This window comes from Euleptes europaea, chromosome 2 (genome assembly GCF_029931775.1).
Source record: "Euleptes europaea isolate rEulEur1 chromosome 2, rEulEur1.hap1, whole genome shotgun sequence".
Taxonomy (NCBI): domain Eukaryota; kingdom Metazoa; phylum Chordata; class Lepidosauria; order Squamata; family Sphaerodactylidae; genus Euleptes; species Euleptes europaea.
This window is the reverse complement of record NC_079313.1, coordinates 140461783-140532483: the sequence shown is the minus strand read 5'-3', so window position 1 is coordinate 140532483 and position 70701 is coordinate 140461783. Positions and strand designations below refer to the sequence as shown.

The window sequence follows — 70701 nt, the reverse complement described above, 5'->3', positions numbered from 1 at the left end:
AGATATCAGTTCCTGGAGAAGATGGCTACTTTGGAGGCTGGACTCTATGGGATTCTACCATGCGGAGAACCCACCTCTCCCTTCCCAGGCTCCACCCACAAACCTTTAGGAATTTCCCAACCCACAGTTGGCAACCCTACAGTGGCTACAGATATTTTGCTTGGCCAAGTTTCCAGTTTTCCTGGGCACACAGTTGACGCACCACACTGTCTTGGACCTGCCCCTCCCAGCCTTTAGCAAATAATATGGGTGGGGGGCTTTTGCTGTGAGAAGGCAGCATCAGGGGAGGGGCTCTAAAGTTCTGATTTCAGACCCACTTGGGCCCATGAAACCCCAACGGACTCCTGGTTAGAAATCCCGCTTCCACACAGGGGTAGGAAAGGAACCTACGGGGACACCAGGGGAACGGGTGGGGGTCTTTGTCCAGGTGCAGCATGCCCCTGCCATTGCATGCTCGATGGGAGCAGCCCCATGCCTTTGAGACAGGAAGTTTCACCCGCCCCCATGGCAGTCCAGCCTCAGAGTGGAGAAAGGCTGGAGCGATTGGCCAGCTGCCCTTCTGCTGGGGAGGTTAAAGCCTTATTGCTCCCCCGATCAGCGGATTCCTAGACAAGTTGGTTGAGTTCCTGTCTAAGAAGCTTCTGATGGGTAAGACTTCTCATCTTTCACTCCCCGCTGCCAAATTTTGCACCACCACAATTAAAATACGCCAAAACAGGGTGGGAAAAAACTGTTAAATTATTTTATACTTTTAGTAATTTTAAGATGGTAAGCCTACTTTTGTGTTATGCACTAATATTTTATATTTTAATAATATCAGAGTTTTATCAATTTTTGTAATTTGTATCAGTTTTACAGTCTTATCAATTTTTAGGCAATTTGATGTACTAACTTCTGGCTGGTCAAATAGTTTATATCCGTAAACTTGACTTGGGGCCTCTGAGGGGGAGTGTGAGCATTCCCAGCGAGAAGGCTGCTGTCAAGTAGGGTTGCCAGGTCCCTCTTTGTAACGGGCAGGAGATTTTTGGGGCAGAGCCTGGGGGGGGGTTTGGAAAGGGGGGGACTTCAATGCCATAGAGTCCAATGGCCAAAGCAGTCATTTTCTCCAGGGGAACTGATCTCTATTGGCTGGAGATCAGTTGTAATAGCAGGAGATCTCCAGCCACCACCTGGAGGTTGGCAACCCTACTCTCAAGGCCCCAAGCCTGAGCCCCACAGGGTCTGATCCTCACAGGGTTCCGCTTACCTGAAAGTGGGAGCCTGCAGGTTCGTCCACAGGCTGCCTCACAGCACTTCTGGGGCCCAGAGCAATCCTGGTCCCCCACACAGGTGTACACGCACGGCTCAGGTGCATACAGCTTCTTCATCAATGGGGAGGGGCAGTTCCCGGGCTTATCTGGGGGGCAGGAACAGGAAGTGGAGTCAGCAGTCATGGAAGGCTGGGGAGTGACCCTGCTGGCTGCCCCCTGTGCTGCGTCCTGGACCAGGATGGGATCATATCCAACTCAGGGCAAGGGCAGCTTGAGCTTGGCACCACCTGGCAGAGGAGGGCATGTTGGGGCCCCCTGTGCTCACCTGCAGTCCTTCTTTGCCTTCCCTGTCATCTTCCCCAGAGCCCCCCTGCCCACCTTTCAGCTGCCCACACTGACCCTGACCATCAACTATGAGGTGGCTACTTGCATGCTGAACTAAGCTGGGAGGGGGGGATCTAGGTCCTGAACTGGGTGGGGGCCCTCTGGCCAGCCAGCCACCTGTTCCTGGAAGAGGAGGAAGAAGAAGAGTTGGTTTTTATATGCTGACTTTCTCTGCCACTTAAGGGAGACTCAAACTGGCTTATAATTCCCTTCCCCTCCCCTCCCCACAACACACACCCTGTGAGGTAGGTGGGGCTGAGAGAGCTGTGACTAGCCCAAGGTCACCCAGCTGGCTTCATGTGAAGGAGTGGGAAAACAAATCCAGTTCCCCAGATTAGCCTCCGTGGCTCATGTGGAGGAGTGGGGGAATCAAACCCGGTTCTCCAGTTCAGAGTCCACCACTCCAAACCACCGCTCTGAACCACTACAGCACGCTGGCTCCCGATGGAGGAGGGGGGAGCCACACCCGCTCCCCTGAGCACTTGGGAGGAAGGGTGGGATTCAAATGCGAGACCCACTGCAGCTCCTCCCTGGCTGAGGCTGCCCCCCAGGCCTGGGAGTTCCTGGGGTGGGGGGACTCAGCGGAGCTCTTCCTGACAAGTTGAAACAGGAGAGCTTCTGAGGCCAAAGCCAGTCTGGAAGCGGGAATCTCTGGCCCCAATCCCACCACTCCTTAGGGATGAGAGAAAGGGCACTCTGCACATGCTCAGGTCTTCACTGTTACTTCCCCCTGTCACAGGGCTGGCTGAGCACGTCCCTGCAGAAGCCTTTGTGGGGCCCAGCCCCAGCCCAGCCTGGCCTGCAAGAAGCCCTCCCCTCTCCCCGTCCCCTCCCCTCCCATTACCTCCCATTACCTCTGCTGGGCAGGGTGCAGCTGTGGCGGCAGGCAAATTCGCAGCACTTCTTGGGGCCCTCGCACTCGCTGTCCGCTTCGCACTCCACGGTGCAGGGCGGCTGGAACAGGCCCCTGGGGGACGGTGGGCAGTAGCCGGCCTTCCCTGCAAGCGACGGAGGAAGGGGAGAGGGCTGGGTCCGGAGCAGGGGGTCCAGCCCCAGCCTGGAATATTCCTTGAGGTTTGTGGGCGGAGCCTGGGGAGGGTCGGATTTGAGGAGGGGGCCCCTCGGTGGAGTGTAATGCCGTAGGCTCCACCCTCTACAGCAGCCATTTTCCTCGGGGGGGGGGAGAAACTGTCGTCTGAACATCAGTTGTAATTCTAGGATATCTCCAGCCCCTGCTGGAGACTGACAACCATAGTCCAGAAAGAAGACATCCTGGGGAAGGTGGAGTGGGCTTCTTCTTGGGCTCTGCCTCTCCTCTGGGAAGAGGGTCCCTGTGATGATGCTCAAGAGTCTCAGCCCCTGCCCCCAAGCCAGGGTTAGGGGAGAAGACAAATGCTCTTTACTTTCCTGGGCTCCCTTTGAGGCAGCCCACCACCCTCTGAGTGCCCCTGACTACCTTCCACTCCCCCACTCCAAGGGTGGCTTAATCCCTGGCTCCTCCCGTGAAAAAGGAGAGAAGGACCCTGGAGAGCTCCTGGACGCCAAAGGAGACAGCCGCGAGCCAGATCAACCAACGGTCTGAGCCACAACAGCTTCACAAGTTCCTCCGTTTCTGCTTGAAGCCATCCCAGGGATGCAACTGGACCAATGCGCATGGCACCAGCTGGGTCAGGGACCCCCTGACTTGATTCATGTGACATGCGCCCACATCAGGGAATGAGCATTCCCAAGCTCTGTGGGGCTGGAGTCAGCTCACAACAATAGCACAGGGGGAGGAATGGCTGCTGGGTATGTTTAGCCTGCAGAGGAGAAGACTGAGAGGGGACATGATAACTGTCTTGCAGTACTTGAAGGGCTGCCATAGAGAGGAGGGTGCTGGGTTGTTTTCTGTTGCCCCGGAAGGTCTGACCAGAACCAATGGGTTGAAATTAAGTCAAAAGAGTTTCTGGCTAGACATTAGGAAAGATTTCTTAACAGTTAGAGTGGTTCCTCAGTTGAACAGGCTTCCTTGGGAGGTGGTGGGCTCTCCTTCCCTGGAGGTTTTTAAAAAGAGGCTGTCAGCAATGCTCATTCTGTGACCTTAGGCAGATGATGAGAGGGAGGGCACCTTGGCCATCTTCTGTGCATGGAGTAGGGGTCACTGGGGGTGTGGGGGGGAGGTAGTTGTGAATTTCCTGTCTTGTGCAGGGGGTTGGACTAGATGACCCTGGTGGTACCTTCCAACTCTATGATTTTACGATTCTAAATTTCCCTCCTGAGCTGAAAGGGTTGGGGGGGGGGTTCTGTTTGCCCCTCTGTGGGGTACCACTTGCTGCTGTCTGTTCAAGTGGAACCTCTCTGCCTTAGTGACAGGAGGGCACCCCAGACAGTCAACACTTCAGGGGGTGATAGTCTGGGCCTCCCCTCACCTGCTCCAGCCTAAATTCTTATTCTCTGGTCACCATCCATAACATGAGAATAGTGCTCTTTTGTGTGTCCGTGTGTGTAGAGGGGGAAGCTGCAACGCTAAAGAAAGTAATTATTGCAGCCAGGGACACTTTCTGTAGGTTTTCTTTGTTTATGCAGAATCACAGAATGTGTTCAGCCCTGGAGGGAAGAACAATCATTCTTCTGCCATGTGCCCGGTTGGAAGTGCATGCACGACAGAGACCTGCCTCCATGCCAATGAAAAGAGGACTTTTAAATGATGCACCATGAGTGGACACAGGCTGCTTCCACATGCAGAAGATTCTTTGGGTAGCTCCTGATGCTGCTGTGCAGGCAGAAATGTCCACACAGATGCTCCCCCCACACTTTCCACCCCTCAGCCACCATCTCTTCCTCACAACAGAGGGTTTAAAAAAACAAACAAATACGTGAATTAGTAGATTGGTATAGTACTATAAAGTTATAACAATCTATTGTTGCAATCTGTGCAGCCTACACATTTCCATGGAACTAGCACATTGTGGTAACAGAAGATTATTATATATCTGATTCTGAACTTTCCCTACAAAATGTGAAGGAAGTTTCAAACTTGCAAAACAAACAAACAAACAAACAAGCAAACAAACACACAAACCACCCTTGAAATCTAAAATAAAAACATGGGAAATTACCCCCCCCCCCCAATAATAGAAACAACACCTGTAGCTTTAAGAAAAGAATGTCCACTAAGCTCTCAGTCTTAGGTCTTTTATGCATGGTGTGTTTCCGCTGGATCTACTGCTATCTAACTGCAGAGTATTTGCAGTCTAATTCTCAAAACACTATGCACAGGGGCTTCCCCTCCAAAGAAATTCCAGGAGTACCTTGTGGTTAATTATGCATCCCCAGCAAAAATGCAGAGCTTCTGACCCATGCAGGAGTCCCTCCCCCTGAAAATGCTGCTTTGTAATTGGCTGTGTTGTATTTTTTTTAAATACATCACCAGTCCCAGCCAGCCCTGTGGCAAGATTCTTTCATTTGATGTGAATGGAGTGGCCATTTTACAGCCAAAGCAGAGAAGGGTCCAGACTCCCCCCCCCCCGCCACAACTAATTTGTTTCTGTGTAACTCAATGCAGGGGTCATAAGAACATAAAAACACTTACATGGTCATTTGTGACATTCATTGTTCCATCGGTAATTGTACTCACACAAAAAAAGTTTTCATGCCTATAAGAGGGCGCGTATAAGGGGAGGGCGGCAAATCAGCCTGGCTCTGTTCCATCCTGCAGAGAACTGAAACTGACCCACACTGACAAAAGCAGCAGGCATAGGTTGTTTGTGACTATTCCAGCATTCTCTCAACTGTTCAATCTGAAACTGACCCACACTTGCTGTGCAACTGACCCGCAGCCTCAGCATTATTCTCTTGCTAGTGCACTTGATAATGGCTTCGAGAGGAAGGGTTGGATGAGGGAGAAGCAAGAATGGGTGTGGGGAGAAAAACCCAAAGTGACAAGTATGCACAAAACCGGCTTTCGATTTGAGATCGAGGCAGACTTTAAACTTGGGGTTAAATAGCATCCTGAAAATGCAGAGGAAGCACGAGGGGAGAGTGAGGTGACTTCTGAAGGTCGGGAAATACATGCATAATTAAAACGAAGCCCTGAGGTAGTCGGGGTGTGACTACAACAGGAGCAACCAGTGCATAAAAGGCCTCAGCTTTGGAGGTTGCCAGGCAACTACAAATATATTGCTAAGCCTTCCAAGGCTTGGTTTCTGTAAAGCCAAGCCATGGGGATAGAGCAGGAGTGGACTTGGACAGAACAGCCCTTGAAAGGGACTCCATCCCCTCTCCTGATGGAGGTGGATTCGCTGGGGGCAGGCCCAGCATCGACCGCTGGAGACTCACTACCCACATGACTAGGCAGGGCGCCAGCAGCCACGGTGGAACTGGCCTGGGCCTGGCCTGGAGCTGGTAGCCACTGTACAACTCAACCAGACTTTTCCCGGGGAGAGGCTGCCAGGAGGCGGGAAGAAGAGAAAGCTGCTGACAGGGAGGCAGATGAAGGTAAGTTGGCTGGTGGGTGGGAAGGAGAGAAGGAAGCAGGAAAAGGGGAGAGGCTATGGGGCAGGCAGGGAAGGGAAAGGGGAAATACTGGGGGAAAGTAAATAAGATGTTCCCCACAAGTCCTTGAGGGAACCCTGCTTGTAATATTACAATGCTGTAGAAATCGAGTAATTTCCAATGTTTTTAAAAGCCCTGAGTGGGTGAATGACAGCTATGGGGGAAAGAAAAATGGTGCCAATGTGGTGCCAAGATCACAGCAGAGCCGGAGGAAACCCTAGGGTTGTCAGCCAAGCTAGGGCAGCCAGCGAGCCTTGTAGGGGTCTGAGACATGCAAAATAGGTGTTGCAGGGACACCGTGACCAGCACTTCTGGCTGTATGACCCTGGAAGTGATGTCAGTGCACTGGTGTGATGCTCTAGGAGTCCACTGGAATGTAGTGGTTTTATCATAAACCTTTGGTGGAATCCTACAGTGTTGCACCAATGCATTGGCATCATATCCAGGTTTGCTCCAGAAGTGCTCTGACACTTATTCCCCCTCCCCTCACACATGCGTACCCAGGTTCCAGGGTGGGACACCTGACCACCCTAAAAAACACAGGCCTTTTATTTAGGGACTTTCCTCCGCATTCACCCCCACCAACTGCTTGGGGGGCTTCCTTTTGATTATGCATGCCTTTTCCGCCCGTCAAAGGTCGCCTCGCTCTCCCCACACACTTTGCTCGTGTTTTCCGGATGCTGTTTTAGCCAGAATCTGGAAAATGCGGGCAAAACGCACAGGGAGAGCGAGGCGACCTCTGACAGATGGAAAAGGCATGCACCATGAAACGGAAGCCCTGAAGCAGTCGGTGGGGGTGACCGCAGGGAAACGTCCCTGCATAAAAGGCCACAGAAGCAGGATGACTAAAGTCAACATCTTCAGGATATTTCCCAAACCAGCACTGCTGTCAGGAAGCCTAGGCAAAGTTTGTCTGAATGGCAAACCATGAAGCCTCCAGCATTTCCTTCTCAAGATAGAAGGGGAAAGGCACAGGTAGTTCCATCCAGTTTGTCTGGAAAGGAGTGGGGGAAGGGAAGCTGTGAGACACCAGAAGCCAGTTGGGAATTCAGCACTCAAGGACTGTTTCCTGCTCTACCTTGCCATGATTCCTCTCCACACCAGGGGAGGAGAAGGAAGCAAAAAGTCTGTTGTGGTGCTTCAGGCAGAGGAAAGCTATTTGTATATCGATATTGAGTTAGTGTGTGCATGTGTAATGGAAAAGCTACAGAAAGGGGCGTGAGAGGGCCACAACCACTGTGCTCCAAGAGCCACTGCAGGCAGAGTCTCTGCAGAGCACACGTGGAAGGGAAAAGTTAAGAACCGAGATGGAGGACAGCGCATAGAAAACTGCCTGTGTGGAAGCTCCATCTCCACTGTGCGTATCGCCACATTCGAAGCAATGATGAAAGCAAAGCAGAAGATCCTTGCCATGTGGAAACAGCCACAGTGTGAATCTCAGGTGAAGTGGGGAGGGGGGGAGTCAGCTCGGGGAGTGCCTGAGCTCACAGTCACTAGGGAGAGTGTGCAGGATAAGCCCAGAGCTGCTGAGGCCCCCTGTCCCCTGGACTAGGTTCCATCTTGGCCCTGTGAGGAGTTTTGCCCCTGCAGAAGTCACCACAAACACGTCCTCTTCTTGACGCATCTTAGAATCATAGAATCATAGAGTTGGAAGGGACCACCAGCCTGGTCAGGTCTTTCTGGCTCAGCTGCCCTGACGACAACCTGGAGCAGGTAACACACCTGGCAAGCATTGCCAGCCCCAGTGGAACATGTGTCCTGCCCACACATACAAACACTAAGGACTGCTGGCACTGTGCCTGTCTCCAGCAGCAGAACTCTCTGCTGGTTGCCACCCATTAGCCAACCTGGTCTCTGGAGAAGGCTTTTGCTCCTCTCCAATCATAGAAGCCTTGTGTCCCCGAGAATCCCGTCCCCTCGTCTCCCAGGCCAGGGGCCCTGGGTGGAGCTAAGCCAGCCCACAGCTGTTCCCTGCCTGGCAGGCCTCATACCCTTCCTGGTTTGCCAGGCAAGCACTCACCAATCTTCTCCTCCCCGTAGTCAAATGCCTCTCCATCCCGCAGCATAAGGAGCCCCACGAGCCACCAGAGAGCCCCTGGCTTCATGGTGCTCTCGGGATCCAGGCTGCAGTGGCCAGGAGGGAGCCATGCCAATTCATTAAATTGCTTCCTGGCAGGGTGGGGCGGGGTTGGGTGGGGCCCACTCCCACTGGCCTGACCTGGCTGTGCCAGCTCCTCCCCTTGTTTACGGATGCCAGCTATGTGGGGCATTCAGGGCCCAGCCTGATGGAGACCTGGAGATATCTGCTTTGGCCGGTGTCTGGCATAACTTTCAAGCCTTCTGCTGGGACTGAGGAGACAACTGGTCTCGCTGGACTGAATCATAGAATCATAGAGTTGGAAGGGACCACCAGGTTCATCTAGCCCAACCCCCTGCACAATGCAGGAATTTCATAACTACCTCCCCCCACACCCCTACTCCATGCCCAGAAGATGGCCAAGATGCCCTCCCTCTCATGAACTGCCTAAGTTCATAGAATCAGCATTCTAAGTTTATAGAATCAACATTGCTGACAAATGGCCATCTAGCCTATGCTTAAAAACCTCCTGGATTGGGAAGTCTTGGGCAGCGATCCTCCCCAGCCCTGCTGCCTAAAAAACACCCAGATTTGTGATGGAAACAGCTGAGATGGACTTGGTTTGGTTGGAGGGGGCCCAAGTGACCTCCCCCAAATGTGTTTCTTTCTTGTAAGAACGTAAGAAAAGCCCTGCTGGATCAGACCCAGGCCCATCAAGTCCAGCAGTCTATTCACACAGTGGCCAACCAGGTGCCTCTAGGTAGCCCCCAAACAAGACAACTGCAGCAGCACCATCCTGCCTGTGTTCCACAGCACCTAATATGTTTGGCATGCTCCTCTGATCCTGGAGGGAATAGTGCATCATGACTAGGCTTCATTTTTACTAACAGTCATGGATAGCCCTCTCCTCAATGAACATGTCCACTCCCCTCTTACATCCTTCCAAGTTAGCAACATCACCATATCCTGGGGCAGGGAGTTCCACAATTTAACTATATGTTGTGTGAGGAGTCTGTCAAGGGGACACTCCCTCTTGGGGACATCCATTACTGGCACAGAAACTCTTCAGGTAGATCGAAAGTGCAAGAGGAGGGCTGGCAGCCATTGGCTGGCAATCAGTGGGAGAGGGAGGGGCAGGGGGGGAAATGACATCACATCGATGACAAGTTGTCGCTTCTGGCAAATACCTGAAAGTGGTGCCCACACCACTGGCATCATATTGGTATGATGTTCTAGGAATTATAAGTCAAACCATGGAGTTTTGTCCAAATCTTAGAGCATCCTTCTGATGTTACGCTGGCAATGTGACATCACTTCCAGATATTTGCCAATAGTGACCTTGTGCTGTTGGCCGTGGTTGCCAGGTCCCCCCCCTGGCCACTGGCAGGGGATGGGGGGGGGATAGTTGCAAGTTCTAGGTTGGGAAACTCCTGGACATTTGGGGACAGAGCCTGTAAGTCCTGGACAGGTCCAGTATTGCCAGATCCCCCCTCCCCCCTGCATTAGTAGACCAACTATGCCGCCCTGTATCAAAGGAGGAGGAGGGTTGTCCTTTTCTCCCCAGTATGCCATGGAGCTTCCTGCCCCCCAGCTGAGTTATGCAAGAAGTCAGCCTTTGGGAAGAAATAACAGGAAAATGGTGGTCATTCTTTGTTTAGGGACAATCCGGATGTTGCCATGCTTAACCGGTCGAAGCTGAGCAGGAGTCCAGTGGCAAACAACTTTCATGAGTCAGAGCTTACTTCCTCTGATGCCTGAATGGTACATTTGTAAGGTCAATGCTTTAATATTCATAGAATATTAAATGTGCATGTATATTAGGTAGAAACATGCGTGCATGGGGAGAAGTGTTACAAAAAGAGGGTGGCTTAAAATATGATCTGCTGAGAATTGGTGGGGACCACTCCCAACGTGATAAACAGACAAAGTCAGAGTAACATCAAATGTAATGCAGGATGAAGCAAAATAAGCAGATACAACAGGAAGTTACAGATGAACTTGGGGTGAATTATAAAGATATTAGTACCTTTAATGAGTGAGGAATCCCATGTCTTTATTAAGACCTGGAGGAGGGTAAATAATCTTGTTAATGAATTCTTATTCTGCAGTTTCACATTGGATTCTCCCTTTGACATTCCTTTGAAGGAGATCAGCAACAGAATGCCTTGGAAGATCCAAATGTTCGCCCCTTGGCTTCTGAATATTGCAGTTTAAACGTCAGATTTGTGTACGTTTGTTCTTTTGCATAGGAACTGACCTGCATCTTCACTGTAGTTAGCAGAAATTCTCAAAGTTACTTCAAAAGAAGACTTCAGTGCCAAACTGCTGATTTAGAATTCATTAAGAATGAATTTGAATTCATTAACAAGGTCAAGACTATTTGCCTTCCAAGTCCTAACAGGGAGCTGGGATTCCTCACTCACAATTCGTGCCAATATGCTTCAACTTCCTGTTGACCGCTGTGTTGTGTGCCTTCTAACAATGTGGGTCCTTCTTAACCGCTCTGAGTGAACTGGTCACCCTTTTATTAACATCTGGTTTCAAACCAGCTTCTCTCCCCACCTTCCTGTTGTGAACATGAATGCATTGGACTAATGGTTAAACACTCCATGCACTTGGTGAAGTAAACTCTGACTCAAGAAATGCCGGAATACATTTTGCTAGTGCTTAAGATGCCACTGGACACAGATAGGTTTCTGACCAAGATAGGTTTCTGGCCTCTAGACAAATTGAAGCCAGTCAGACGATTAAAAAAACCAACGGAGAAAAGCTGTCATTCATGCCACGGAGGCTGCCTCGGAGGATCCTTTGTTGTCTACTGAGGCTGAGACTTGCATTCCACAGATGGCTTCCTGATGTGAACATGGCTGGAAAAAGGACCCGCCCTTCCCAAACCTCTCATGTTCCCAGTTGCGCAGAGGGCTGAGGTTTTTCTGCTGCAGGAGAAGCGGTGGAGTGTCTCTCGTGTGCTTCAGTATCTCTGGCCCAGCATACCACAAAGCGCCTGAATACAGACTATGCCAGAAGGTCTCAACTGGTCTGAGCCAGTGTGGTGTATGAGCAGTTAAAATGTCAGACTAGGACCTGGGAGACCCAAGTTCAAATCCTGCCTCTGCCATGAAGTTAACGCACAGTTAAATTGTGGAACTCCCTGCCCCAGGGTGTGGTGATGGCTGCCAACTTGGAAAGCTTGAAGAGGGGAGTGGACATGTCCCTGGAGGAGAGGGGTATCCATGGCCACTAGTCAAAATGGATACTAGTCATGATGCATACCTATTCCCTCCAGGATCAGAGGAGCATGCCAAATATAGGCCTTGGTCTGATCCAGCAGGGCCTTTCTTATGTTCTTATGTTCCTGAAAAAGCCGGATTTTTATCCAGCTTTTTCAGGAATTGCAAATCCAGCTTTGCCAACCTCCTGGATTTTGCTAACTTGGTAAACCCAAATCCGAATTTTACCGAATTTGCATTTATTCGGTATTTTTCTGGTTCGGTTTTTACCAAATCAACAGCCCTAGGTGGTGGCCGTTTTGTGGCTGGCTTCACTTCCTGCTGTTTTGGGATGGCCCTTTTGTGGCTGCAGCCACCACAAAATGTCAGGATTCCAAAGGGGCCCGCAGGCTGGAAACGGCTGGGGGCCCCTGGGCTAGACTCTCACATCAAGGAACATGGAAAATGTATAGTCTATTTTCATTTTAGAATGTACTAATATATAGCATTACTGAGCACTAGTCTGTATGTCACACATGATACATGGGTCGAGTTGCCAACTTCCAGGTAGTAGCTGGAGATCTCCTAGGTCTAGGATTACAACTGATCACCAGCCGATACAGGTCAGTTCACCTGGAGAAAATGGCTGCTTTGGAAGGTGTACTCTATGGCATTATACCCCACTGAACAGGGTTCCAGGTCCCTCTTTGCCACTGGTGGGAGGCTTTTGGGGTGGAGCCTGAGGAGGGCGGGGCTTGCATTCACAGACGCTGAGTTCCGCATCTTCGAGAAGCAGCTGTGAACCCGCTGGGGTCTCATATGGGCATTCACCCATTGGTCCAGAAGCTGATGTATTATGTAGTGATACCTCAATAAAACAATGTTTAAATGCAAGCATTTAGAATTGGAATTTGCAAGCTAAGGAATTATCTGAAACGTGGAAGTATCCGGAATTCACGTTCTTCCTGGATTCTGCTGGTTGCACTACTTGCTGGAGTCTGTTAACTGCACTATCACTGGATTCTGCTGACCTTACCGTATTCCTTATTGTTGGGACCTTCTTACATTCATCTTGGCGGTTTCTGCTCATCTTGCCATCTTCTTTTCAGTTTGGATCTTTGTATATTCTATTTGCATTCCTCTATGGAACTTGTTTTTGAACCTGAAAATATTTACCTTGTGTCCCCGTACAGAAGCCATTTGCGACGCTAGCTTGATAGTGGACTTGTGGATTTACAGCATATTTTCAAGTAATGTGTGTATTTAATTATAGAGTTATTATATTGCATTATTGAGTTTAGTATGTAGAGTTGTATCATATATGTAGAGTGGCATTATATTATTTGAATAAGTTTATAGGTTGGTGATATTCTTAATATAATAGTCGTTGTGCTTTTGAGCCTCCGTTCTGTTTTTTTGGTTTCAACTTAGTACCTGGAGGTTGGCAACCCTAACTACAACTGATCTCCAAACTACAGAGAACAGTTCCCCTGGAGGAAGTATCTGCTTGGGAGGGAGGCCTCTATGGCATTATACGCCACTGAGGTCCCTCCCCTCCCCAAATCACCAGGAATTTCCTGGCCCAGAGTTGGCAACCCTAGCTGTAACCTGTGCGTTGACTCCACAGCCAAGGTGAGGAACTGGCAAGAGGCTTCTTGCTCCCCCCCCACGCCTGCCACTTCTCTCTGTGGGTGGCTGGGATGCATTCCAGAGCAGCAGGCATGATGAGCCAGGCCCCCCGTGGGATGTTGCAATGCTCCTGGCCAGGATCTCTGCTCCTGCCCTGGATGAGGCTTGCTTGCAGACACTCTGCCAGGCTCTGCTATCCTTTTTCCAAATTGCTGTCTGATGACTGAGCCGCGGCCTCCTTCACTCTCTCACAGACGCTTCCATGTGTGTGTGTGTATGTCTCACTCGCTCAAGGCCAGTTTTTGTTTATGACAGGTGCAGTCGGAAGATTATAGACGCCTGACACAGGAAGAGACATGAGGAAAGGGCGCTCCAATCCCCTGCAATTACCCCGTCCATCTCTGGCACAGGATGTGTTGTTACGCACCTGGAAATTCTGATGAGATGCTACACCCTTCAGAAGGGAGCGGGTGTTGTGCAGACTGAGCTCCGGCATGGAGCCTTCTGGACCAGGAAATGCTTGGCTCAAACCTCTCTTTTCTAGGGCAGCCTGCCCTTTTTTTTTTTTTTTTTGCCACGTCTACATTACAGGCCTTACCTTGCAGGGCTGTTGTAAGAAGAACAGCCAGATAATATATGTGGAGTCGCAGGATTTGAGCTGAAGGGCAAATCACTTAGAGTTGCCAATGCTGACTTTGGACATTCCTGGAGATTGGAGAGGGGGGCCTGTGGAGCGGAGAATTTGGGGAAGGGGTTCACCTAGAATCTACGATTTGTCCTCAGAACCTGCTGCTTTCTCTAGGGGGGCTGATCTCTGTAGCCTGCAGATCAGTTGTAATTCCAGGAAAACCCTTGGACCCACCTGGAGGATGGCAACCCAAAATTGTGCAGGGGGTTGGACTAGCTGACCTTGGAGGTCCCTTCCAGCTCTATGTTTCTAAACCACACAAGATTTTTGGCCCCATATTGTTTCACTGACAAATGTTACCTGAGGAAAACAAAGTCATAAGAACATAAGAAAAGCCCTGCTGGATCAGACCCAGGCCCATCAAGTCCAGCAGTCCGTTCACACAGTGGCCAACCAGGTGCCTCTAGGAAGCCCCCAAACAAGACGAGTGCAGCAGCACCATCCTGCCTGTGTTCCACAACACCCCATATAATAGGCCTGCTCCTCTGATACTAGAGAGAATAGGTATGCAGCATGACTAGTAGCCATTTTTACTAGTAGCCATGGATACCCTTCTCTTCCATGAACATGTCCACTCCCCTCTTAAAGCCTTCCAAGTTGGCAGCCATCACCACATCCTGGGGCAGGGAGTTCCACAATTTAACTATGTGTTGTGTAAATAAATATTTCCTTTTATCCCCAAGCAAGCTGGGACCTGATTTGGATTGACGCCACACAGGAGGTGGAGCCACCCACCCCCCATTTTCCGTAGCTGAAATGGGCAGGAGGGGGCGCTATTTGCCTCGTCCCGAGGCTGCAGGTGCGTGGCATGCTTGTTTCCTGCAGGTCACGCTTGGCTGGGAGGTGAGCAGAGGTAGATGGCGTGCCAAAAGGTCTCGCCTAGTTTTGGCCTCAGTTTCTGCCGAGCAGGGAGCGAAGCAAGGCCGGGAAAGAAGGGCTGCCTCCTGGACTGGATTTGCAAGGGCAGGAGATTTGTGTTCCTGCAGTTATTTTAAATGGTAAAAGGAGTTTCAGGGGAGGGGCCTGCCAACTCTGGGTACAGAGATTTGAGGGTGGCGCCGGGGAGAGTGGAGTTTAGGGTGGGGAGGGACCTTGGTAGGGTATAATGCCATGCAGTCTTCCTTCCAAGGCAGGCATTTGCTCCAGGAGAAGTGGCATAAATGTTTTAAACAAACAAATAAATAATAAATAAGCAATATATGTAGTCTGGCGATCAGCTGTAATTTTGGGACATATCCACCCCCCCACACACACATGTGTAGGCTTGCAACCTTATGAGCGTCTTAGTGCAGGAGAATTGATCCAGATCAGGACTGTGGTGTGTGTGGGAGAGGAGTTAAACTTTTTTTTCCTGTGCACCATTTTTCTTATTTGAATTAACAGGTTTGAGAGCCAGGACAGGATCTGTGGAAGGAAAGCAGCAAACTGCCCCCCCCCCCCGCCCCAAGCCCAACTCTGTAGGATTTGTGATTTTATCCCTTTTGTCCTTTGCTTCTGCAGCTGGCCAAAACTCTTTCAACCCGTTGTCTAATTCCCCCCTTCCCCACATTCTTTGCAGTATCCTCACGGGGATTGTAACATCACGGTGTTTCCAATGGTGAACACATGAACACATGAAGCTGCCTTATACCGAATCGGACCCTTGGTCCATCGAAGTCAGTATTGTCTACTCAGATGGGCAGCGGCTCTCTAGGGTCTCAGGCAGAGGTCTTTCACACCACCTACTTGCCTAGTCCCTTGAACTGGAGATGCCGGGGATTGAACCTGGGACCTTCTGCATGCCAAGCAGAGGTGCTACCACTGAGCCTCGGCCCCTGGTTCTTCCTGTTCAGCAACATTTTAAACGGGTTTCTTTTCATAGCCCCCTGCTCTTCTGATTCTGGCTGCACTACAAGGAAACAGCCTTCAGTTTGATCCAGCACTCTCCCCATTCTCTGCTTCTGATACCACATCATATCTCTGATAGCCATAAAGGCTACCAGAGTGAGTTATGTCTTAAAACATTTTTCATATGAAGAGCAATTAAAGCATCTTGTCTCATGAACTTACTTTGTTTTAGAATTGGGTTTAGAGGAAAGGGATATTCATGGCTACTAGTTAAAATGAATACTGGTCATGATGCATACCTATTCTCTCCAGGTTCAGAGGAGCATGCCTATTATCTTAGGTGCTGTGGAACACAGGCAGGATGGTGCTGCTGCAGTCGTCTTGTTTGGGGGCTTCCTAGAGGCACCCGGTTGGCCCCTGTGTGAACAGACTGCTGGACTTGATGGGCCTTGGTCTGATTCAGCATGGCCTTTCTTATGTTCTTAGAGACTGTTCTTAGAGACAAGATGTCTCTCAACTGTCAGTTCCACAGCTGCAGGTTCCCTCCTAGCCCACCAGCGACAGAAACAATCCCCTGGCCTCCCCCCAGGGTCACTCCACCTTTCCGCACCTCCATGCTCCACTGACAAGAGACCTGTCTTTACAGGAAGAGGGACAAAGAAACACATCCTCCCCCACCCCACTCCTGTTAAGACAAAAGAGATGGTCTCTTAGTGTAGGGTGGAAAACTCAGGCCAAGAGCCGGGCAGATCCCTGTATGATGCCATCATGAGTCCATTAAGTGGACACCTGAAGACATGACGCTGCCTGATACTGTATCAGACCCCGGGTCCATCAAAGTCAGTATTGTCTGTATTATCCAGGCAGAGGCCTTTCGCCTCCTTTCCTGTACTTCCATAGAATCATAGAGATGGAAGGGACCACAAGGGTCATCTAGTCTAACCCCCTGCACAATGCAGGAAATTCACAACTACCTGCCCCCCACACCCCCAGTGACCCCTACTCCATGCCCAGAATATTCCCAAGATGCCCTCCCTCTCATCATCTGTCTAAGGTCATAGAATCAGCATTCATGACAGATGGCCATCTAGCCTCAGCTTAAAAACCTCCAGGGAAGGAGAGCTTACCACCTGCCGAGGAAGCCTGTTCCTCTGAGGAACCACTCTAACTGCCAGAAAATCATTCCTAATGTCTAGACAGATACTTTTTTGATTTAATTTCAACCAGTTGGTTCTGGGCTGACCTTCTGGGGCAACAGAAAACAACTCGGCACCATCCTCTATATGACAGCCCTTCAAGTACTTGAAGATGGTTATCATATCCCCTCTCGGTCTTCTCCTCTGCAGGCTAAACATACCCAACTCCTTCAACCTTTCCTCATAGGACTTGGTCTCCAGACCCCTCACTATCTTTGTTGCCCTCCTCTGGACATGTTCCAGCTTGTCTACATCCTTCCTAAATTGTGGTGCCCAAAACTGAACACAGTACTCTAGGTGAGGTCTACCCAGAGCAGAGTAAAGCAATACCAGAGCTTCGCGTGATCTGGACACTATACATCTGTTGATACAGCCCAGGATCGCATTTGTCTTTTTAGCTACCCCATCACACTGCTAACTCTTGTTCAGTGCTTGGTCTACTAAGACCCCAAGATCCTTTTTGCACATACTACTGCTCAGACAAGTCTCCCCCATCCTATAATTATGCATTTGATTTTTCCTACCTAAATGCAGAACTGTTCATTTATCTTTGTTGAAATGCATTTTATTAGTTTATTAGTTTTAGCCCAATTCTCCAGCCAGTCAAGATCATCCTGTATCCTGGCTGTCTTCTATCGTATTTGCTGCCCCTCCTCATTTAGTATCATCTGCAAATTTAATAAGCATCCCCTCTATTCCTTCATCCAAATCAGTTCATGGGAGGGAGGGCTATTGGCCATCTTCTGGACATCGAGTAGGGGTCACTGGGTGTGTGTGGGGGAGGTTGTTGTGTGTTTCCTGCATTGTGCATTATGCTCAGAAGCTGGCAGAAAGAGGGCATTCTTTGGACTAGATGACCCTGGTGGTCCCTCTATGTTTTTATGATTATGTGTATAAAAATGTTGAACAACACAGGGCCCAGGACAGATCCCTGAGGCACTCTACTAGTCACTCCTCTCCAAGTGGATGAAGAACCATTAACAAGCACTCTTTGGGTGCAATCTGTCAACCAGTTACAGATCCACATAACTGTAATAGGATCTGTAACAATCAGTAATAGGATTACCAGTTAAAGGGATCCTACCTGATCCTTTTAACTGGCTATGCCGGGGACTGAACCTGGGACCTTCTGCATGCCGGGATGATGCTCTGCCACTGAGCTTCAGTCCCTCCCTATGGGGAAAAGGGACAGATGTTGAGGGAGAGAAATCAAGATGGAGCCGCCCAGGTCACCACAAACCATCCACAGCAGAACTTGTATAGATTTCACTTTATTTCCCTCTCCGTCTAGCCCGTTGCAGAGAGAGATTCTGTGCAGGGCCAAAAAGGGGGCAGGGGCTGCACAGAGGGGGGTGGCAGGGGGCTCTGATGAGAGGGTTGGCATGACGGGCACCGCTTCCTCACTTCTTCCTTCATTTTACCCTGGGAGAGAAAGGCAAACAGTCAGATTCAGTCCAGCGGCTTCCAGACCGTGGCCAGAGCTGACCACCACGCAGCCTCCATGCGCCACCTGCACTTTTCAGGTGTGGGGTTGCTTTCCTAACAGGTCCCTCTCATCTACTCATTTACTCAGAAGCTGGCAGAATGGGGGCATTCTTTGCTTGGGGGGGACGCAGTTATTTGCAGGGACTTGCCAGGATGGCTGAGGGGGGCACCTTCTTTCCCAGCTATGCGGAAAGTCACTCGAGAACTATTTTTGTGGAGACTTTTTGTAGAGAGTGTAGAAATGTGAAAAAAAAAAACTGACTATGTTGTAGTTCCTGGGAGGATCCGGGGATTGGGCAACACGGGGCCAGAGCAGAAAGCGAAGAGGCCGGGACCGAGAGAGCTTAAAGCTTGTTCCAAGAGTGAGCGTATTTCACTATAAAGACAGAAATTACACACTTCGAGGAAGTGACTCTTGAGAAATTATTGTGAAGTCTGGGCTCGGTGTGTTGTGTGAACCTTCCCAGGGTGCGGTTTCAAATGGAGTGAGCTGCTTTGCTGTGAGGTGAAAGGCAGGATCTCAATAATTATAAAGGGGGGAGACGCTCATATTCTGATGGAGGGCAGAGCAAGTCAAGGGGGGCATAGAAGGGAGGGCAAGAATGAAGGGCTAAATGGGGATGGGAGAACCCTGAGCACCAGGGCCTCCCCCTGATATTGCCTCCCAGCACTGGGATTCAGAGGTTGACTGTCTCTAAACATGGAGGTTCCCTTTAGTCATCATAGCTAGCAGCCACTGAGAGACCAGTCCTCAATGAAAGTATCTAATCCTCTATTAAATATGTCCATGCCTGTGGCTATCACTACATCCGCTGGCAGGGAATTCCACATTTTAATCACTCTCTGCATAAAGAAGCATTTCCTTTTGTCTGTCCTGTATCGACTGCCTATCAGCTTCTTTGCAGATTTGCAGATGATACGAAATTGGGAGGGGTAGCAAATACAGTAGAAGACAGAGCCAGGATACAGGATGATCTTGACTGGCTGGAGAATTGGGCTAAAGCTAATAAATGCATTTCAAAAGAGATCAGTGTAAAGTTCTACATTTAGGTAGGAAAAATCAAATGCATAATTATAGGATGGGGGAGACTTGTCTTAGCAGTAGTGTGTGTGAAAAGGATCTTGGGGTCTTAGTAGACCAAACACTGAACATGAGCCAGCAGTGTGATGCGGTAGCTAAAAAGGCAAATGCAATCTTGGGCTGCATCAACAGAAGTATAGTGTCCAGATCACGTGAAGTGATGATATCGCTTTACTCTGCTCTGGTTAGAGTATTGTGTTCAGTTTTGGGCACCACAATTTAAGACAGATGTAAAGCTGGAACGTGTCCAGAGGTGGGCAACAAAGATGGTGAGGGGTCTGGAGAACAAGTCCTATGAGGAAAGGTTGAAGGAGTTGGGTATGTTTAGCCTGCAGAGGAGAAGACTGAGAGGAGATATGATAACCATCTTCAAGTACTTGAAGGGCTGTCATATAGAGGAGGGTGCCGAGTTGTTTTCGATTGCCCCAGAAGGTCAGCCCAGAACCAACTGGTTGAAATTAAATCAAAAAAGTATCTGTCTAGACATTAGGAATGATTTTCTGGCAGTTAGAGTGGTTCCTCAGAGGAACAGGCTTCCTCGGGAGATGGTAAGCTCTCCTTCTCTGGAGTTTTTTTAAGCAGAAACTAGATGGCCATCTGTCAGCTTAGCTTATTGTTCACAGTGGGTAGCCATGTTAGTCTGTCTGCAGTAATAGAAAAGGGCAAGAGTCCAGTAGCACCTTAAAGACTAACAAAAATATTTTCTGGCAAGGGATGAGCTTCTGATGAAGTGAGCTGTGGCTCACAAAAGCTCATACCCTGCCAGAAAATATTTTTGTTAGTCTTTAAGGTGCTACTGGACTCTTGCCCTTTTCTACTAGCTTATTGTTGTTAGGGTCGTAGACCAGCATATGAATAAAATGCCATCTTTCAGCAATGCTGATTGTATGACCTTGGGCAGATCGTGAGAGGGAAGGCATCTTAGCCATCTTCTGGGCATGGAGTACGGGTCACTCGTTGTGTGTGGGGGAGGTAGTTGTGTAATTCCTGCATCATGCCACCATGAGTCCATTGAGTAGACATCTGAAGATATGACGCTACCTGATACAGGATCAGACCCCGGGTCCATCAAAGTCAGTATTGCCTGTATTATCCAGGCAGAGGCCTTTCGCCTCCTTTCCTGTACTTCCATAGAATCATAGAGATGGAAGGGACACCAAGGGTCAGCTAGTCCAACCCCCTGCACAATGCAGGAAATTCACAACTACCTGCCCCCCACACCCCCAGTGACCCCTACTCCATGCCCAGAAGATGGCTGCCTTCACTCTCGTGATCTGCCTAAGGTCATAGAATCAACATTACTGACAGATGGCCATCTAGTCTCTGCTTTAAAAACTTCAGGAATGGGGCAACTTCTGAACCTGCTTCTTTATGTACCCTTTGCCCTTGCAACAGGTGGCCCAAATGGCCCTGTCGAGGAATCACTTTAATTTATTTTAGGTCTGGAAGAAGCGGCGAGGGCAGCAACAGAGACAGCCTGGGCAGACTCCTGGAGAACCACAGGTGGAGGAGGATGCCCCTGCCTTTGCCAGTCTTTCCCTACCACCTGGGATATAAGGGTGCCCTTACTGCCTCTGGCTCTCAGTGGCCCTGGCAACTCACACAATTTACGTCTGCTCTTCTGTGCCAGCAGCTCAGCAGAGAGAAGCAGGAGCCCGAGGAAGAGGAAAAGGTCTCTCGAACCCATCGCTGTGCCGGGGCGAGTGCCCAGTGCTGAGCCAAGCCTGGTTTTAAGTTCTCTCCCTGCCAGGGAGGGGAGGGGTGGCAGAAAGTGCACCGCCTCTGGTGGTCTGCCAGCCCTTTCTCCTGAGCAAGGGCATCTCTGCCATATATGGGGCAAGATCTGCTCCAAATGCAGAATCCAGTGTCTTTGTACTCTGAGGCAGGCTGTCCAGAGGTGGCTGGCCACACGTGGGTCAGGCAGGAAAATGCCCCTGTCCAAAGCATCACCTGTATGGACACTTCGTTTCTCTGTCAAACTCTTTCAGCCCTACCTAGCTCACAGGATGTCTGTTGTGGGGAGGGGAAGGTAATGTAAGCCAGTTTAATTGTTCCTTAAGTGGCAGAGAAAGTCGGCATATAAAAAATCAACTCTTCTTCTTCTTGTTTCCCCCACGCCGATTTGTTTTAATCTTTTTTTTTTTTTTTGGCTGAAGCACAAGTGTGGAAAAACAAAAGTCAGAAGGAAAAATTGGAAGGTACCACCAGGGTCATCTAGCCCAACCTCCTGGACACTGCAAAAAATTTACAACTACCTCTCCCCCCCCCAAGTGACCCCTACTCCATGCCCAGAAGATGGCCAAGATGCCCTCCCTCTCATGATCTGCCTAAGGTCATAGAAACAGCATTGCTGACAGATGGCCATCTAGTCTCTGCTTAAAAACCTCCAGGGAAGGAGAGGTTATCAACTCATGTAGAAGCCTGCTCGTAATGTCTAGATGGAAACTCTTTTGATTTAATTTCAACCTTTTGGTTCTGGTCTGACCTTCTGGAGCAACAGAAAACAACAGAATACAAATCTCCAGGTATTCCCTAACCTGGAGCTGGCAACCCTACCACCCACACATTTGTGGCCCCAGAGAGGCTCCTTACAGCTTACCTTTCTGCCCACAAACAATCTGGCATTCCTTTTCAGTATCGAACCGGTTGGTATTCCCCTTGCACCCCCCATAGGTAAATTTCAGGCACTTCTTCTCTTTCTTGTCAAAGTAGTATTTGATCAGGGATTCCTTGCAGGGCCCGTGGGACGGAGAAAGTATGCAGTCACCTGAAAGGGGAAGCAGAGAGTGGGGAGTGGGTCCTGCCAGGGGATGGGCAGCCTGAGGCCAGGCAGCGGTATGAGTAGGCAGTTGGTTTGCCTGGCCCAAGCCAACAATTGCCCTCCCTGCAGAGGGGGAGGGTGACTCTCCACCTTGAACATGGCATGGTGTATGCCCCCCTCCCTCCAAACTCTGCAACTTGCCTGGGGCCATGTTGAGGGTGAAGCTGTGTGATATGTGGAGATGACCCATATCTGCCCTGCCTCTTAGAGAAGAAAATGATTACTTGGAAATATCAGGCCATCCTTTAAAAAAACAAAACTGCATATGGCCAGGTTTCACGGACAAAGGCTTAAACTTCAGAAGAAGCTGAGAGTGGGCAGAGCCAAAAAGCTGACCCTCTCAGCTCTGAGAGACAGAAAGGATTCTGAGCTTGGTAACTAGGCTGTGTATGATTCTAAGCTTGTGAACCTGTGTGGCAGGAAGCTGTGAACAACCCTGTGAACCTAAGGGTTCGGCGTAGCCAATGCTAGAGGAACACACAACCTGTGGAGTGACAGGATTGAGATTGGGTGGAAAAGAGCCCTTTAGAATAATAGAATCATAGAGTTGGAAGGGACCACCAGAGTCATCTAGTCCAATGCAGGAAATTCACAACTACCTTCCCCCCACACCTCCAGTGACCCCCTACTCCATGCCCAGAAGATGGCCAAGGTGCCCTCCCTCTCATCATCTGCTTAAGGTCATAGAATCAGCATTGCTGACAAATGGCCATCTAGCCTCTTCTTAAAAACTTCCAGGGAAGGAGAGCTCACCACCTCCCGAAGAAGCCTGTTCCACTGAGGAACTGCTCTAACTCTCAGAAAAATCTTCTTAATGTCTAGATAGAATGCCAGGTCACAAAGGGGAATTAGTCTCTGGGACAGAGCTATTCCGGTGGCAGGGTGGTGTGGAGGATTACTACCACTGGTGTGGGGGTAGTTCAGTGAGACGGGAAGAGGGATTTTGGAAAATCCCCATACTTCTGCTGTCCTCTGGGAATAGAGATTGAAAGTCTCTTCCTTCCTGATAGCTAGGCTGGGGACAGAGTCTGTGAAAATGAATCTGTGAGTTCTGAGGAACAGAACTAAGCTTGTAATCTAAGAACAAGAGAAACTTATTGGTTCTTGTAGGTTATCCGGGCTGTGTGACCATGGTCTTGGTATTTTCTTTCCTGACATTTCGCCAGCAGCTGTGGCAGGCATCTTCAGAGAAGTAACACTGAAGGACATTGAAGGAAGAAACTTAATTTAAGAAAAATCTAAGCTAAAGACATCTTGTGTAACATCTAAGCTAAATCTAAACTAAGCTCTCTCTCTGAAGTGACTCTTGTTTTCTGCTTTCCCTCCAATTCAGCCTTGCCTCAAAATCCATTTTGTGAATACTGTTTAATAAATTTCCCAGTTTACTTTGTTAATTTTAAGACGCCTCTCGTGCCTTATTTTCTCTCTGAGGTAAAATCTGGTGGGGATTGGAGGAGGAGAAAAATGATCTTAGCATAACTTCCTCTGGCAAAACCCCCCTAGAAGTAAGGTGACCCCTCTCTCCCCCCCTCAGCACCAAATATTGGGAGCTGGGAGATGATAGGAAGGAGACGGGGTCGTCATACCAGGAGACCTGGTGGCAGGGGGTGTCAGTGAAGGCCTCACAACTCCGGAATAGGGTTGCCAAACTCCAGGCTGGGCCTGGAGATCTCTTGGAATGACATGTGATCTCTGGACTACACAGGTCAGTTGCCCTGCAGAAGGTGCTCCTGGCCTCGACTCTACCTGGAGAAAACATATCTGACGAAAGGACTTTTGACCCTAGAGAGCTCATGGCCTGAAAATGTTGTGGGTCACTACGGTGCTACTGGGCTCGAATCTAACTGTTCAGCTGCAGACCGACACGGCTACCCTCTGAAACTCTCTCCCTGGAGAAAACGGCTGTTCTGGAGGGTGGCCCCTCTGGGATCACCTCCCTGCTGAGTTCCCTTCCTTCCCAAAACCTCACCCTTCCAGGCTCCCCCCCCAAATCCCCAGGAATTTCCTAACCGGGAGTTGTGAGCCCTGATAAAACGCCACTTGGCCCCAGGCAGCAGCTGACTTGGGTGAGTTACGCCAGTTTTAAAAGCAAGATGCAATAACAGCAGAATGAAAATACCTTGCAAAAATGGATTAGAACTATCAGTTCTGCCTCACCTGTCACATCAAATGCATACCCAGACAAGAGCATTCTGCAATCCTTTGAAAATTGCCTGGGTGAAGACCTTGGAGATCCTTCCCCCCCCCCCCCCAGGGGATTTCTAGGAATGGGGAAACTTCTGAACCTGCTTCTTTATGTACCCTTTGCCGTTGCAACAGGTCACCCAAATGGCCCTGTCAAGGAATCCCTTTAATTTCTTTCAAGCCTGGAAGAAGTGGGGAGGGCAGCCTCAGAGACAGCCCGGGCAGAGGAGGATCACGGGTGGAGGAGGATGCCCCTGCCTCTGCCAGTCTTTCCCCCACCACCTGGGCTACAAGGGTGCCCTCACTGCCTCTGCCTCTCAGGGCCCCTGGCAGCTCACACCACTTACTTTTGCCAGCCTCCGCCAGGCTCTCAGCAGAGAGAAGCAGGAGCCCGAGGAAGAGGAAGAGGACTCTCGAACCCATCGTGGTGCCGGGGCGAGTCCCAGTGCTGACCCAAGCCAGGCTTTAAGTTCTCTCCCTGCCAGGGAGGGGAGGGGTGGCAGAAAGGGCACCGCCTCTGATGGTCTGCCAGCCCTTTCTCCTGTGCAAGGGCATCTCTGCCATATACAGGGCAAGATCAGCTCTGAATTCCAAATCCAGTGTCTTTGTATTGTGAGGCAGGCTGTCCAGAGGTGGCTGGCCACATGTGGGTCAGGTAGGAAAATGCCCCTGTCCGAAGCATCGCCTACATGGACACTTTGTTTCTCTGTTTTCCCCACCCCCATTTGTTTTACCAGTAATCATTTTATTTTTTTGCTGAAGCACTAGTGTGGAAAAGTTCAAACTTGCTGGCTTAGGATTTCCACAGCTGGCATGACATCCCCTTCTGACTTTGCCATAGGGGCAGGCACGGTGGGCTTGTAACAGGGAGGATTAAATGTACCCCATGGTAGATTACATGCCACGTGGCACCACAGGGCCAGATGTGCTATGGCCTGAGCAACAGAAGGTGCTCAGGAAACCAAACGAGAACCTTCCTCGACATCCTGGCCCACTTTCCTGTTAGCTGCTGGCTTGCTGGCATCTTTCTGTTCCTTGCCTGAACGAGACCACGTCAGTATTTGATCTAAGGCACTTTTGTTCTGGGATGCATTGCGCTTTTCACTCCTCTTGAGTTAACTTCGATGCATAAAAGAAAATCAGTGTATTCATGTGACCAAAGTCCTCTGTCCTTCCAATGATGGGTAGCTTGCCACAAGCACAATAAAAGAAGAAGTCAGTGAGGGTTGCCGACCTCCAGGGGGGACCTGGAGAACTCCTGGAGTTACAACTGATCACCAGCCCATAGAGAGGAAATGGCAGAGGGGTGAGGCCCACTGCTAGCTGCTGATAGACAAGCAAAGTGGGGTTAACGTAAAATAGGCCTACTGAAGTGAATAAGTATGGAAGTGAAGCTGAATGCGTATCATCTGTAGGATGTGCTTTGAACATGAATGCATCTGCCTAATGACTGGGCATCTGTGCATCTTGGGAAGTGAGCTCAGTTTCAAGAACGCCTATGCTGGAATAAAGTTTGCTTGCCTTTTGGGTCCTGCCGGCCTTCTGTTTGATTCTCCTTCGAAAGCACTTCTGTGTCCTGAAGGAAAGGGGGGGTATTTCCCTGGGTGCAATTGAATAAAAGGATCTGTCCCCAATGGGCACCCATTAGGGTTGCCAGATCCAGGTTGGGAAACTCCTGGAGATTTGGGGATGGAGCCTGGGGAGGACAAGGACCTCAGTGCCACCGAGTCCACAGAGTCTGCTGTTAGGGTTGCCAGGTCCCTCTTTGCTACCAGCAGGAGGTTTTTGGGGTGGAGCCTAAGGAGGGCAGGGTTTGGGGAGGGAAGGGACTTCAATGCCATAGAGTACAATCGCAAAAGCAGCAATTTTCTCCAGGTGAACTGATCTCTATTGGCAGGAGATCAGTTGTAATAGCAGGAGATCTCCAGCTAGTATCTGGAGGTTGGCAACCCTATCTGCTGTCTTCCTGGCTTTCTGGAAAGGAGGCAAAAGAGAACTCCTCTGGGTATCTTTTGGAGCATCTTGAGGGGGGGCAAAAGGGGGGAAGTAGCTGCAGATTGGGGCATGAGTAATTTTCAGTTTGGCTTTTGATGTGTCGCTGTAATGTCTGTTTTACCAAATTGTTTTATATAGTTTTAACACTGTTGTTACCTGCCACAACTCGAGGGTACCCAATGAAGCTGATGGGAAGTGGATTTAGGATGGACAAAGAGGAAATACTTCTTTACACAGTGAGTGATTAAAATGTAGAATTTGTTGCCAGAGGGTGTGGACAGCTTTAAAGGGGGATTAGACAGATTCAAGGAGGAGAGGTTTATCCGATGCTATTAGCTCTGGTGATTAAGAAGAACTTCCATGTTCAGAGGCAGTAATCCTCTGAATCCCAGTGCCAGGAGACAACCTCAGGAGAAGGCCTCAGCCTCTGAACCCTATTGCTGGACCTCCAGAGGAACTGGTTGGCCACTGTTTGAGACAGGGTAAGGCTGTTGAATAAAAAAAAATTCGGTATAGTTTGGATTCAGCTGAATTCGGCCCGTTTAGATTCAGGATATGCCGAAGTCCGAACTCCCCCGCTTCGGGTCCGTGCAATTCGGCGGGAATTCAAAGTTCGGGAAAAAAATTAGGCCGAATAAAGCCATTAAAAACACAACCGTGCCTTTCCGTGGCTCTGGGGGGGGCATTTTTGGGGGTAGAGGTCCCAAACTTTCAGCGGAGCTTCAAATGACGTTTCTTGAAAGACCCCACAAGTTTTGTAAAGATTGGGTCAGGGGGGGCTGAGATATGGGCCCAGAAAGGGGTCCCCCACCCTTAATGTGCATGTCTGAGCAGAGCTTGCTGCCCATGCACAAAGCTCCCAGCCCCGACAAACAGCTGAGAAGTTTGCAAAGCATTGCAACACGACTACAAAGCAACACAACCTTGTAAGCAACACCTTTGCAACTGTGCAAAGCAACACCTGACACCTGGGAGTTTGCAAACCATGGAAAGGGACAGAGGCAGCTAGCTATGCATAATGAGCAGGACGGGTGGAATTTCCCCTTTTGCATGGGACTCCAAATGCATTCTTTAAGTCACCATTTGAAAACCAGTTTTGAGCAAGCATCCAAATAGACCTAACTGCTCTTATGAATGAGGGAAAACCTGAAGACACACAACTAAACCCCCCCTCAAACCAGGGAGAGAGAGACTCGAGGGGGAACACACCCCCAGGCAGAACCGGCAAAAGCCCCCTTTGGCTCCCCCCCCACAGAAACTGCTCCCTCCCCCCACACACACAGACTCTGCTTCCCCCCCCACACACACAGGAGAAAAATTATAGATTAAAGCCCCCAAAGGGGTCTTACTGTGGCTGTCTTCTGTTCCATCAGGAGGGGCTGGGGAGGACTTGTAATCCAAGACGATTCCAATTAGGCACGGAACGTTTTGCTCTGGAGATGCATACAGGATCAGCTGATCCATTCATCCCAATAGGGGAAAGGGGAAAGGGGAAAGCCCATATCTCGGGACCCCCTGACCCAATGTTTACAAAACTTGGGTGGTCTCTTAAGACGGCTTGTCTGAAGCTCCGCTCAAAGTTTCGGATCTACACCCCAAAAATGCGCCCCCTGCAGCCACGGAAAGAGAAAAGGGGGGGAGCCAATATTTCTGCCCCCACTGAACCCATCTTTACAAAACTTGGGTGGTATCTTAATAAGGATTGTCTGAAGCTATGCTGAAAGTTTGGGGGCTGTATCCCCAAAAAAGCACCCCCTGCAGCCACGTAAATGGAAAAGGGGGGGAGGGAAAAGGGGTGAGACCCCCTGACCCAATGTTTACAAAATGTGGGGGGTATCTTAAGAAGGCTCATCTGAAGCTCCACTGAAAGTTTGGAGTCTGTACCCCAAAAAATGCACCCCCTGCAGCCATGGAAAGAAAAAGGGGGGAGCCCATATCTCGGGCCCCCCTGACCCAATGTTTACAAAACTTGGGTGGTCTCTTAAGAAGGCTTGTCTGAATCTCTGCTTAAAGTTTGGGGTCTGTACCCCAAAAAATACACCCCCTGCAGCCACAGAAAGGAGAGAATGTGCACAAGCACCCCCCCCTCACACACACAGGAGGATTTCCCTCTCTCTCTCCCCGGCCGGGCCGCACATCAGCTGATTCCTCCAGTACTCAATCCTGACTGATTGGCCAGAAGAAGACCCAGCTTTGCCACCGATTGGCCGGGGAAGGAGAATGCTGCTTACTGACGGTTATGCTGCTTACTGCCGCCCCGAATTGGCCGGATTTATTCGTGAACTCCCGAACTCGCTGAATTCGGCTCCCCCGGTTGCCCTCCATTTTTGAGTTCGGTTTGTCCCGAACTAAAAACCACCGAATCAGGGGAAATTCGGCTGTTTTTCAGTTTGGGCCGAACCGAATCAACAGCCCAGACAGGATGCTAGACTAGATGGACCACTGGTAAATGCCAGCAGGGCTCTTCTGATGTTCTTGAGTCCTCGGATTCCCAGGAGAAGAAAGAAATGAAAATAAAACCAAATAAAAGAGTAAAGGCCACCAAGCATAAAACTTCATAATTTTCCATGGATCCTCTTAAGACCCCCCCAAAAGCTCTCTTAAAGAGCTCAGCTGTAAGAATCAGAATGGAATGATGTCTGGAATGTGATCAGGCAAGTTGCAAATGCAAAGGCTCCTGAAGAACAAAAAGCTCACATGTTCTTGCTACATGCACTGTGCAACTCAAAGTACTGTCTTCATTTTAGGGGGTTCGTGGCCCTCCACAATCCTCTCAGCTGGAAATCTGGAATTTGATTTTGCATTGTGTTGAGACCGCTTGTTTGCTGGTGTTGCTTTCAACCTGGGACCAGAATTCCCCTCAAAACCCCTGTGATGGTCGCAAAAACCAGAATAGCGGTAACTAAGGAGGTGAAAAAGATGTTGCCCCTCTTCCTGGTTACGCTAATTTTAGCTTTGCTGCCTTTATTAAAACTTCAGGACACAAAAACTTTGATTAGGAGGGAATGAGAAGAACAGAGAGTCATAAGTGTACCAGAACAGCACAGTCCATCGGCATGTGAGCAAATGCCCACATAGCCTTTGATAGGTAAGTGATGGGCAGATGGATTGATGGCTGATAACAGCAAGCCAGTGGGTGGCGGGCACAAGGAGGCCTGCTAGGGCTGCCCACCTGAACTGATCTTCAGATCACAGAGAGCAGTTCCCCTGGAGAAAATGGCTGTTCTGGAGGATGAACTCTATGGCATTATATCCTCCCCAAACCTCGTTCTCCCCAGTCTCCACCTCCAGATGTCCAGGAATTTCTGCATCCAGAGTGGGCGATCCTAGGGCCTGCCTCCCCTGGCTCTTGCTACAGACTGGGAGCTAAAATACAAAGAAGCAGCACGGAGGCTCAATCTACAATTATACTCATATACTGTAATGCAAAAAACAAAACTATATACATACACACATAATACATAACACCACAAATCTTATAACATACATTCCTAAATATAAGGCAGTGTCCATAAACCAGACTCAGTGTGTCAATTAATACACCACAAGGGCAGAAATCCTTATAAAGTTCAATGAAGGAGGAGCCGCTGGGATGCGTATTGTGGATAGTTGGGCGTTTCGTTCCTTCTTCTTGTGCCTGGAACACACAGGGCGAAAACACATGGTCACTTTATCCTCCTTTAATCCCTGTTTTAGCCAGGATCGATCGCACATTAGGCGAAACGCATGCGTTAGATCCTGACTGAATCCTGGCTGATTAAAGGAGGGTTTAAAGGAGGATAAAGCTACCATGCGTTATCGCCCACAGTTTTGAACCCTCCGTGGTCTACCTCTTCTATTTTTCATCCAGTTCACCCTGGAGATTCTAATATTGTTACTACACATGTAGTAGTTTTATGCATATTTCTCATCAATGGAGATCTACTCACCATCATAATGACAAGTTGAAGAAGGAACAAAACAATCTGGAATATGCGGCCTTGTTGGATCCCACTCTGTTGGATCCCTCAGGGATCTCTCCCTGCCTGTTTTCAACCTCGGATGGTGTTTTCTGTTCCATGGTGTTAAATTAGTGCCTTTTCGGCTGTTAGACATTGGATCTATGAACTTCTTATTGAACTTTTCATTTGACTTTATGAGGATTTCTGTCCTTGAGGTGTATTAATTGACACACTGAGTCTGGTTTATGGACGTTGCCTTATATTTAGGATTGTATGTTATAAGATTTGTGATGTTACGTATTATGTGTGTATGTATATAGTTTAGCTTTTTGCATTACAGTGTATGAGTATAATTGTAGATTGAGCCTCCGTGCTGCTTCTTTGTATTTTAGTACTGCATTTGCAGCATTGGAATAATTTAGTTTTTGTTACAGGCTGGGTGCTGCCAGACCATCTCTGACATATTTGCCTTTCTACCAGAGTGAAAGAGAGATTCAATGGGGGCACTGTGCTCTCTGTGCCAGCCCTCAGAGCAGAGCAACCCTTTAGCCCATCTGCTGCATAGTCCCCTTCTCCTCTCTGTCTCTCCTCCCCAGGTAAGGATTACCCACCTCAACGTGGTGCTTGGAGTTCTCCTGCAATTATAGCTGATCCCCTTGGAGAAAAGCAGGCTACCACAGAGCTGGGTTTCTAACCTATTGCCTGCAGGCGCCATGGTGCCCGCTGGAACCTCCACTAACTCCTGCATGGAGGGAGTCATGGTCAAGCTGGTGTAGCAGCTAGGGCTGTCGATTCAGTTCATCCCAAACCGAAAAACAGCCGAATTTCCCCTGATTTGGCGGTTTTTAGTTCGGATGGAACCGAACTCAAAAAAGGCAGAGAAACGGGGACCCGAATTCAGTGAGTTTGGGGTGTTGGGCAAATAAATTCGGAAAATTCGGGGTTCCGGGCAGCAGCATAACAGTCAGTTAGTAAGCAGCATTCTCCTGCGGCCAATCGGTGGCCAAGCTGGGTCTTCTTCCCCACCCTTAATGTGCATCTCTGACAATGGGGTTTGCAATTAGCAGAGCTTGCAGCCCACGCCCAAAGCTCTCAGCCCCGACAAACAGCTGTGCTGCCGGGAGCAAGGGCGGGGCAGGTGCGAAGAAGAGGGAACAGAAGACATCCACAGTAAGACCCATTTTGGGGCTTTTCTCTATAATTTTTCTCCTGTGTGTGTGTGTATGTGTGGGGGGAGGAAGCAGAGTCTGTATGTGTGGGGGGAGGGAGTAGTTTCTGTGGGTGGATGGGGAAGCCAAAGGGGGCTTTCACCTGTTCTGCAGGGGGGGGGGTGCCCCCTGATGGAACAGAAGACATCCACAGTAAGACCCATTTTGGGGCTTTTCTCTATAATTGTTCTCCTCTGTGTGTGTGGGGGGGAAGCAGAGTCTGTGTGTGTGGGGGGAGGGATCAGTTTCTGTGGGTGGGGGGGAAGCCAAAGGGGGCTTTCACCTGTTCTATGTGTGTGTGTGTGTGTGTGTGCCCCCTGATGGAACAGAAGATATCCACAGTAAGACCCATTTTGGGGCTTTTCTCTATAATATTTCTCCTGTGTGTGTGTGTGTATGTGGGGGGGGGGGGGAAAGCAGAGTCTGTGTGTGTGTGGGGAGGGACCAGTTTCTGTGGGTGGGGGGTGGAAGCCAAAGGGGACTTTCACCTGTTCTGCGGGGGGGGGGGTGCCCCCTGAGTCTCTCTCTCCCTGGTTTGGGGGGAGGGGCTTCAGTTGTGTGTCCTCAGGTTTTCCCTCATTCATAAGATCGGTTAGGTCTATTTTGATGCTTGCTCAAAACTGGTTTTCAAATTGTGACTTAAAGAATGCATTTTCCTGGTCCTGAGTCAGATGCAAAAGGGGAAATTCCACCCCTCCTGCTCCTTATGCGTAACTAGCTGCCTCTGTCCCTTTCCATGGTTTGCAAACTCCCAGGTGTCAGGTGTTGCTTTGCATGGTTGCAAACATGTTGTTTGGCATGGTTTGTATGGTTGCAAATGTGTTGCTTTGCATGGTTTCCATGGTTTGCATGGCTGCAAACGTCTTGCTTTGCATGGTTTGCAAACTTCTTTGCACCTGCCCTGCCCTTGCTCCCTGCAGCTCAGCTGTTTGTCGGGGCTGGGAGCTTTGGGCATGGGCGGCAAGCTCTGCTAATTGCAAACCCCCATTGTCAGAGATGCACATTAAGGAGGGGGAATCCCTTTTGGGGCCCATATCTCAGCCCCCCCCGACCCAATCTTTACAAAACTTGGGGGTTCTTGCAAGAAGGGTCCTCTGAAGCTACGCTGAAAGTTTGGGACCTCTACCCCCAAAAATGCCCCCCCCCGGAGCCACGGAAAGGCGCGGTTGTGTTTTTAATGGTTTTATTCGGCCGAATTTTTCCCCGAACTCCGGATCTCATGCCGAATTGCACGGACCCGAAGAGGGGGAGTTCGGACTTCGGCATTTCCTGAATAAAAACGGGCTGAATCTTGCTGAATCTGAATTTTACCGAATTTTTTTTCAACAGCCCTAGTAGCAGCACCCCAGTCAGCTGTGTCGAGGGGGAAGGGGAGGAGGGGAAGGCAGAGGGCAGCCCCACAGTCAGGTACTTAATGTGAGGATGAGGGCACTGGGGCAAATAGCACAGCAATGAACACATGAAACTGCCTTATGTGGAATCAGACCCTCCTGGGTCCATCAAAGTCAGTCTTGTCTACTCAGACTGGCAGCGGCTCTGCAGGGTCTCAGGCAGGGGTCTTTCCCATCACCTCCTTGCCTAGTCCCTTTAACTGGAGATGCTGGGGATTGAACTAGGGCTGTTGAAAAAAAATTCGTTATAGTTTGGCTTCGGCAAAATTCGGCCCGTTTTTATTCGGCCCGTGCCGAAGTCCGAACTCCCCCGCTTCTGATCCCCGAAACTTCAGGGGGATCCAGAGTTTGGGGGAAAATTCAGCCCCCCGCGCACCTTCAGGGGGATTCCCTTGAGCTCCCAGCGGGAGGCGCAGATCTATTTAAAGCCCCCTCCCAGCCCTGCCGGAACTCCCGGCAGGGCTGGCGGGGGGCTGGCAAGATCCTCTGCGCTGTCTGCACAGGCAGCGCAGAGGGTTTCCAGACCACCCCCCCAGCCCTGCCGGGACTCCTCTGCGCTTCCTTAGGAGGTTTTGGCGATTAGTTTTGAATGAAACTAATAATTTGATTAAACTAAAAATTAAGAAACACCCTGCCTTTTGTTTACTGGGTATCCCAAAAAAAAGATTTAGATAAAGGTGACAGAGTCATATGTCAATACAGCTTTGCTGCAGCAAGAATTACAATTGCTAAAAAATGGAAGCAAACAAATAAACCTTCAATTAAAGAGTGGAGAGAAAAACTATGGATGTATATGCGGATGGCCAAAATCACAGATTCTTTACCTGGTAAAGATATGGATGAATTTAAATATACATGGTCAAAGGCCGCCGCATATTGGGATAAATTGGCAAAAACGGATTTTAAAAGTATAGTTAATGAATTATAGTTCAATGTGATTTTTAATTAATGATTGTAATAATAGAGTTTTATATATTTTCATAACACTTTGCCGGAAGTCCAGTGGTGAAGGGCACAGTGGTGGGGGGTGGGGTTTTGGATTTAGGGCACTATAGGGTTTTATAAAGAGAAAAGAATATTGTATTAGTAGTGAATTAGTGCTCTTTATAAGTTTTTGTGTATTTTATGTTTGTTGTTGTTGTTGTATTATGATTTTATTACTATTATAATTTTTTGTTGTTTGTATGTTTTATTATAAAAAGCAATAAAAATTATAAATAATAATAATAATAAAAAAATCTCCTCCCCTGAACCCTTGAGTCACAGACAAGAACAGACCACTGAAATCTGAAGCACTCCCTAACAACGGGTTTTCACTGCCACCAGCCTTCTGTTCTGAAGTCAGGAACAGAGGAACAACATTGTGCAGGGTGGTGGACTAGATGACCCTGGTTGTCCCTTCCAAATCTATGATTCTGTGAAGGCCCAAACCGGGGACTGACTGCCGTGACTATTTGAGTCCAGAGACCAGCCAGCTTCTCTCAAAGCGGACCTTGCAGTCTACGCAGCCCCATGGTGGGCTAAGACCATCAACATTTAGAAGGTGTAGAACGTGTGTGGCTGTTGTTACAACCCTCTGACACAACAGCAAGAGGACTTGATTGGCAAATTACATATTTGGTGGCTTTGTTGACTGGGGCAAATTCCCACCCCAGTCATACTTTTTTGGCAGAACATGTACAGAAGGGACCCTACAACTTTCCTTCTTAAGACACTGTCACCACGTAGAGTTTTCTTTCTGTACACAATGAAGCCACTGGGGGTATAAACAACTCCAGAAAAATATTGATTTTTGACTTAGGTTTTTTTTTTTAACCCACCCGCCATTATCTGGAGAATGTCCACTTGACCTCAAACAGAAGTGCTCTTGGAGGAGAAGATACCCCAGACCAACCACAGACTTTTAATTTTGAATGTTCTCATTCATGAATTCACTTCCCCTCCCCTTAGGAAAGAGTTTTTCAGGTTCTTCCTGCCCACACCTATTTGCATTTTCCCTCCCTACCATGTTGTGTCCATCATGGCTGTTTGCTGGTTTTTTAAAAAATGGTAGGAGACATATCACTATAATATTTTTTTTCCTGCTGTCAGGTCACAGTTGACTTATGGCTACCCCTGGTGGGGTTTTTAAGGCAAGAAACGATCAGAGGTGGCTGGCCATTGCCTGCCTCTGCGTCACGACCCTGGTATTCCTTGGGGGTGTGTGTGTCTCTGATCCAAATACTAACGAGGGCTGACCCTGCTTAGCTTCCGAGATCTGATGAGATGGGGCTAGCCTGGGCCATCCATAACAATATACTTTCTACTTCTTTTTTAAAGGAAGGCAGCAAAAAGGCCTCTGGCGTTGTGGGGACAGTGGGCATAAGGGGGTGGAGAGGAAGGAATGGAGAATCACCCTGTGGACATGCTCAGTTGCTGCTGTAAATGTCTCTGCTTTTGCTCCAGCACTGAATCCACAATGGGAAATCATCTGCATGTGGTCAGAATCCGTAGACGAAACATCTAGAATGCTGCAAGTTCCCTCCTAGCCCACCAGCGACTGAAACAACCCCCTGGCCTTTTTCCAGGGTCACTCCATCTTTCCTCACCTCCCTACTCCACTGAGAAGAGATTTGTCTTTACAGGAAGAAGGATAAAGAAACATGTCCCATTCCCTGTCCACCCTCCTGGCTCCTCTTAAGACAAAAGAGATGTTCTCTTAGTGTAGGATGAGCCTGGTCTTGGCCGGAGAGGGAGGGCTATACATTGAAAAAACGAGTAAATGAATAAATAACATACATAAGGTATAAAACTCAGACCAAGAGCCAGGCGGATCCCTGTATGTTGCCAGCATGGGGCCATTGAGTGGACACCTGAAGACATGACGCTGCCTGATACTGGATCAGACCCAGGTCCGTCAAAGTCAGCATTGCCTGTATTATCCAGGCAGAGGTCTTTTGCCTCCTACCCAATCCTCGTTAACTGGCAGTGCTGGGGACTGAACCTGGGACCTTCTGCATGCCGAGAAGATGCTCTGCCACTGAGCTGCAGATGCTGAGGGAGAGAAATCAAGATGGAGCCACTGAGGTTACCCCAAACCATCCACAGCAGAGCTTGCATAGATTTCACTTTATTTCCCTCTCCGTCTACCCCATTGCAGAGAGAAGTTTTGTGCAGGGCCACAGAGGGGGAAGGGGCTGCACAGGAGAAAGGTGCCAGCGGAGCACTGATGAGAGGGTTGGCATGATGGGCACCGCTTCCTCACTCCTTCCTTCAGTTACCCTGGGAGAGAAAGACCAACATGTCAGATTCAGTCCAGCGGTTTCCAGATCGTGGCCAGAGCTGACCACCACACAGTCTTTCCACATGAAGCTGGGAGAATGCCCCACAACACTTTTTGAACCGCCTCTACCCATGTGCCCCCATGCGCCAAGTGCACTTTCCAGGTCCCTCCCATCGACTCATTTGCTCAGAAGCTGGCAGAATGAGGGCATTCTTTGCTGTGGGGGGCAGTTATTTGCAGGGACTTGCCAGGATGGCTGAGGGGGGCACCTTTGTTCCCTGCTAGCCAATCTATATCTAATCTTTTTAAAGAGCTGTCCATGCCCTGCGGTCATCACCACATCCTCTGGCAGCGAATTCCACATTTTAATCACTCTCTGCCTAAAGAAGCATTTCCTTTTGTCCGTCCTGTATCCACTGCCCATCAGCTTCTTTGGATGCGTTGGCAACCTTGCCATGGCCACCATGACCAAGGGCCCCATCTGGCGAGGCTCTGCTTTGTCCCTCAGGGGGTGCTACAGGGGCAAGATCTCCACCCACCCTCAGCAGGGTGAGTGCGGGGAGGGGGCTTGCTGACCACCGACCTTGGGCCCTGTGAGCAGCTGGCACTCTTCACCCATGCCAAACCTGGTAGCATGAGGCAGTGTGGGAAAGTGGTTAGGGTGTCAGACTAAGAACTAGGAGACCCATGTTCCAATCCACCCTCTGATAGGGTTGCCAACCTCCAGGTGGTAGCTAGAGATCTCCTGCTATTATAACTGATCTCCAGGCGACAGAGATCAGTTCCCCTGGAGAAAATGGCTTCTTTGGAAGGTGGACTCTATGGCATTATACCCCATTGAAGTCCCAACCCTTCCCAAACTCCATCCTCTTCAGGCTCCACCCCCCCAAATCTCTAGGTATTATTTATTAACTTCAATTTCACCCTGCCTTTCTCCACAATGAAGTCCCAGAGCAGCTGACATCATCTGGGGAGCAGAGGTCCAGGACCTGAGCTCACCAGCTCAGCAGGGGATGCAGCTTTTGGTTTTATTTATTTCATTCATGTCTGTCTTTCTCCACAACGGGGCCCCAGAGCTGTTCACATTATTCTCTTCCCCTCCATTTTATCCAGCTCTTATCCACCTTGGACCAGTCACCCCTCTCAGCCTAACGTACCCTGCAGGGCTGCTGTGAGGATAAAAGGGAGGAGAGGATAATGATGTAGGCCCCCCACTGGGGAGAAAGGTGGGGTTAGGAGAATAAGAAAGAAACTTCCCTAATACCTCCACAAGGAAAAGTGACAGAGGCAAAAAAAATGACAGCGGGTAATTCAGGTGGAGATCCTGTCATGTGTGTAAGGGCGAGGGTGGGCTTAATGCCCTCTGTTGCTCACTTGAATTCAAGTCCTGCAAAACTCTTTCTGTTGTAGAACCAACTTGCAAACCTTTTCAAAAGAAAGAACCCCCTACTCACCCACTAGGGTTTCCAGTGTCTAGGCCCGTGTTGGCGAACCTATGGCACGCGTGCCGGACTTGGCACGCGGAGCCCTGTCTGTGGGCACGCGCTGGTAAGTCAAGAAGCCCCCCCCCTTCCCCCGACTCCGGACCGCCCAGCTCGGCGGGGCTTTGAACTGCTCCGTGCTGCCCCGAGCAGTTCAAAGCCCCTCCTTCCCCGGACTCTGCGCCGCCCAGCTGGGCCGCGGGAGCTTTGAACTACTCAGCGCTGTCCGGAGCAGTTCAAAGCCTCCCCTTCCCCGGACTCCTGGGGCTCCCGGCCACACCGGGATTGTTATTCATCTTTACTGGCAGGCTGCCTTCGGATGAGTCGCTGCTTCCTCCAGGCGTTTCTACCTTCCTTTAAAGGTGCCTTCTCCCCTTTTCAGCTTAATTGCCATCATTAACTTTACAATCTTTATTGCCAGCCACAGCTTTGCTAGCTATTGTCTCATTGCAAATTACTTTGCGGGAGATCTCTTCGTCCTGTCGCTGACGTCATCACATCCTTCCTTCTCCCTGCTCCACAGCAGGCAAAACGGAGCGCGCGTCTACAGCGTGCACAGAGCACTCACATTTATTTTTTTAATTCAGCAGGACTAGTAAGTGTTCCCTCATTATTAATTTCCATTGAGACCTTGCTGCCTTCCCACCGCCCCTAGACTGACACAGGCTTCAGTGTGTTCGTCACAGAGAGGATTTAACATCTACAGAACCGTTTGGCTCATTACTTGCAAGCACAGAAAAGGAGCTCCTGTTTCCCTTCCCCCCCCTCCTTCTAACCTTGTGCTTACTGCTTCTTGTGCATGCTTGTTATTCAACTATCTTGGCTGATATTGCTTATTTAATTGTGCTTATTGCTTTTTGTGTATGCCTGTTACCATCTTAGGCTGCTATTGCTGGATTAATTCTGTTGGGAGACTTTAATACACTTGCATGGGATGCAGACACATTTACTATAGCTGTTCTATTTAATTCTAAGTTGTTCATGTATTGTGGCTTTGTATTGTAATAATATTATATTGACATAGGAATATTTATTGCCATTGTAATTCATGTACTGAAAAGTGTATATTGTTACTAAACAATACTATTTGAAACAAGTGCAAGCTTTTTTGGTATTTATACTTGTGTTCACAGTTGCTGTAAGCAGTAGAGCCTTGTGCTGTATCTTGGGTTGTGACACACATTTTTGCAGCATAGGTGTTCTTTTCCATTTATTTCCTAGACTTGCCACCTGGAGGTTGGCAACCCTACCATGGCGTTTTAAGTGCAATTCTAGGGCACACACTAACTTGAGGGTGTGCTATACTTGGCTACAGCGGAGCAGCAGCCCCACATTGTTGGGTATTGCACGGCTGTTATATGCTTAGGGTTGCCAACCTCCAGGTAATAATAGTAGGAGATCTCTGCGTGGAGCAGTTCAAAGCCCCCCCCTTCCCCCGACTCTGTGCCGCCCAGCTGGGCAGCGGGGGCAAATTGCCGTGTTCGCACTTTGCGATAAATAAGTGGGTTTTGGGTTGCAGTTTGGGCACTTGGTCTCTAAAAGGTTCGCCATCACTGGTCTAGGCAGTGGCGGACCTACATCTTTGGGGCCCTGAAGCTTGAACTGTTATGGGGGCCCCTTCGCAACCAGCAACAACAGGGCAACATCCAGCAAGGCCCAAAGGGCCCTGGCTGCCCTTGCGAGGACTCTTGAGGCCGAAATGGCGGAGAACAGGGTGGTGGGGTGGAGTCCTTAAAAATGGGCCATACAGTGATGAAATAAAACTACAGAACTATTAAGCTGTGCACCAACGAAGGATTTGAGGATCCAGCTGCCCAAATGTAGGGTGTGAATAGATTCTGGCGAGCTCAGTGAGCCCTTACAGCTGGGGGTTCGGCCGCTGCAAACCCCCAAGAAAATTTTGACATTTGACCAATTACAGGGACATTTTCAGGCCATATGAAAAGGGTATTAGAGCATATTCTAAAGTCAATGTTAAGTACTTCAACCCATTGGCTTAGGATTCTGTCACTAACAAACTCCATCGATTTTGTTGAGAAATTCATTCATTAAAAAAAGTGGCTTCGGGGGGCCCCTCCGGGATTAGGGGCCCTGAAGCTTAAGCTTCATTCGTTTCACAGTAGATCCGCCTCTGCGTCTAGGTGGTACCTGGAGATCTCCCGCTATTACAACTGATCTCCAGGTGAGAGATCAGTTCCTCGGGAGAAAAGAGCTGCTTTGGAAAGTGGACTCTATGACACTGTACCCCACTGAAGCCCCTCCCCTCCACAAGCCACATCCTCCTCAGGCCCCACCCCCTAAATCTCCAGATATTTCCCAACCTGGAGATGGCAACCCTACCACCCACCCATTTGTGGCCCCAGAAAGGCTTCTTGCAACTTACCTTTCGGCCCACAAGTAGCCAGGCATGCCTTTTCAGTATCGAACCGGTTGTTATTCCCCCCTTTCCCTGTATATGTAAATTTCAGGCACTTCTTGTGTGTCTGGTCATAGAAGTATTTGGTCAGGGCTTTCGTGCCACTCCCCTTAGATGGAGGAAGCCTGCAGTCACCTGAAAGGGGAAGCAGAGAGTGGGGAGTGGGCACTGCCAGGGGATGGGCAGCCTGGGGCCTGGCAGCGGCATGAGTGGGCAGTTGGTTTGCCTGGCCCAAGCCACAAATGACCCTCCCTGCAGGGGGGGGGTCCCTCCGCCTTGAACATGGCACAGTGTATGCCCCCCTCTCTCCAAACTCCGCAACTTGCCTGGGGCCATGTTGAGGGTGAAGCTGAAGTTATGGGGAGATGACCTGTATCTGCCCTGAACATAAGAACCTAAGAAAGGCCCTGCTGGATCAGACCAAGGCCCATCAAGTCCAGCAGTCCGTTCACACAGCGGCCAACCAGGGGCCTCTAGGAAGCCCCCAAACAAGACTTTGACTGCAGCAGCACCATCCTGCCTGTGTTCCACCGCACCCAAAATAATAGGCATGCTCCTCTGATACTAGAGAGAATAGGTATGCAGCATGACTAGTATCCATTCTAACTAACAGCCATGAATACCCCTCTTCTCCATGAATATGTCCACTCCCCTCTTAAAGCCCTCCAAGCTGGCAGTCATCACCACATCCTGGGGCGGGGAGTTCCACAATTTAACTATGCGTTGTGTGAAAAAATACTTCCTTTTATCTGTTTTGAATCTCTCGCCCTCCAGCTTTAGCAGATGACCCCGCGTTCTAGTATTATGGGAGAGGGAGAAAAACCTCTCCCTGTCCACTCTCTCCAAACCATGCATAATTTTATAGACCTCTATCATGTCTGAAGCTGAGAGCAATACCATAAGGGGTCTAGATTCTATCAAGAGACTAAACTCCTAGCAGAGTCATTCAAGGCAGAATGGTCACAGCTGAGACACCAGACGAAGATGCATCCACCCCCTTTAGGGATCAATGGCCACATCCACAGAAGAGAACAGGCAGTTCCAATGGGGATCGGGGCAGAGGAATCCCTGAAGGTTAGCTTCTGGGCAGCAGCAGTAGTGGAAGGTGACACTGGCGGAGGATCTTTCGTAGATAACGGCAGTGCCACTACAGCTAACTCTGGTTAGTACTGCGCAGAGCAAGGCACTGGTAAACCACTTCTGACCCAAAATGAAAAAAGATATAGTGCTGGAAGATGGGACCCCCAGGTCGGATGGCACTCAATCTGCTACTGGGGTAGAGCAGAGGACAAGTATGAGTAGCGCTGTTCTTAATGATGTGATTGGACTAAAGCCAAAAGGACGTTCAGTGGTTGACATGAATAGATGCAAAAGGAAAGTCCGAAGCTGTTTGATGCATATAATAGGAACATGGAATGTGAGAAGCATGAATCAGGGTAAGCTTGAATTTGTTAAACAAAAAATGGAACAAAATATTGTCTCAGAGTTCATTGGTTCTTGTAGGTTATCCGGGCTGTGTAACTGTGGTCTTGGTATTTTCTTTCCTGACGTTTCGCCAGCAGCTGTGGCAGGCATCTTCAGAGGAGTAACACTGAGAGACACTGTCCTTCAGTGTTACTCCTCTGAAGATGCCTGCCACAGCTGCTGGCGAAACGTCAGGAAAGAAAATACCAAGACCATGGTTACACAGCCCGGATAACCTACAAGAACCAAATAAATGGAACGTATGGACATTTCAGTCCTGGGAGTAAGTGAATTAAAGTGGACTGGATTAGGACATTTTCAATCAGAAAATTACAAAGTGTTTTATTCAGGGAATGACAAAAAGAGAAGAAATGGAGTTGCTTTAATAGTGAGGCAAGATGTAGCAAAGGCATTCAGGAGCTATAATATGAGGTCTGACCGAATAATATCAATCAGACTTCAGGGAAAGCCTATCAACATAAGCATCCTTCAAGTTTATGCCCCAACTACAGATGCTGATGAGGAAGAAATTGAAAGTTTTTATGCCAATTTTCAGGAAGAAATTGATGACACACCTAAACAAGATATGCTGATAATCATAGGTGATTGGAACGCAAAAGTAAGAAACAAAGCAGAATCAAATGTTGTTGGCAGATTTGGGCTGGGAGCACGGAATGAAGCAGGAGAACGCCTCGTAGAATTCTGTGAAGGCAACAATCTGTTCATTGCAAACACATGTTTCAGGCAACCAAATAAGAACATAAGAACATAAGAAAGGCACTGCTGGATCAGACCAAGGCCCATGAAGTCCAGCAGTCAGCTGGAGATCAGTTGTAATAGCAGGAGGTCTTCAGCTGCTACCTGGAGGTTGGCAACCCTAACTCTACCTGGAGAACATGTATCTGACGAAAGGACTTTTGACACTAGAGAGCTCATGCCCTGAAAATGTTATTGGTCACGACGGTGCTACTGGGCTCGAATCTAATGGTTAAGCTGCAGACCGACAGAGCCACCCTCTGAAACTCTCTCCCTGGAGAAAAGGGCTGCTCTGGATGGTGGCCCCCATGGAATCAAATCCCTGCTGAGTTCCCTTCCTTCCCAAAACCTCACCCTTCCAGGTTCCACCCCCAAATCCCCAGGAATTTCCTAACCGGGAGTTGGGAGCCCTGATAAAATGCTGCTTTGCCTCAGGCAGCAGCTGACTTGGGTGAGTAACACCAGTTTTAAGATAACCATACCAACAAAATAAAAATACTTTGCAAAAACGGATTAAAACTATTAGTCCTGCTTCACCTGTGCTGTTAAAAGGCTAACCCAGATAAAAATGTTTCGCAATCTTTGGAGAATTGCCTGCACTCAGACCTTGGAGAACCATTCCCCTCCTAAGAGAATTTCTAGGAATGGGGCAGCCTCAGAACCTGCTTCTTTATGTACCCTTTGCTCTTGCAACAGGTGGCCCAAATGGCCCTGTCGAGGAATCCCTTTAATTTATTTTAGGACTGGAAGAAGCAGAGAGGGCAGCAACATAGACAGCCTGGGCAGACTCCTGGAGAACCACAGGTGGAGGAGGATGCCCCTGCCTTTGCCAGTCTTTCCCTACCGCCTAGGATATAAGGGTACCCTGGCTGCCTCTGGCTCTCAGGGCCCCTGGCAGCTAACATAACTTACGTCTGCTCTTCTGAGCCAGCAGCTCAGCAGAGAGAAGCAGGAGCCCGAGGAAGAGGAAGAGGACTCTTGAACCCATCGTGGTGCCGGGGCGAGTGCCCAGTGCTGAGCCAAGCCTGGCTTTAAGTTCTCTCTCTGCCAGAAAGGGGAGGGGTGGCAGAAAGGGCACCGCCTCTGATGGTTTGCCAGCCCCTTCTCTTGTGCAAGAGCATCTCTGCCATAAATGGGGCAAGATCCACTCCAAATGCTGAATCCAGTGTCTTTGTACTGTGAGGCAGGTTGTCCAGAGGAGGCTGGCCACATGTGGGTCAGGCAGGAAAATGCCCCTGTCCAAAGCATCACCTGCATGGACACCTTGTTTCTCTGTCAAACTCTCTCAGCCCCACCTACCTCACAGGATGTCTGTTGTGGGGAGGGGAAGGTAAGGGGATTGTAAGCTAGTTTGATTGTGCCTTAAGTGGCAGAGAAAGTCGGCACATAAAAAACCAACTCTTCTTCTTCTTGTTTCCCCTACCCCGATTTGTTTTAATCTTTTTTTTTTTGCTGAAGCACAAGTGTGGAAAAACAAAAGTCAGAAGGAAAAGTTCAGAAGGAGAAGTTGGAAGTGACACCCCTACTGCATGCCCAGAAGATGGACAAGATGCCTTTCCTCTCAACATCTGCCTAAGGTCGTAGAATCAGCATTGCTGACAGATGGCCATCTAGCCTCTTCATAAAAACCTCCAGGGAAGGAGAGCCCACCACCTCCCGAGGTGGCTTCGGATTTCCCCAGCTGGCATGACATCTTGTTCATATTTTGCCATAGGGGCAGGCATGGTGGGCATGTAATAGGGAACATCACATGGTAGATGGCACCACAGTGCCAGATCTGATGCAGCCTGATCTAGGGATAAGCAACGGAAGGCGCTGAGGAGCCCAAGCAAGAAAGTTCCTAGGCCTTCCGGCCCAGTTCCGTGTTAGCTGCTGGTTTGCTGGCATCTTGCCTGAACTAGACCATCAAAATCAAAAGAGTTTTCACCTAGATATTAGGAAGAATTTCCTAACAGTTAGAGCGGTTCCTCAGTGGAACAGGCTTCCTCAGGAGGAGGTAAGCTCTCCTTCCCTATAGGTTTTCAAGCAGAGGCTGGATGGCCATCTGTCAGCAATGCTGATTCAATTACCTTAAGCAGGTGATGAGAGGGAGGGAATCTTGGCCATATTGTGGGCATGGAGTAGGGAGTCACTAGGGGTGTGGGGGTGAGGTAGTTGTGAATTTCCTGCATTGTGCAGGGGGTTGCACTAGATGACCCTGGTGGTCCTTTCCAACTCTATGACCTAGAGATAAGCAATGGAAGGCGCTGAGGAGTCAAAGCAAGAAACCTCCTAGGCCTCCCAGTCCAGTTCCCTGTTAGCTGCTGGCTTGCTGGCATGTTTCTGTTCTTTGCCTGAAGGAGACAACGTCAGTGTTTGTTCTAAGGCAAAAAGGTGCTTTTGTTCTGGGACACATTGTGCTTTTCATGCTGTTGAGTTAACTTTGATGCGTAAAAGAAAATCCGTGTATTGGTGTGACTAGGGTTGCGAGGTGCCCCCTGGTGGCAGGCAAACCCCCCGTAATGTGCCCCTCTGCCCATTGACCAGCTGAGGGCCGGTGGGCAATCGTGCACGGAAGTTTACAACTGGAAGTGCCACCTCGCGAGGAGCCTAAGACCACTCAAACTCTTAGTGGTAACGTCGCTGCAGCCCTCACTAGGTCTAAGTCTCCTCGCAAGGCGGCACGCGTGCGCATGCGCATTCACCTTCAGTGGGAGATTTCTGTTCAGATCTTGTGTGTGAACGCATGCGCGGGCATACATGCACACACAAGATCTGAACAGAAACCTCCCACTGAAGGTGAGTGGGGACCTGGAAACCCGAGGTGTGACCAAAGTCCTCTGTCCTTCCAATGATGGGTAGATTGCCGCAGCACAATAAAAGAAGAGGTCAGTGAGGGTTGCCAACCTCCAGGGGGGACCTGGAGAACTCCTGGAGTTACAAATGATCACTAGCCGACAGAGAGGAAATGGCAGAGGGGCGAGACCCACTGATAGCTGCTGATAGACAAGCAAAGTGGGGTCGACTTAAAATAGGCCTAGTGAAGTGAATAAGTATGGAAGTGAAGCTGAAGTGCGTATCATCTATTGGATGTGCTTTGAACATGAATGCATCTGCCTAATGACGGGGCATCCATGCATCTTGTGAAGTGAGCTCAGATTCAACAATGCCTATGCTGGAATAAATTTTGCTTGTCTTTTGGGTGCCGTCTTTTGGGTATTTGATTTTTCTTCGAAAGCACTCCTTCAAAAGCACTCTGAGTCCTGTTGTTGGCCATTGTGTGAGACAGGATGCTGGACTAGAGAGGGGATATGATAACCATCTTCAAGTACTTGAAGGTCTGTCATACAGAGGAGGGTGCCAAGTTGTTTTCTGTTGCCCCAGAAGGTCGGATCAGAACCAACGGGCTGAAATGAAATCAAAAGAGTTTCCATCTAGACATTAGGAAGAATTTTCTAACCATTAGAGCGGTTTCTCAGTGGAACAGGCTTCCTCGGGAGGTGGTGAGCTCTCCTTCTCTGGAGGTCTTTAAGAAGAGGTTAGATGGCCATCTGTCAGCAATGCTGATTTTATGACCTTAAACAGATGATGAGAGGGAGGGCATCTTGGCCATCTTCTGGGCATGGAGGGTCACTGGGGGTGTAGGGGGGAGGTGGTTGTGGGTTTCCTGCATTGTGCAGGGGGTTAGACTAGATGACCCTGGTGGTCCCTTCCAACTCTATGATTCTATGATTCTATGATTCCACTAGCTGGACCTTCACTGGTCTGTCCCAGCAGGTCTCTTCTGATGTTCTTGTGTTCTTGACTCCTCGGATTCCCAGGAGTATAAAGAAATGAAAATAAAACCAAATAAAAGAGTAAAAGCCACCAAGCATGAAACTTCATAACTTCCCACAGATCCTCTGAAGACCCCTAAAAGTGCTTTTAAAGTGCTCAGTTGTAGGAATCAAAATGGAGTGACGTCTGGAATGTAATCAAAGAGGTTGCAAATGCAAAGGCCCCTGAAGAACAAAAAGCTCACATGTTCTTGGTACATGTGCTATGAAACTTGAAGTACCGTCTTTGTTTTGGGATTTCTGTGGCCCTCCACAATCCTTTCGGCTGGAAATCTGGAATTTGATTTTGCATTGCGTTGAGATGGCTTGTTTACTGGTGTCGCTTTCAACCTGGGACCAGAGATCCACCAAAAGCCCCTGTGATGGTCGCAAAAATCAGAATAGCTGTAACTAAGGAGGGGATGGAAATTATATAATCAGAGTTGGGGTCATCAAGTCCAACCCCCTGCACAATGCAGAAATTCCAAACTACCTCTCCCCCCACACACACCCAGTGACCCCCTACTCCATGCCCAGAAGATGGCCAAGATGCCCTCCCTCTCATGATCTGCCAAAGGTCACAGAATCAGCATTGCTGACAGATGGCCATCTAACCTCTGCTTCAAAACCTCCAGGTTTAATATGGCTGGAACTATGTCAACTGTTGCTGGTCTTTGACCGTAAATAAACTTGATTTGATTGGATCTGAAAAACCTCTAGGCAAGGAGCACTTATCACATCCCGAGGAAGCCTGTTCCAGAACCGCTCTAATTGTGAGCAAATTCTTCCTAATGTCTAGATGAGCATGTTGCCCTCTTCCTGGTTACTCTAATTTTAGCTTTGCTGCCTTCATTAAAACTTCAGGAAACAAAAACTTTGATTAGGAGGGAATGAGAAGGACACAGAGTCATAAGTGTACCAGAACAGCACAGTCCATTGGCATGCAAGCAAATGACCACATATTCTTTGACGGGTAAATAATGGGCAGATGGATGGATGGCTGATAACAGCAAGCCAATGGATGGCGGGCACAAGGAGGCCTGCTAAGATTGCTCACCCCCGGGGGGGGGGGTCTGGAGATCTCCTGGATTACAACTGGTCTCCAGATCACAGAGAGCAGTTCCCCTAGAGGCAATGGCTGTTTTGGAGGGTGAATATGGCATTATATGCTCCCGAAAACTCATCCTCTTCAGTCTCCAACTCTAACAGCCCATTCCTGAGACTGCAGGAGGGCTGCGGCGGCTGGCCAGGGCGCAGCAACGGCGCAGCCATGAGGCCTCCTAAGGGGCTATGCGGCAGTATGCGCCACCAAGAAAAGGGCAAAAGTTGCAAAAGAAGTGAGAGGCCTAGGAGCGGGGCGGTGGCGCGGGAACACAGCGGCGCGGCCTGAGGCTAGCCAAGGCTGGCCGAGTTCGCAGGGCTACTTCCAGGGGAGGGATTTTGCTGCAGGGAGGCGGCCCATGGAATGGGGATGGGAGGGGCAGGCCACGAGAGGGGAGGGGCCGCTATAGGGGCAGGAATGCAAGGGAAAGGGCAGGGGCAGCGAGGGAGGTGGCCAGAGCAGGGGGGGAGCAGGAGGACAGGAGAGCTCCCAGAGGGGCCTGGAGAAGGGCGACAGCAGGCAGTAGCTGCCAAGAAGACTATGGGCGAGTCGTCACCAGCGCCACCTCCATGGGTCTCCACGACCCTCCCAGTTGCACCCAAGCACCACTGTTTCCCTTGACACAAGCTCCAGGGTGGGTCGGGGGCTTACAGTGAGACTCCCCCCCCCACACACACACCCTGAAAGAAGGGCTGGGGAGGCAACTCTTGGCAGAGAGAGCAGGGCCAGCAGCCCCGTCCACGGCAGTGGGAGGACGGGGGCTGGGAGTGGCCGCGAGGAATGGCCCAACCCTTGCACGATGGGCGGCAGTGTGATTTGTCTTTACACCATCGAAAAGGTTGTTCCCCTGAAGAGGGGGGGAGGGGAAAGGGGAGTGGGGGGGAAACACGACTTTCGACCGCAAGAGCAGCCGCAACTCTGCTGGACCAGCTGAATCCTTCCAGCCACTGGGGCGAGTCAAGGGAACGGCTCATCTTCACAGATGGCCATTCCTGTGGCTGTGAAGGCCCTGGGGATCCCAGCATCAAAGGCGTGGGACAACCTGGCTCAGAAGGAAGCCAGGTACAATGAGGCTGGGATGAGCAGTGGCAGTGCCACCTGTGTGGGAACGGCACACTGACATATCATGGTGGACCGAGTCCCGGGGGACTTGGGGGTCCTCGGCACAGGGGGCAGCAAGGGGCCACATTAGCATTGGCGGCGGTTACACCAGGAGCCACAGGCTGGACACGAGTGAGCAGAAAAGGATGGCGGGGACTCTCTGCAAATGTCCGCGGAGAGGTCTGGGAGCTGCCAGTTCTGCGACACCATGCCCTTTCTGGCTCCTTTCGGCCTCCGAGGTCACCGGGGGAGTTGTCCAACATCTGAATATCAGCCTCCCAAGAGTATAGCCATCAAGCGCAGGCCACCCTGGAGAAGGGAAAAGAAGGGAAGTGAACATGGGCGGCCACATCCCTCACCGTGGTATGGGAGTCCCATGTCTGGTCTGGGTGCCCCGACCCTCTCCCCCTCCCCGCCACCAAGGCATGAGTCCGGAGGTGCCCTCATCATCCAGCTCATCTGAGAAGCGAGGCATCTGGCAATGTGGAGGTCATGAGCACACAGGATGGTGAAGACAGAGGAGGACTGTGGTGATCCGGCCATGGTGCTGGGTGGGGTGGTCCAGGGCTGATGGCCAGAGCCCCCTCATGGCGTTCCCTCTGATGATGGCAGGCAGGGCCATCAAAAGGGCAGCGGTGGATGCCCGGGGGTGGCCGGGGCATGTGAGCTGCGGGATGGAGAGGGAGGGAAGAAGGAATGGAGCGGGAGAGGGTGATTGCAAGTTCTGTCTTTGAAATAAGGGAGAGGTGGACACCCTAAAAAGGGAGGTGGGTCAGCTGCCGTCCGCGCTTGGAGGTGCCACAGAAGAGCAAGCACATCACTTCTGGGTGGGGCGGGGGCTGACAGGCAGTTCCGTCGGCCCCAAACTGAATGCGCATCGGCATGTAAAAGTGTCCTGCCAACGGGGCGAGCCACGGGAACAACGCATCTGTACAGATGGCTGTTCCCGCAGCCCTGCTAGGCCCTGCTCAGCACAAGCTGCTTTGGCGTGGGACGTCCAAGCTCGGAAGACATCCAGACCCCGGGAGGCTGATTGCTTTGGGAGCCAGCCACCTGTGTGGAAACACCAGGCCGACGTGTCATGGTGGCACCACCGCTGGGGACTGTGAGAGTGGGGGGCGAGGGGTGGGGCTGCAGGGCCACCACCCACGGGTGCCACTTGCACTAGGAGCCCTTCCCTGGCTGAGCCTCCCGCCCTTTAGGATGGCAGCGGCTCCATGCAAATTGCCGCAGGGATGACCGGGAGTTCCCAGCACAGGGACGCCAGTCCATGCCCTCTCCCCCTCTCCTTCTGCAACGAGGCCACTGTGGGAGCTGACCAGGTGCTGAAATGCACTTTCCCAGGAGAAGCATCCACTGCCACTGTCCAGCCTATGGCTACAGTCAGGGCCCAGGAGCGAATGAGCAGAGTGGCGTGGCGGCCTCCATTCCGCTGCAGCTCCCCTACCTCCAAGACCTATTGTTTGTCAGGGCTGCCCCTGTCTGGGGACGGCGTGTCCCCTTGGGGGATCGGAGCCCATACCGGGAGGAGACAAGGAAGGTGAGCATCCAGCCTCCATGTCCTCAGGGGCTGCTCCCGGCTCTGGACACCGAGGACTGCATCCCAGCCAGATAGCCGCTGTCCATCCAGGCCTCATTGGGAGGGTACCAGTTACGCATCGTCTCACCGCTGGGCTACCATCTCAGGCCCCCTGGCAGCTCAGTATTACGTTTGTCATACTGTGCGAGCAGCTCAGAAGCAGGAGCCCGAGGAAGAGGATTCTCAAACCCATCATGGTGCCGGGGCGAGTGCCTAATGCTGAGCCAAGCCTTGCTTTAAGTTCTCTCCCTGCCAGGGAGGGGAGCGTTGGCAGAAAGGGCACCGCCTCTGATGGTCTGCCTGACCTTTCTCCTGAGCAAGGGCATCTCTGCCATATACGGGGCAAGATCTGCTCCGAATGCAGAATCCAGTGTCTTTGTACTGTGAGGCAGCCTGTCCAGAGGTGGCTGGCCACACGTGGGTCAGGCAGGAAAATGCCCCCATCTGAAGCATCAGGAATCCCTTGAGTGGGCTGAGTGAGTTGGGGTCCCTCTTCACCATATGAGGGACAGCGCCGTATCCCTTTTTTCATGGCAAGGGGAAATGTGGCATGCTTCCACACTGAACAGTTTTCTCTGGGCTGTCAAAACACTACTGTCTGGTATGGAGAAATGGTTTGCATCATGAAGTGGCTGGCATTTCAATTTTCCTTGCCCTGCTTTCCTCTGCTACCCCTGTCGGACTGTTTCCTGCAAGATGAGCGTTCCACAGATCACCTGTTCAAGAGAGCCGCACAGGGTTGTGGGGGGGAAATCGGTAAATTTAGGGTTTGGGTGTTTTGGGCCCGATTTTTTCCAGTAAACCCAGAATAAGCCGAGTACCCATACTGCTTAATATCTGCATTTGGCTTATTACCGGGTTTACCGAAAAATTCAAACCCATTATAGTCTATGTGTATTTTTTTGAAGATCCTGTGGTGGCATTTTGGGAGGTGTGCATGTGTGTTAAGCTCCGTCAAGTTGCTTCCAACTCCCAGTGATCCCAGGAATCAGTGTCCTCCAAAATGTCCTATCTTTGATAGCCTTGCTCAGATCTTGCAGATTGAGGGCCGTGGCTTCCTTTATAGAGTCGATCCATCTCTTGTTGGGTCTTCCTCTTTTCCTGCTGCCCTCAACTTTTCCTGTCATGATGGTCTTTTCCAGTGATTCTTGTCTTCTCATAATGTGACTAAAATATGACAGCCTCATTTTAGTCAATTTAGCTTCTAGGGAGAGTTCAGGCTTGATTTGATCTATAACCCACTGATTTGTTTTTTTTGGCAGTCCACGGTATCCGTAACTCTCTCCTCTAACACCACATTTCAAAGGAATTTCCTTTCTTCCTATCAGCTTTCTTCGTTGTCCAGCTCTCACACCCATTCATAATAATAGGGAATACAATGGCATGCATTTTTGGAGGTAGAGTCCCCAAATTTGCAGCATGGCTGCAAGGGACTCTCTTTAGTTGGTCACCCAAGTTTGGTGAACTTTAGGACAGGGGGTCCAATTTTATGGGTCCACAAAGGGGTCACCCCCATCCTCCAGGCATTTGCAAGCCCATCGGTTTGTGTGTCCATCAGTTCAGAAGTTCACCGTTGCCGAGGACGGGCGGAAAGAGCTGATTGCCAGGCTGGCACCTCAAAGTCTGGGGGCTATTTATTTATTCAGCTTTTTCGGGAACCACCTGTTTGTCTTTGGGGAGACCCCCAGGTTTTTGCGTTGGGTAAACCCAAAGCCTGAAATTGACTGAAACCACTAATTTCGGGTTTATTTCCAGTATGGGTTTATCGAGATGCACAACCCAAGAGCTGTGTGAAGCCCTTCCCACAACCCTGATGGTCAGGAATTCGCCTTTTTAGGCTATTTGTTTCTCTGTTTCAGTTTGTTTCTTTGTCTCCCCCACCCCAATTAGTTTTAATCATTTTATTTCTGTGCTGAAGCACAAGAGTGGAAATACAAACGTCATGAAGAAAAGTTCAAACTTGCTGGCTTAGGATTTCCCCAGCTGGCATGACTTTGCCATGGGGGCAGGCATGGTGGACTTGTAATAGGGAACTTCACATGGTAGATTACATGCCATGTGGCACCACAGTTCCAGATCTGATACCGCCTGACCTAGAGATAAGCAACGGAAGGTGCTGAGGAGCCCAAGCAAGCAAGTTCCTAGGCCTCCCGGCCCAGTTCCATGTTAGCTGCTGGTTTGCTGGCATCTTTCTGTTCCTTGCCTGAACTAGACCATCAAAATCAAGAGTTTTCGCCTAGATATTAGGAAGAATGTTCTAACAGAGCGGTTCCTCAGTGGAACAGGCTTCCTCGGGAGGAGGTAAGCTCTCCTTCCCTATAGGTTTTCAAGCAGAGGCTGGATGGCCATCTGTCAGCAATGCTGATTCAATTACCTTAAGCAGGTAATGAGAAAGAGGAAAACTTGGCCATATTCTGGGCATGGAGAAGGGGGTCATATTTTGGGCATGGAGGAGGGGTCAATGAGGGTGTTGGGGGAGGTAGTTGTGAATTTCCTGCATTGTGCACGGGGTTGTACTAGATGACTCTGGTGGTCTATGATTCTAATGTTTGTTCTAAGGCCAAAAGGCGCCTTTGTTCTGGGACACCTTGTGCTTTTCACACCTCTTGAGTTAACTTTGATGCATAAACCGAAATCAGGGTATTGGTGCGGCCAAAGTCCTTTAACCTTCCAATGATGGGTGCCTCAGCACAATAAAAGAAGAGGCCAGTGAGGGTGGCCGACCTCGAGGTGGGACCTTCAGAGCTCCCGGAGTTACAACTGATCACCAGCCGACAGAGAGGAAATGGCAGAGGGGTTAACTTAAAATAGGCCGAGTGAATTGAATAAGTATGGAAGTGAAGTGCGTAGCATCTGTAGGATGTGAACATGAATGCTTCTGCCTAATGACTGGACATCCGTCTAGCCTAACGACTGGGCACTCCTGTGTCCTGAAGGAAAGGGGGGAAGGATATCTCCCAGGGAGATAATTTGGGGGCAATTGAATGAAAGGATCTGTCCACAATGGGCACCCATTAGGATTGCCAGGTTCCCACGGCTACTGGTAGGGGATGGGGGGTAGGGTTGCCAGATGCAGGCTGGGAAACTCTTGAAGGTTTGGGGATGGTGCCTGGGGAGGGCGGGGACCACAGTGGAGTCCAGTGCCACAGAGTCCACAGAAGCTGCTGTCCTCCTGGCTTTCTGGAAAGGATGAAAAACAGAACTTCTCTGGAGCTCTTTGGGAGCATCTTGAGTGAGGGCAAGGGGGGAAGTAGCTGCAGATTGGGGCATGAGGTATTTTCAGTTTGGCTTTTGATGTGTCGCTGTAATGTCTGTTTTCTCAAATTGTTTTATATGTTTTAACACTGTTGATACCCGCCACAACTTGAGGGCACCCAATGGAGCTGATGGGAAGTGGATGTAGGATGGACAAACAGGAAATACTTCTTTACACAACAAGTGATTAAAATGTGGCATTTGCTGCCAGAGGATGCGGACAGCTTTAAAAGGGGATTAGACAGGATCATGGAGGAGAGGTCTATCAGTGGCTAGTAGACATGGGGACTAAAGGAAACCTCCACGTAAAGAGGCAGTCAACCTCTGAATGCTAGCACTAGGAGGTAGCATCCGGGAAGGCCTCAGCCTCTGTGCCCTGTTGCTCGACCTCCAGAAGAGCTGGTTGGACACTGTGTGAGACAGGATGCCAGATTAGACAGACCACTGGTCTGACCCAGCTGGGCTCTTCTGATGTTCTTGTGTTCTTGACTCCTTGGATTCCCAGGAGAATAAAGAAATGAAAATAAAACCAAGTAAAAGAGTAAATGCCAGCAAGCATAAAACTTCATAACGTCCCACAGATCTTATGACCCCGGAAAGCTCTCTTAAAGAGCTCAGTTGTAAGGATCAGAATGGAATGATGTCTGGAATGTGATCAAGGATGTCACAAATGCAAAGGCCCTTGAAGAACAAGAAGCTCACATATTCTTGGTACTTGAGCCATGCAACTCGAAGTACCGTCTTCTTTATTTGAGGGGAGGGAGGGTGTTCTGTGGCCCTCCATAATCCTCTCAGCTGGAATTTTTGGACTTTGGTTTTGCACTGTGTTCAGATTGCTTCTTTGCTGGTGTCGCTTTCCACCTGGGACCAGAGTTCCCCCCAAAGCCCTTGTGATGGTTGCAAAAACTGGAATAGCGGTAACAAAGGAGGGGAAAGAAATGTTGCCCCTCTTCCTGGTTCCGCTAATTTTAGCTTTACTGCCTTCATTAAAACCCCAGGAAACAAAAACTTTGATTAGGAGGGAATGAGAGGAACAGGCAGTACCAGAACAAAACAGTCCATTGGCATGCAAGCAAATGACCACATATTCTTTGATGGGTAAGTGATGGACAGATGGATGGATGGCTGATAACAGTAAGCCAATGGATGGTGGGCAGAAGGAGGAGGAGGAGGAGGAGGAAGAAAAAGAGTTGGTTTTTATATGCCAACTTTCTCTACCACTTAAGGGAGACTCAAACCGGCTTACAGTCACCTTCCCTGCCCCTCCCCACAACAGGCACCCTGTGAGGTAGGTGAGGCTGAGAGCGCTCTAACAGGGCTGTAACTTGCCCAAGGTCACCCAGCTGGCTTCGTATGTAGGAGTGGGGAAACAAATCCAGTTCACCAGATAAGCCTCTGCTGCTTATGTGGAGGAGTGGGGAATCAAACCTGGTTCTCCAGATCAGACTCTACCGCTCCAAGCCACTGCTCTTAACCACTATACCATCCTGACTCACAACACCATGCTGCAGGCCTGCTAGGGTTGTCCACCTCCAGAGGGGGAGGGTGCTGGAGAGCTCCTGGATTAAAACTGATAGTCAGATCACAGAGACCAGTTCCCCTGGGGAAAATGGCTGTTTTGGAGGGTGATGGTCTGCCAGCCCCTTCTCCTGTGCAAGGGCATCTCTGCCATATATGGCGCAAAATCAGCTCCGAATGCCGAATCCAGTGTCTTTGTACTGTGAGGCAGGCTGTCCAGAGGTGGCTGGCCACATGTGGGTCAGGCAGGAAAATGCCAGCGTCTGAAGCATCAGGAATCCGTGTACTGGGCTGAGTGAGTTGGGGTCTCTCTTCCCCATATGAGGGACAGCACCGTATCCTTTTCCTCATGGCAAGGGGAAATGTGGCATGCTTCCACACTGAACTGTTTTCTCTGGAGTGGGAATCACCACTTCCTCACTCAGGAATTCTGGAGAACACAGATAATAATGTTGCTTCCAGACTGTCACATTCCAGTGGTTTCCCTGTTGTTTTCTCATCTTTTAAAATCCCATTTTGTGGCAATTTTCTACCTTTTCTCTGCAGTTTCAGCGCTAGCCTTTTTCTTCTGGGCTGGCAAAACACTACTGAGTGGTATGGGGAAATGGTTTGCATCATGAAGTGGTTGGCATTTCAGTTTTCCTTGCCCTGCATCCCTCCTCTACCCCTGTTGAATTGTTTCCTGCAAGATGAGCATTCCACACATCACCTATTCAAGAGAGCCCTATAGGGTTGTGAGAATTTTTTTGGGTAAATTTCAGGTTCGGGTGTATTGGGAGTGATTTTTTTTCAGTAAAGCCAGAATAAGCCAAATACTCATACAGGTAAATAGTCTGCTTATTACTCTATGTGTATTTTTTGTCTAAGTTCCTGTGGGAGCATTTTTGGAGGTGGTCCCCCCAAATTTGCAGTGTGGCTGCAAGGGACTCTCCTTGGATTGTCACCAAAGTTGGTGACAATGTCCTCCCTCTCATCATCTGCCTAAGTTCACAGAATCAGCATTGTTGACAGATGGCCATCTAGCCTCTGCTTAAACACCTCCAGGGAAGGATAGCTCACCGACCCCCCCCCCCAGGAAGCCCGTTCCGCTGAGGAACCGCTCTAACTGTTAGAAAAATTTTCCTAATGTCTTGACGGACATGTTGCCCCCCTTCCTGGTTATGCTAATTTTAGCTTTACTGCCTTCATTAAAACTTCAGGAAACAAAAACTTTGATTAGGAGGTAATGAGAAGAACTGAGAGTCATACGTGTACCAGAACAGCACAGTCCATTGGCACGCAAGCAAATGACCACATATTCTTTGATGGGTAAATAATGGGCAGATGGATTGATGGCTGATAACAGTAAGCAAATGGGGGGAACAAGGAGGCCTGGCGGGGTTGCCCACCTCCAGGGGGGAGGGGGCTGGAGATGATGAAGAAGAAGAGTTGGTTTTTATATACCGACTTTCTCTGCTGCTTAAGGGAGAATCAAACCGGCTTACAATCACCCTCCCCTCCCCACAACAGACACACTGTGAGGTGGGGCTGAGAGAGCTCTAAGAGAGCTGTGACTAGCCCAAGGTCACCCAGCTGGCTTCATGTGTAGAGGGGGGGGGGAAATCCAGTTCACCAGATTAGCCTCTGCCACTCATGTGTAGGAGTGAGGAATCAAACCCGGTTCTTCAGATTAGACTCCACCGCTCCAAACCACTGTTCTTTTAGAATCATAGAGTTGGAAGGGACCACTAGGGTCATCTAGTCCAACCCCCTGCACAATGCAGGAAATTAACAACTAACTCCCCCCACATCCCCAGTGACCCCAACCCTCCCCCCGTCATGCAGGATCCCACAATCAAAGCACTCCCGACAGATGGCCATCTAGCCTCTGCTTAAAGACCTCCAAAGACGGGGACTCCACCACCCTCCGAGGCAGCACATTCCACCGTCGAACAGCCCTCACCGTCAGGAAGTTCTTCCTAAGGTTTAGGTGGAATCGCTTTTCTCTTAGTTTAAATCTATTACTCCGTGTCCTAGTCTCTGGAGCAACAGAGAACAAGCTAGTTCCCTCATCAACATGACATCCCTTCAAATATTTAAACATGGCTATCATGTCTCCCCTCAACCTTCTCTTCTCCAAACTAAACAAACCCAACTCCTGAAGTCTCTCCTCATAGGGCATGGATTCCAGACCTTTGACCATTCTGGTCGCCCTCCTCTGGACACGCTCCAACTTGTCAACATCCTTCTTAAATTATGGAGCCCAAAACTGGACACAGTATTCCAAATGAGGTCTGACCAATGCAGAATACAGTGGTAGTATTACTTCCCCTGATCTAGACACAATACTCCTATTGATGCAGCCCAGAATTGCATTGGCCTTCTTAGCCGCCATATCACACTGTTGACTCATGTTCAGTTTGTGGTCCACTAAGACTCCCGGATCTCTTTCACATGTACTGTTGTCAAGCCAACTCTCTCCCATCCTATACCTGTGCCTTATGTTGTTTCTGCCTAGGTGAAGTACTTTTTGAAATCCATTTTATTGCTTATGGCCCAGCTCTCCAGTGTATCGAGGTCATTCTGAACTCTGACCATACCCTCCGGGGTATTAACTACCCCTCCTAACTTGGTGTCATCTGCAAATTTGATTAGAATGCTCTCTATCCCATCATACAAGTCATTTATAAAAATATTAAATAGTACTGGTCCCAGGGCAGACCCCTGTGGTACCCCACTGGTCACTCGTCTCCAGGATGAAGTTTTGCCATTAATGAGCACCCTTTCGGTTCGGTTGGTCAACCAATTCCCAAACCACCTAACAGCCTACATTTTACTAACTTTGTTTCAAGAAGATCAAGGGGGACTTTATCAAAAGCTTTACTGAAATCAAGATACACTACATCTACAGCATTCCCTTCATCTACCATACTTGTCATTCTTTCAAAAAAAGATATGAGATTAGTTTGGCATGACCTGTTTTTGAGAAACACATGTTGACTGTCAGTGAGCGCAGCATTTCTTTCTAAGTGCTTACAGACCGTCTGTTTAATTATCTGCTCTAGTATTTTACCTGGTATCGATGTCAGGCTGACTGGGCGATAATTGTTTGGGATTTCTCCCCCCCCTTTTAAAGATGGGGACCACATTTGCCCTCCTCCAGTCTGCTGGAACCTCTCCTGTTCTCCATGAGTTCTCAAAGATTATTGCCAGTGGTTCTGAAATCACTTCAGCCAGTTCTTTTAACACCCTTGGATGCAGTTCGTCCAGCCCCAGAGACTTGAATTCATTAAGAGTAGCCAGGTATTCCTGTACTATCTCAATGTCTATCCTATGCTGTAATTCCCCTATTGCATCCTCTGCTCCATTATTCCCAGGTTGAGCACGATTACCCTTTTGGGAGAACTGATGAAAAAAATGAGTTACGTAATTCTGCCTTTTCTGCCTCCCCTGTTAATAACTCACCACTCTCTCCACGCAATGACCCGATCGTTACCTTGATCTTCCTTTTGTTATGGACATAACCAAAAAACCTTTTTTTGTTGTTTTTAACTTCCCTGGCTAGCCGGAGCTCATTCTGCTCTTTAACCTTCCTGACTTTCTCCCTACATGTGCCAGCTACTTGTTTGAATTCCTCTTTGTTGATTTCTCCCTTTTTCCATTTCTTGTACATGCCCTTCTTAAATCCTATCTCAACCAAAAGTTCTTTAGTCATCCACCCTGGTTTCTTCAAACCTCTATCTTTTTTTCTCTTTGTGGGAACTGATTGAAATTGCGCTTTCAATATCTCCCTTTGTAGAATTTCCCATCCTTCATGTACTCCCTTCTCATTCAATATTCTCATCCACGGGATCACACCCAATAGTTCCCTAAATTTATTGAAATCAGCTTTCTGAAAGTCTACATGTTTGACTATTTCTTGCTTCTCCTTTCTGCTGTATAACAAACTCCAGGAGAACATGGTCACTCCCACCTAAAGATCCCACTCCTTCTACCCCATAAACCAAGTCATCATTATTGGTTAAGATCAGATCCAAAATGGCTGTTCCCCTTGTCACTTCTTCCACTTTTTGGACTATGAAGTTGTCTGCAAGGGAAGTGAGGAATTTGGTCTATAATATACCCCCACAATGACACCACTATTTTTTCTCTCCCTTAATTTTTACCCAGATGGTTTCAAGCTGGGTTCCAGTGTTTAAGTCCTGGATCTCCTCACAGGTGTAATCATCCCTAACGTATAATGCTACCCCTCCCCCCTTGCGAATTGATTTATTTCTCCAAAATAGGTTATACCCTTCAATTAAGACATTCCAATCATGAAACTCGTCCCACCAGGTTTCCATAATGCCTATTAGAACATATTTGCTTTTTGCTATTAAAAGTTGTAATTCATCTTGCTTTTTTCCCATGCTCTGTGCATTAGTGTAGAGACACCTTAGACCACAGGTCCTTCTTCTTGGCAGCTTATTTAAGATTGTTTCCCTCCCATTGTTACATTTTTGAACTGTCTTTCCTTGTATATGTGCTACCCTCTGCAAACCGTTCATATCTTTATTTGCAGTTATTCTCCTCACTTGAGGCTTTAAATTTACGTCTCGCTCCCCCAGAAGATTTAATTTAAAGCCCTCCTTATCAGGCTTACAAGGCGGTGGCCAAACACATTTTTAGCCACCTTTGAGAGGTGCAAACCATCTCCCAATAGAAGAGCATTATCCAGGTAGCGTAAGCCATGGTCCAAAAAACCAAACCTTTCCTGGCGACACCATCGACGCAGCCACTCATTTATTTCCAGAATTTTTCGTTCTCTTCCCAGTCCACAGCCTACTACAGGAAGAACCGACGAAAACACAACCTGTGCTCCCAGTTCCTTCACCTTTTTACCCAAAATTGTATAGTCCCTTTTAATACTTTCTGGGCTGTGCCAGGCAGTATCATTTGTTCCCACATGAATACGAAGGAAGGGATAATGATCTGTGGGTCTAACAACTATATCCAGACTTTCCGTCACATCCCGGATATGTGCTCCCGGTAGACAACACACCTCTCTTATCCATTACACCATGCTGGCTCTCAGTCCTGAATTACAATTGATCTCCAGATCACAGAGATCAGTACCCCTGGAGAAAATGGCTGTTTTGGAGGGTGAACTCTGTGGCATTATAGCCTTCCCAAACCTCATTTTGCCTCCCTACTCCATTGTACATCCCCCTTCTGGATGCACATCTTAACGTGGTGAGGGGGTTTGTGTGTGTCAGGAAAGCTGAGAGCAATACCGTAAGGGGTCTAGACTCTATCAAAAACCACAGAAGAGAACAGGCAGTTCCAATGGGGATCGGGGCAGAGGAATCCTTGAAGGTTAGCTACTGGGCAGCAGCAGTAGTGAAAGGTGACACTGGCGGAGGATCTTTCATAGACAACGGCAGTGCCACTACGGCTAACCCTGGTTAGTACTGCACAGAAGAAGGCACTGGTAAACCACTTCTGACCAACCTTTACCTTGAAATGCCTATGGTGAGACAATCCAAAATGAAAAAAGATATAGTGCTGCAAGATGGGACCCCCAGGTCGGATGGCACTCAATCTGCTACTGGGGTAGATCAGAGGACAAGTACGAGTAGCGCTGTTCTTAATGATGCAATTGGATTAAAGCTGAAAGGATGTTCAGTGGTTGACATGAATAGATGCAAAAGGAAAGTCTGAAGCTGTTCGACACATATAATAGGAACATGGAATGTGAGAAGCATGAATCAGGGTAAGCTTGAATTTGTTAAACAAAAAATGGAATGTATGGACATTTCAGTCCTGGGAGTAAGTGAATTAAAGTGGACTGGATTAGGACATTTTCAATCAGAAAATTACAAAGTGTTTTATTCAGGGAATGACAAAAAGAGAAGAAACGGAGTTGCTTTAATAGTGAGGCGAGATGTTGCAAAGGCAGTCAGGAGCTATAATGCAAAGTCTGACCGAATAATATCAATCAGACTTCAGGGAAAGCCTATCAACATAAGCATCCTTCAAGTTTATGCCCCAACTACAGATGCTGATGAGGAAGAAATTGAAACTTTTTATGCCAATTTTCAGGAAGAAATTGATCACATACCTAAACAAGATATGCTGATAATCATAGGTGATTGGAATGCAAAAGTAGGAAACAAAGCAGAATCAAATGTTGTTGGCAGATTTGGGCTAGGAGCACGGAATGAAGCAGGAGAATGCCTCGTAGAATTCTGTGAGGACAACAATCTGTTCATTGCAAACACATGTTTCAGGCAACCAAACAGACGATTGTATACATGGACATCACCAGAAGGCCAGTATAGAAATCAAATAGATTATACTGTATAATTGGAAGCAGAAGATGGAGAAGCTCTATTCTCTCGGCCAAAACAAGACCAGGAGCCGACTGTGGTACAGATCATGAATTGTTAATATCGAAAATCAAGATAAAGCTTAAGAAAAACACCAAAACATTCATAGCACCAAAATACAATCTAAGAAGTATTCTGGAAGAGTTTAAAGACCATGTAAGGAACAGATTTGCATTACTGAGTTCAAGTGAATGTAAACCTGAAGAACTATGGGGGGAAACTAGAGATATTATCAAGGAAGAATGTGCAAAGACTATTCCTGTAGCCAAAAGAAAAGAGAAACCTCGATGGATGTCTGAGGAAACTCTTAAAATTGCCAGAGATAGACGAGAAGCAAAAGTAGAAGGTGACAGAAAGAGAATCAAAAGTCTAAGTGCAACATATTGTCGAAGGCTTTCACGGTCAGTGTTCATTGGTTCTTGTAGGTTATCCGGGCTGTGTAACCGTGGTCTTGGAATTTTCTTTCCTGACATTTCGCCAGCAACTGTGGCAGGCATCTTCAGAGTAGTAACACTGAAGGACAGTGTCTCTAAGTGCAACGTTCCAGTGACTCGCACGTAGAGACAAAGAGATCTATTATAATAACAAGTGTAAAGAAATAGAAGAGAACAACAAAAAAGGAAGATCTTGTCGAAGGCTTTCACGGTCAGAGTTCATTGGTTCTTGTGGGTTATCCGGGCTGTGTAACCGTGGTTTTGGTATTTTCTTTCCTGACGTTTCGCCAGCAGCTGTGGCAGGCATCTTCAGAGGAGTAACACTGAAGGACAGTGTCTCTCAGTGTTACTCCTCTCAAGATGCCTGCCACAGCTGCTGGCAAAACGTCAGGAAAGAAAATACCAAGACCACGGTTACACAGCCCAGATAACCCACAAGAACCAACAAGAGATCTGTTCCACAAGATCCAAAAAATCAAAGGGAAATTTAAAGCACGGTTAGGCATGCTGAAAGATCAGCATGGAAATACATTAACTGAACAGGACAAAATAAAGAAAAGGTGGGAACAATACACTGAAGAACTATACAGAAGAGATGAAAGGATAAAAGATTATTTCCAAGAAGAATCTTTTGAAGAAGAACCTACAGTTTTAGAAAGTGAAGTGAAAGCTGCATTGAGAGCAATCGGGAGAAACAAAACACCAAGAGCAGATGGGATATCAATAGAGATATTCCAAGCCACAGAAACTGAGTCCATCAAAATCTTGACAAGAATATGCCAACAGATATGGAAAACAAAACAATGGCCCACAGACAGCAAAGGCTGTTACCATATATGGAACGAGAAATGCCTGATGTTCAAGCTGGTTTCAGAAAAGGAAGAGGCACCAGAGATCATATTGCAAATATACGCTGGTTACTGGAGCATACGAGAGAATTTCAGAAGAAAATCAGTTTGTGTTTCATAGATTACAGCAAAGCTTTTGACTGTGTGGATCATGAAAAGCTATGGCTGGTTTTAAAGGAAATGGGTGTGCCACTACATCTGATCGTTTTAATGCCCAACCTGTACTCTGGACAAGAGGCCCCAGTTAGAACAGCATATGGAGAAACAGAATGGTTTCCAATTGGCAAAGGTGTCAGACAAGGATGTATTTTATCTCCCTATCTCTTCAATCTATATGCAGAACATATAATTAGGAAAGCTGGATTAGATTTAGATGAAAGTGGAGTAAAAATTGGAGGGAGGAACATTAATAATTTGAGATTTGCTGATGACACTACATTATTGGCAGAAAATAGTGAAGATTTGAAACGACTACTGCTGAAAGTTAAAAGAGAAAGTGCCAAAGCAGGACTACAGCTGAACATCAAGAAAACAAAAGTAATGCATGTGGACAGAATCTGTAGAGGAATCTTCTAGAATGCTGCAAGTCCCCTCCTAGCGCACCAGCGACGGAAATCCTCCCCTGGCCTCCCCCCAGGGTCACTCCATCTTTCCGCACATCCCTGCTCCACTTTCTCCAGGGGGACGGATCTCTGCTCCGTGGATAGGACACCAGTCTTTAAGAGGGATAAAGAAACATCAACCAAGGTTGCTCTCTCAAGGTTGCAGTACAAAGTGAAAAACAATAAAGTGTCAGGTCCGTGCTACCTACTGGAATACAGGCTCAAGACATTTGCAGGCCAGGGGCTGGCTTCAGTTCAAGGCCAGAGCCTGGCTGCTTCTCAAGGTCTAATTCTCATGCTCATTAATCCTGTGTACAGTTTCGGTTCCTCTGATTATCTTGGATGTATGATGTTATGGCTTCCCTCCTGGGAATCAGTATCTCGAAGTAACTTCACTGTTTTGCTTTCCCTGCCTAGAATGCTTTTAACCTGTACCTCGCATACCCGAAGTCATTAGCAGCCTTACCTGCGTGTAGGCAGTCAGCTTCTTTAATGTGTCTTTTTGCTCCTAATAAAGTAGCATTGGTTTGGATCACCTGCCTGAGCGTTTGTGCTTATGGGAAGTCTAGGGACAGACGCCTGCATCTGACAGACAGCCAATGTGCATTTTACTTTCAATACTGCAACCTTGAGTGAGCAGCCTTGGCTGATGAAGTTTCTTGCAATGAAACAGACATGTTCCGGGACTGCCGTTTTTTTCCTGCTCCTATCTTGCTATTTTGTACTTATGTTCTTCCCTGCTGCAAGTCAGCTTGTTAAATGTCTAATAGTAAGACTACTGCCTTCAACTACATCGATCTTGTTTTCTGTCAACGTCCTGATAAACTTAACCATTGAGCAGGTTGTGATATCTGCCTCCTTACATCAGCTCTTCAACTGTCTAATTGGGATTAATATTTGATTTATGGATAACTTGTTGTTCAAGAGCTTTCCTTGTTATACTGGACAGATTGTGAAGTGATGTATTAGTGCAGTTTCTTATCTGGCAAAATAGGACACAACCATTATCAATGTGTGTATACACTAAAGCAATGTTAGCCCATTTGGGCCTGTTTAATTTATGATGTTCAATTTCTGATGATATATTGTGGACATCTATGCTGTTGTTCTGTTGCTATGTTTCAGCATATTGTTTTTCTTTTTGCATATCTGATGAGAGGGTTGGCATGACGGGCGCCGCTTCCTCCGTCCTCCTATCCTTGACTGTTCCTTGGGAGAGAAAGGCAAACAGTCAGATTCAGTCCACCGGCTTGCAGACCGTGGCCAGAGCTGACCACCATGCAGCTTTTCCACATGAAGCTGTGAGAATGCCTCACAACACTTTTCGGGCCACCTCTCCCCGTGTGCCCCCATGTGCCAAGTGCACTTTTCAGGTGTGAGGTAAACCTAAAATGACTAAACTGAGGCTGTTGTACTTTTGGATTCGGTTCCATCCGAACTAGAAACCGACAAATCGGGGAAAATTCAGCTGTTTTTTCAGTTTGGGATGAACCCAGTCGACAGCCCTATGCTCCTCCCGGTAGTCATGAACTTTGAAGCAATGGGCCCTGCATGAAGGCAGTCAGGGGTGTCAGCACTGCCGCCTCAGTGCTAGGAGGACCATCCCCAGGGACCCATATGTGGAAAGGGGTCACTTTAAAAAGGGCATTCCTTGCACCAATATGAATGGACCCTGCTAAGGCTTGGGGTATTTCCGGAGATTTGGGTGGGGGGAGGGGGGAGCTTTGGGAGGAGAGTGACCTTATCAGAGATGTAATGCCGTAGGTCCCCCTTCCAAAGCAGCCATTCCCCACTCCCACTGGAACTGATCTGTGTTACCTGGAGATCAGTTCTAGTTCTGGAAGGTCTCCAGGCCCCAGTTGGAGATCTCCCCACAACAGACACCCTGTGAGGTAGGTGGGGCTGAGAGAGCACTAAGCGAACTGTAATTAGCCCAAGGTCACCCAGCTGGCTTCATGTGTAGGAGTGGGGAAACAAACCCAGTTCACCAGATTAGCCTCTGCTGCTCATGTGGAGGAGTGGAGGATCGAATACTGTTCTCCAGATCAGAGTCCTCTGCCCCAAACCACCGCTCTTAACCACTACAACACCCTGGAAAGATTGGCCCATCCCAAGGCACCCATATGTGGAAAGGGGTCACTTTGAAAAGGGAATCAAACCAGGTTCTCCAGATCAGAGTCCACCATCAGATATCTGGCCCGTTGAGGCCCCATTGAAGCCCCTCCCCTCCACAAACCACATCCTTCTCAGGCCTCACCCCCCAAATCACCAGGTATTTCCCAACCAGGAGTTGGCGACCCTACCACCCACCCACCCGTGGCCCCAGAGAGGCTTCGTACAACTTACATTTCCTCCCACAAGCAACCTTGCATTCCATTTCAGTATTGAACCGGTTGATATTCCCCCCAGAGCCCCAGTACACAAATCTTCTGCACTTGTCGGATGTCTGGTCATAGTGGTATCTGATGAAGCTTGCCCTGCAGCGGCCCGGGTCCAGAGAAAACATGCATTGAACTGAAAAAGAGCAGAGAGTGGGCAGTGGGCACTGCTAGGGGAGGGGCAGCACTGCCAGAGGAATGGCCAGTCACACCTCTCACTCTAACCTACCTCTCAGGGCTGCTGTGAGGGTAAAAGAGAGGAGCGGAGAATGATGCAGGCTCCCCGCTGGGGAGAAAAGTGGGGTTAAGAGAATAAGAAAGAGACTTCCTTAATACTTCCACAAGGAAAAATGCTAGAGGCAAAAAGGACAGCTGGTAATTCAGGCGGAGATCCTGTCATGTCGGTAAGGGTCGGGGGGTGGGCTTAATGCCCTCTGTTGCTCACTCGAATTCAAGTCCTGCAAAACTCTTTCTTTCTGTTGCAGAACCAACTTGCAAACCTTTTCAAAAGAAAGAGCTCCCTACTCACCCAGTAGGGTTTCCAGCCTCCAGGTGTGACCTGGAGAACTCCAGCTATCACAACTGATCTCCAGGTGACAGAGATCAGTTCCCCTGGAGAAACGGGCCGCTTTGAAAGGTGGACTCTATGACACAGTACCCCATTGAAGCCCCTCCCCAAACCCCGCCGTACTCAGGCTTCAACCCCCAAATCTCCAGGTATTTCCCAACCTGGAGCTGGTGACCCTACCACCCGCCCACCCGTGGCCCCAGAGAGGCTTCTTGCAACTTACCTGGCTTTCCACAAAAAAGCTGGCATTCCTCTTCAGTATTGTACCAGATGTTATCCCCTTCGCACCCCCCATCCACACATTCTATGCACTTGTCGGACGTCTGGTCATAGTGGTATTTGATGTAGCTTGCCAGGCTGCGTCCCAGGTCTGGAGGAAGCATGCAGTCACCTGAAAGGGAAGCAGAGAGTAAGGGCGCCGCCAGGGGATGGGCAGCCTGGGGCCAGGCAGCTCACATTATTCTCTTCTCCTCCATTTTATCCAGCTCTTATGGGATGGGCACCTTGGGCCAGTCACACCTACCTCGCAGGGCTGCTGTGAGGATAAAAGTGAGGAGAGGAGAATAATGCAGGCTCCCCGCTGGGGAAAAAGGTGGGGTTAGGAGCATAAGAAAGGAATTTCCCCAAGACCTCCACAAGGAAAAATGCTAGAGGCAAAAAGGACAGCTGGTAATTCAAACAGAGCTCCTGTAAGGGTAAGTGGGGGGGGGGGGGTTAATGCCCTCTTGTGCTCACCCAAATTCAAGTCCTGAAAAACTCTTCCTGTTGCAAACCTTTTCAAAAGAACGAGCCTCCTACTCACTCAATGGGGTTTCCAGCCTCCAGGTGTTACCTGGAGATCTCCCGCTATTACAACTGCTCTCCAGGCGATAGAGATCAGTTCCCCTGGAGAAAAGGGCTGCTTTGGAAGGTGGACTCTATGACACTGTACCCCATTGAAGCCCCTCCCAAAACCCCGCCGTACTCAGGCTTCAACCCCCAAATCTCCAGGTATTTCCCAACCTGGAACTGGCGACCCTACTACCCGCCCACCCGTGGCCCCAGAGAGGCTTCTTACAACTTACCTTTCTTCCCACAGAAAAGCTGGCATTCCTCTTCAGTATCGAACCGATTCCTATTCCCTTTGAACCCCTTATACACAAATTCTGTGCACTTGTTGGATTTTTTGTCATAGTAGTATCTGATGTAGCTTGCCTTGCAGCGGCCTGTATCCAGAGGAAGACTGCAGCGACCTGAAAGGGAAATAGAGAGTGGGGGGTGGGCACTGCCAGGGGATGGGCAGCCTGAGGCCTGGCAGGGGCATGAGTGGACAAGTGGCCAAAGCCACCAATTGCCCTCCCTGCAGAGGGGGTCCCTCCACCTTGAACATGACATGGTGTATGCCCCCTCCCTCCAAACTCCGTAGCTTGTCTAGGGCCATGTTGAGGGTGAAGCTGTGTGATATGGGGAGAGGACCCATCACTGCCCTGCCTCTTAGAGAAGGAAATTATTACTTGGAAATATCAGACCATCTTTAAAGAATAGACTGCAGATGGCCAGGAGACATGGTGGCAGGGGGTGTCGGTGATGTCCACCCAACTCCGAATTAGGGTTGCCAAACTCCTGGCCCAGCCTGGAGATCTATTGGAATGACACGTGATCTCTGGACTACGCAGGTCAGTTGCCCTGGAGAAGGTATTCCTGGCCTCGACTCTACCTGGAGAAAATGTATCTGATGAAAGGACTTTTGACCCATAAAAGCTCATGGCCTGAAAATGTTATTGGTCGCTACAATGCTGTGTGTGTGTGTTAAGTGCCGTTAAGTCGCTTCTGACTCATGGCGACCCTATGAATCAATGTCCTCCAAAACGTCCTATCTTTGACAGCCTTGCTCAGATCTTGCAAATTGAAGGCTGTGGCTTCCTTTATTGAGTCAATCCATCTCTTGTTGGGTCTTCCTCTTTTCCTGCTGCCCTAGCATGACTGTCTTTTCCAGTGACTCTTGTCGTCTCATGACGTGACCAAAATACGACAGCCTCAGTTAAGTCATTTTAGCTTCTAGGGTCAGTTCAGGCTTGATTTGATCTACAACCCACTGATTTGTTTTTTTGGCAGTCCACAGAATCCGTAACACTTTCCTCCAACACCACATTTCAAAGGAATCTATTTTCTTCCTATCAGCTTTCTTCACTGTCCAGCTTTCACACCCATATATAGTAACAGGGAATACGATGGCATGAATTAATCTAGTCTTGGTGGCCAATGACACATCCTTACATTTCAAAATATTTTCTAGCTCCTTCATGGCTGCCCTTCCCAGTCTCAATCTCCTTCTGATTTCTTGGCTGCAGTCTCCCTTTTGGTTGGTGATGGAGCCAAGGAATAGAAAGTCTTGAACAATTTCAATTTCCTCATTGTCAACCTTAAAGTTGTGTAATTCTCCTGTAGTCATTACTTTTGTTTTCTTGATGTTCAGCTGTAGTCCTGCTTTGGCACTTTCTCTTTTAACTTTCAGCAGTAGTTGTTTCAAATCTTCACTATTTTCTGCCAATAATGTAGTGTCATCAGCAAATCTCAAATTATTAATGTTCCTCCCTCCAATTTTCACTCCACTTTCATCTAAATCTAATCCAGCTTTCCTAATTATATGTTCTGCATATAGATTGAAGAGACAGGGAGATAAAATACATCCTTGTCTGACACCTTTGCCAATTGGAAACCATTCCGTTTCTCCATATGCTGTTCTAACTGTGGCCTCTTGCCCAGAGTACAGGTTGGGCATCAAAACGATCAGATGTAGTGGCACACCCATTTCCTTTAAAACCAGCCATAGCTTTTCATGATCCACACAGTCAAAAGCTTTGCTGTAATCTATGAAACACAAGCTGATTTTCTTCTGAAATTCTCTTGTATGCTCCAGTAACCAGCGTATATTTGCAATATGATCTCTAGTGCCTCTTCCTTTTCTGAAACCAGCTTGAACATCAGGCATTTCTCATTCCATATATGGCAACAGCCTTTGCTGTAAGATTTTGACCATCAGTTTACTTGCATGAGAAATTAATGCGATGGTCCGATAGTTGCTCCGTTTCTGTGGCTTGGAATAGCTCTATTGATACCCATCATCTCCTGGTGATTTGTTTCTCCTGATTGCTCTCAATGCAGCTTTCACTTCACTTTCTAAAACTATAGGTTCTTCTTCTTGTTCCTTATGTGGTCTTTAAACTCTTCCGGAATATTGCTTAGATTGTATTTTGGTGCTATGAATGTTTTGGTGTTTTTCTTAAGCTTTATCTTGATTTTCGATATTAACAATTCATGATCTGTACCGCAGTCGGCTCCTGGCCTTGTTTTGGCCGAGAGAATAGAGCTTCTCCATCTTCTGCTTCCAATTATACAGTATAATCTATTTGATTTCTATACTGGCCGTTTGGTGATGTCCATGTATACAATCGTCTGTTTGGTTGCCTGAAACATGTGTTTGCAATGAACAGATTGTTGTCCTCACAGAATTCTACGATTCGTTCTCCTGCTTCATTCCGTGCTCCTAGCCCAAATCTGCCAACAACATTTGATTCTGCTTTGTTTCCTACTTTTGCATTCCAATCACCTATGATTATCAGCATATCTTGTTTAGGTATGTGATCAATTTCTTCCTGAAAATTGGCATAAAAACTTTCAATTTCTTCCTCATCAGCATCTGTAGTTGGGGCATAAACTTGAAGGATGCTTATGTTGATAGGCTTTCCCTGAAGTCTGATTGATATTATTCGGTCAGACGTTGCATTATAGCTCCTGACTGCCTTTGCAACATCTCGCCTCACTATTAAAGCAACTCCGTTTCTTCTCTTTTTGTCATTCCCTGAATAAAACACTTTGTAATTTTCTGATTGAAAATGTCCTAATCCAGTCCACTTTAATTCACTTACTCCCAGGACTGAAATGTCCATATGTTCCATTTCCTGTTTAACAATTTCAAGCTTACCCTGATTCATGCTTCTCACATTTCATGTTCCTATTATATGTGTCGAACAGCTTCGGACTTTCCCTTTGCATCTATTCATGTCAACCACTGAACGTCCTTTCGGCTTTAGTCCAATCACATAATTAAGAACAGCGCTACTCGTACTTGTCCTCTGCTCTACCCCAGTAGCATGCTACTGGGCTCGAATCTAATGGTTCAGCTGCAGACCGACATGGCTACCCTCTGAAACTCTCTTCCTGGAGAAAACGGCTGCTCTGGAGGGTGGCCCCCATGGGATCACATCCCTGCTGAGTTCCCTTCCTTCCCAAAACCTCACCCTTCCAGGCTCCACCCCCAATTCCCCAAGAATGTCCTAACCTAGAGTTGTGAGCCCTTTGAGCCCTGATAAAATGCCACTTGGCTTCAGGCAGCAGCTGAATTGGATGAGTTACAACAGTTTTTAAAGCAAGATACAATAACAACGAACTAAAAATACCTTGCAAAAACGGATTAAAACTATTGGTCCTGCTTCACCTGTGCCTTTAAAAGGCTAACCCAGACAAGAACATTTTGCACCCCTTGGAGAATTGCCTGCACTCAGACCTTGGAGAAGTGCCTCCCCCCAAAGGGGATTTCTAGGAATGGGGCAACTTCTGAACCTGCTTCTTTCTGTACCCTTTGCCATTGCAGCAGGTCACCCAAATAGCCCTGTCAAGGAATCCCTTTAATTTCTTTTAGAACTGGAAGAAGCGGAGATGGCAGCCTCAGAGACAGCCAGGGCAGACTCCTGGAGAATCACGGGCAGAGGAGGATGCCCCTGCCTCTGCCAGTCTCTCCCGCACCGCCTGGGATACAAGGGTGCCCTCGCTGCCTCTGGCTCTCAGTGGCCCTGGCAGCTCACACCACTTACCTCTGCCAATTTGTGCCAGCAACTCATCAGAGAGAAGCAGGAGC

The 70701-nt window shown here is 48.8% G+C and overlaps 3 protein-coding genes across 3 annotated transcripts in view; all 3 read right to left on the bottom strand.

Annotated features, from left to right (window-relative positions):
• The window catches only part of WFDC3 (WAP four-disulfide core domain 3), a 10453-nt gene extending 2181 nt beyond the window's left edge, over positions 1-8272 (bottom strand). The window contains exons 1-3 of the mRNA XM_056844949.1: positions 8188-8272; positions 2489-2632; positions 1247-1396 (exon numbers count right to left, since the gene is read on the bottom strand). Coding sequence (XP_056700927.1) covers positions 1247-1396; positions 2489-2632; positions 8188-8272 — 379 coding nt within the window. The remainder of the gene's footprint in view (positions 1-1246; positions 1397-2488; positions 2633-8187) is intronic.
• A 9683-nt stretch (positions 8273-17955) lies between these two features.
• On the bottom strand, positions 17956-43266 carry LOC130473428 (inter-alpha-trypsin inhibitor-like). The gene is made up of 4 exons (XM_056844948.1): positions 43191-43266; positions 40026-40193; positions 21959-22126; positions 17956-17966 (listed from the first exon to the last, which is right to left on the bottom strand). The coding sequence occupies exons 1-4, from the start codon at positions 43264-43266 to the stop codon at positions 17956-17958; spliced, it is 423 nt and encodes a 140-aa protein (XP_056700926.1).
• Positions 43267-63972: 20706 nt separating this feature from the next.
• LOC130473426 (BPTI/Kunitz domain-containing protein-like) overlaps positions 63973-70701 on the bottom strand; it is a 6755-nt gene continuing 26 nt past the window's right edge. The window contains exons 1-5 of the mRNA XM_056844947.1: positions 70658-70701; positions 66869-67036; positions 66028-66195; positions 65466-65477; positions 63973-64067 (exon numbers count right to left, since the gene is read on the bottom strand). The exon at positions 70658-70701 is cut by the window's right edge and continues 26 nt beyond it. Of these exons, the coding sequence (XP_056700925.1) occupies positions 63973-64067; positions 65466-65477; positions 66028-66195; positions 66869-67036; positions 70658-70701 (487 nt within the window). The remainder of the gene's footprint in view (positions 64068-65465; positions 65478-66027; positions 66196-66868; positions 67037-70657) is intronic.

What these genes read in the sequence shown, in the direction of transcription:
- LOC130473428 (XM_056844948.1), bottom strand. Translation starts at nt 43,266, where the DNA reads ATGGGTTCAAGAGTCCTCTTCCTCTTCCTCGGGCTCCTGCTTCTCTCT. An exon ending in GCTGGCTCAGAAGAGCAGAC is followed by an intron (nt 40,194 to 43,190) that starts GTAAGTTATGTT and finishes TTCCCCTTTCAG; the next exon opens with GTGACTGCAGGCTTCCTCCA. An exon ending in GGCTACTTGTGGGCCGAAAG is followed by an intron (nt 22,127 to 40,025) that starts GTAAGTTGCAAG and finishes TTCCCCTTTCAG; the next exon opens with GTGACTGCATACTTTCTCCG.